This window comes from Vombatus ursinus, unplaced genomic scaffold (genome assembly GCF_900497805.2).
Source record: "Vombatus ursinus unplaced genomic scaffold, bare-nosed wombat genome assembly UNPS02014779.1, whole genome shotgun sequence".
Classification (NCBI taxonomy): Eukaryota; Metazoa; Chordata; class Mammalia; order Diprotodontia; family Vombatidae; genus Vombatus; species Vombatus ursinus.
Genome location: NW_020954557.1, coordinates 41,643,527 through 41,715,615, shown reverse-complemented (window position 1 = coordinate 41,715,615; position 72,089 = coordinate 41,643,527). Strand labels below are relative to the sequence as shown.

Sequence of the window (72,089 nt, the reverse complement as noted above, 5' to 3'; positions counted from 1 at the left end):
TTCCTGCCTGGGTCAGCTTGTTTCCTTTTCCTGGTGAGAGCACTGACAACTTTCTTTAAATCTGTGCAAGATATTATTAGAAAAGGGCAACAGAAAGAGTAAGGAACTGGAGAAACAAATGGTTGCAGAGAAATCTGGGAAGAGCACATCCTATATTTTTGAAAAGTGCTGGGTAGAGCTGGCAGTGATTTTAAGGTCAGTGACCACATGCACACACACACATGCATGCATGGATACCAACAGATTCAAAGAGGAAATGTTTGGAGGAGATATTCAAGCAGGCAAGAGTCCAATTTAAGGAAAGGACTGAGGAAGGTGAAGTGTTAGTGGACTACACAATAAAAAATAATTGTTTCATTAAAAAAAAAAACGGCGACGGGGATGCTCTACAAGTCTCTTGTAGCTTATCTCCTTGTTTTGGCGCAGGTAGTGTGCAAATTAGTTCGGGACTTGTTATGCCTCTGCCCAGAGCAGCTCGAGTACTGGATTTTTGCAATCTCGCCAGATTGTCTCTGCAGTCAGGCGGAGCCCCGGAGGGTTTGTCAGCTCGCTTTGTCCCGGGGCGCAAGGGCAGCACCACAGTCACCTTTTCCCTAAGATCTCCAGCCACCTCTTGTCCTGCGCTCCCCGGGAGGCTCCATCCCGGCCAGACGAGAGGAATCAAGAAGGCGAGGCCACCCGAGAAAGCGCCTTGCCGGCAGCCAAAGGAAAAAGTTAGCCACTTTGTGAATGCTGGATGAAGGAGCTGCGAACACATCTGGGAGAGCAGGGCCTGGGAGGGGACTGATGTTATTCAACGAAACCCACTCTTGGAGTAAATAAGGGCTATTTCGACATCTCTCTCTCTCTCTCTCTCTCTCTCTCTCTCTCTCTCTCTCTCTCTCTCTCTCTCTCTCTCTCCTTTTCTCCTTAACTCCCACGTCATCATCTCCTTCTCCCCGCTACTGATCCCCAAAGCAGCGTTTCCGAATCCCCCCTCCCAGCCCGAGGAAAGGAACAAGGCATTCACTTCTGCAAATGTGCCTTGAAGACAGACTACGAGAGGGTCTCCTAGCCAGATGTTGCACTCAAGTAACCTCCAGGCTGCTAGGGCTCAGTCCTACCCCGAAAATCCCACTCGATGACAGGCGCACACAAATATTCACCCAACTCCCCTCAAACCCCCACCTCGCCCCACCTCCTGAGCCGGAGTCTGGTTCTAAAAGTGGGGGCGGGGGGGTGGGAGAGGGAAGATAAGCCAGGGCAAGGAAGAAAACGCGTCTCTTACCCGGGTGTGCTCCGCTCCTAGAATCCTCCTCGTCGGTTCCCTCCCGGGATGAGGGCGGCGGTCGCAGCTGCAGGCGGCGGCTCCCGCTTGTTCCCCAGCAGCTTCAGCGCACCGGGCATTTTTCTCTGGAAAACTTCTCCCAGGCGGGCAGGAAAAGCTCTCCGAGCTCGGAGGCTACGACCATCCGGGAACTTCGCTGTGATGTAAACCCTCCCATTCCAAACATTACCTCCCCCCTCCCTCTCCGCCCCCCGCCCCTCTACCGGCCCTGCCACATGTGGACTTAGCAGGCCGCTGCTGCTCCTGCTGCTCCTGCAACTGTGGACGCGGGAGATGGCTTCTCTCCTTTTTTAATTCAACAGACTTTTGAGTGCCTACCGTGTGCGAGGCACTGAGGTTAGAATGGCGAAAAAGACGCTGTCCCTCTCCTCAAAGAACGTTATCGTTCAGTAGGGGGATAAAAAGACATCTATGCATATAGCTATTACTTATAGCACAGTAGATTGGGCAGTGGACTTGGAGTCTGGAAGACTGGGTTCAAATTTCATCTCAGATACTTACTATGTGTGACCCTGGGAAGTCATTTAACCTCTCTTTGACTCTGTTTTCTCATCAGTAAAACGAAGAGATTGGGCTAGATGATCTCCAGGGTCCCTTCACTGGATCCCACGTTAAAATGTGTTAAAGGTATTAACAGAGAGAAGACAAACAGAAAGGCGTGAAGAGCCTGGGAACCTTGGAAGCTCTTAGTTGAGTGGAGGGAGGAGGGATCAGGGAAAGGTTCCCAAAGAGTGACAGATGAGCTGGATGTTGAAGGAAGAGAAGGATTTCCAGAGAGAAGTAGTATAGTTTGAAATATCACAAGATGTGGAGACAGGACACCTGAGTTGGAATCTGTATTCCATCGCTTTCTACTTGCATCACCTTGGGCAAGTCATTTAACAATGAGGGGTGGCTGGGGGGGCGGGACGGCGACTGTCTCAGTTTCTTTATTTCTAAAATGAAGGGAATGGACTATTATGATCTTTTAAGTTTCCTTCTACCTCTGAAAAGGAATGTGGGGAAGTGGGAGATGCCAGGAAGAGATTTAAAATAGCTATTAATTCATTTTAGCTGGAATATAGATATACGTGAAGGGAAGTGTGATGGAATAAATCTGGAAAGATGAGTTGGAGCCAGCTTTGAATGCAGGGATAAGGAACTTGAACTTTATCTTGTTATATTAATATCCCACTGGGGACTTCTTCAGCCTCATTTGAGTGCCGACTGGGTAGGTGGGTGGTGGTCAGGACAGCAATGCAAAATTGCTCTGTATGCCTCTGTGTCTAGGTGAAGAGTTGTGCCCACCGAATCATGGCCTGAGTTATCCTAAAATTTAATTTCTGAAAAACCAAGTTGTATCTTTTAAGAACTCGCCCAAAAGAAATATAGATGTCTTTAATATTGGAAAAACATGGGGAAAATAATCTGTTTTGATGTAGCATTTGATAATACTGCTAATGAATTATTATCCTTTTACAAATAAGGAAACGCTTTCAGAGGGATTACAGGCTTGACTGGGGGTCCCATAGCCAGGATATCCGTGGCTGGGATCTGAACCAAATTATCTCCTGACTCCAAGCCCTGAGCAGTGGAAAATGATAAGGTGTTTTGGAGCAAAGGGAGTGACATAATCAGACCTATGCCTTAGGAAGATTATTTTGCTACCTCAGTGTAGGATTTATTGGAGAAGGGTGAGACTAGAATCAGATAGTTCCGGTATATAAAATAGTACAGTCAAAAGATGATGAAAGTCTGAACTAAGATGGTGATGCGGGAAGTAGAAAGAAGGGTACAGCAAAGAGACATTTTGAGAAGGCAGAATGAACAGAATTTGACAACTAATTGGCTGTAGGAGGTGAGGGAGAGGGAAGAATACAATATGATTGATTCCCAGACTTTGAAATGAACTTTAGTGACTTCAGAAGATAATGGCATTATTAATAGAAACACAAAAATAAGGGGGAGGGACAAGTTGTGGATTTTTTTTTCCTCTGAGAAGCTTATGAGTTCCATTTTGGATATGTTGAGTCTGAGGTGTAAGAAGATCATGCAAGTAATGCGGCAATACAGTTGAAGGTCGATGTTGGAGCTGGAGATTTAGATTTGGTTGTTATCTTCATAGGGGGAATGTTTGAAACCTGAAAGTAGATGAGATCATGAAGGCCGCTCTTTCTAGAAGTTTAACATAGAAAGGGAGGAGAGAGAAGAGGAGGGAGTCATAGAATCTTAGGGGATACCCACACTGAGGTGGTTGTTATAGGATGAAGAAAAGAACTAATGAAGAAGCCAGAGAAGGAGTAGGCAGAAAGGTAGGAGGAGAGTCAGGAGAGTACACTGTCATGGAAGGCATCACAATGGAGATGCTTCAGAATTTTTTTTTTTCAAAACTAAGGACTGATAAAAGGCATTGGCTTAGGTCAATTGGAAGGTGACTGTTGGATTCACAGAGAGTAGTTTCACTGGTGAGGTAGGGATGAAAGCCATATTACAAGGGATTATTGAGAGATGCATAGGTGGTAAGGAAGTAGAAAAAGTGATTGGAAAAAAAAAGTTTGGCATCAAGAGAGAAAAAAGAAATGAAAGATGAAAGAGAATTTCAAGGTAATAGAAGCGATGAGGAGGGAGCTTAGGTGGAGTACTGGACAGTGAAGAAGTTTACCTCTTTCATTCTGGAGGGAAAGAGAAAAGGATGAGTGAAGAAAGATTTTTCTGTGTGGAGGAGAGATAGAGAGTTCATGGCTGATAGCTTCAATCTTCTGGAACAGGCAGGGTCCTTTGTTGAAAGAGAGGGTGGGTAAGGGTTAGGAGTTTGGGGAATTTATTGAGGAGTCCATCAGAAATAAATTTAAAGATTACTATGCAGTAGTGAGGGCCCAGTTAGATTCAATAGCATGAATGTTACGTATATCAATAGGTTTCCTTTAGTAGTCCTCAAGTAATAATCGGAAATAAAAGGAGAAACTGCAGATAAGAAGAGGAGGTGATCCAAGGTTGGGGATTAGCAGGTCAAGGAACAACAAAAGTATGATTAGATGATTTAAACATGGGTCATGGTACCTTTTTGAAATGGTTCAGTATTCATCAAGACTGATAAGGGACCATAGGATCCTAGACCTCAAGTAGGAATAGACCTTAGGGACAAGAATGGGGGTGGTGAGCTGGGAGGATACGCTTGACCTCAGGATAAAGGCAAAGAAGAGATTTGAGGCATGCAGGTGGTAGACAGATGGTCACCTCAGAAGAGAATTTCAGAGTTTTGGATCTTGAAGGCAGATGATGTCAGGTCTGAGGTATGATCCTTTAGGAGAACTGAGATAGAGCAAAATGGAGATTGTGGGAATTAAATTGAGACATCAATTGAACTAAATTGAATTTAACAAATTCATGTTGAGCATTTACTGTGTTTGGAGCACTATACTAGACACGGAGAAATGGGAAGATGCAGAAGTTACTTTTCTTTCATAGAGGCCTACAATCTTTGTAGAGGTCGTAGCATTGACATGAATATATGTGTTTGTACTTTAGTGGACATTCTTTATAAGAGTAGAGACCAAAACCCATTCATGGCTTCTCATTCTTTACAATTGTTGTCCATGCTTTCCTATATATTCTCCCCAGGAAGTTCTACCAAATCCTGAAGGACTTCTTTTAGACCTTTTGAAATTCTGTGGATATTAATGGAGCAGAAGGCCTCTTGCCTCATTCTTATCACATGACCGCTCCACCTCCTTTTCTAGTTATACTTGTTTTTGAAATTTTCAAAGAAATGTGATAGGATTACTAAATGTTCCCATCTCCTCTGGAACTTGTCCCTTAAATATTCCCAAGCCCTTTCCCTGCTTTTCAATAGTTTGTGACCCTTGTCCCAAAGCTCATTAGTTTGGGACTTTTTCCTTATTGGTGGAGATGAATGTCCTGCCCTATGTGAAGGATGAGGCAGAATTGGAGAGAATTAAGAGATCTCCAGCCTTCTTCAGACCCACTTTGGGAATTCTCCAAGTGAGAGTCTTCTTAGAGCTTCAATTTGACTTCCAGCTTTGAGAGAGAAGATGGAAGAAGCCAATCTCATTCCAGGTTGTTAAAGGAAAAGACTCTGGGAAGTTATGAGAGGTGCTTGTGGTCTCCATGTCCCTATCCTCAGTTTGCTACTCTAGAGACTTTGGGGCATTTCCCTTTGGGTGAGATCTAGGACATTCCCTTGATTGAGCTGTAATCTGGCTCTTAACAAGAGAATTCCTTCATTCTGTATTGTCTTGTATATATTCTCCTATGTACACCTTCTTTGATTTGTTTTGCTACTTATTTGGATATATGAGTTTCTTTGCTATTTGCTATATGTATTCATTGTGGAATGGTATTAGTTGGGGAAAGGGTCAAACCTTGGCTATGGAGCTTGGGGCTCTCCTTCCTGCCCAAATGACAAGGAGATCAGAAGTTAAATGGAACCTGAACTATACAAACTATATTTAAGGCAATTGGATAGATATACTTCTGGTCCCATATGATTTTTCTCTGAGAAAAGTAGAATGGTTCAAATTCTTGCTTTCTCTCCTGGCAGGAATGAAAGTCTCGCTTGAAGAAGGGTGGGGAAGGTGGGGAATAAGCTAGAGATGTCTATTCTGCCTCCCTTCAAGCCACATGTGGGGCCCCTCCCTATGCATGTGAGGCCCACCTCTACTGCTCCTCTTAAATCACTGGCTTCTCAGTTGTCTCATACATATACCAATACTTCTTCTCATTAATAAATTATCATTTAACCTTTATTTAACTAAACACATATTTTAGAGAAAGAATGTTAGATTATTTGGGCCAAAGAAGAAGAATAAAGACGTAAACACGCCCTACCCTCCTCTCACATTATCATATATCTTTACTCTCTTTCATAGTCAGCTTACTAGAAAAAGCTGTCTACACGTCTTGCCTCTGCTTTCTCACATCCCACTCACTTCTCAGTCCCTGGTAATCTAGTTTCTGCTCTTACCATTTGATCAAAACTATTGCCTCTCAGGTCACCAGTGGCCTCATTATTAGTAAATTCAGTGACTTTTTTTTTTTTTCAGTTCTCATTTTTCTTGACCTTTCTGGGGTATCTGACAGGATTGGTTGCCTACCTTCTCCTTCTGGATACTCTGTTTTCCTTGGGTGCTCATGATACTCTTTTCTCTTGGTTATCCTCCTATCTATCTAGTTATTTATTCTCAATCTCCTTTACATCCATGGATATGATATAAACATTAAATAATATGCTAAATAAAAAAACAAAAATATATTAAATAGTCATTATAATCAAGTTGGATTTAGAGTAGGAATACAATAATGACTCAATATTAGGAAAACCACATGGTAACTCATATTAACCATTAAAATAATTTTAAAATATGATTGTACATGCATGTTTTTGATAAAATCGAACATGCATTTATCTTAAAAATACAACCACATCTTTATAGTTACATAATTAATTCCCAGAATATATGATCCCACTGTGCTTCTTCTTCTTTTCCTAATATTGAACCATCGTTGCATTCCTGGTATGAATCTTACTTGATCATAATGAATATTTTAATATATATTTGTTTCTTATTTATCAGCATTTTATTTAATTGATTATAAAAAGTTGAATCTGTAGAGGAAAATATCCCCTTAAAACTTCTCTTCCAATAAAATGTCTCCAATGTATATGTTAAAATAGCATAAGATGTTTTGAAAGATGAGGTAACTTTGTTCAGTGATTCTGTGATTATGAATATTAAGTGTAACATATAACAGGGAGACTTGCTTAAAGGTATTGACCACTGTCTTGGATGAGATCACACTCATAGTCAAAATGAAAAGAGAGATTTTTCTGCAAATGGTCAAAGTCCTACAAAGGTTGTTTACATCAAGCCTTACAGCACTTGCAGAGCCTCCTAAATGGGATACATAATTAAGGAAAAGAGTTGAAACTGGGGCAGCTATGTGTGATGCAATGGATAGAACACTGGCCCTGGTGTCAGGAGGACCTGAGTTCAAATCCATCCTTAGACACTTACTAGCTTTGTGACCCTGGGCAAATCATTTAACCTTGACTGCCTTAAAAAAAAAAAAAGAAGTTGAAACTAACCATATGTATGGGAAAAAACAAATGGATGAATAGTATTTGTTTAGGCTTTGGTGCACGGTTGGATGGACAGCCAATAGAACTGGTTCTTTAGCATATATTTCTGAAGAATCTAAGTTGTAGTTCACTCAAAGGGTGTTGATGGGACGCTTAATGGGTTTGAGAAGTCTATAGCATATTATTAATGAAAAAGTATTCAGGAGAAGTAGTTGTAAACGTTATCATTAGAAAAGTGTGGGGCAGTTAGGTGGCACTGTAGATAGAGCTCCAGCCTTGGAGTCAGGAGGGCCTGAATTCAAATCCAGTCTCAGACACTTGACACTTACTAGCTGTGTGACCCTGGGCAAGTCACTTAACCCCGATTGCCTCTCCTGCCTTAAAAAACATTTTTTTAAAAAGTCAAAAAAAAAAAAGAAAAGTGTTCAACTAGAAAGGAAGATGGGATTGTCATGTAGTCAGTATGAGGGATAACTAAGAATAATCTGATTTTTCACTGGTACTCAGACAATAGCAAAAGATCTAGAGAAGGGCTCCAATACATTGGATGGACCTCCAATGGATAATTTATAGGAAGAAACAGACTGGAGTTAGAAGGATGAGAAATCATGGATGACTTGTGATCTGAACTACTGGTGGGAGTATTTACAGTCAAAGCCTAGATTTATTGAAATCCCAAAACACAGTCCTTATCATTAGATTGGGAGCCTCTTGAGAGTAGGAGAAGAGTCTTTTGCCTCTTTTTATTCCCCAAGCACTTAGCAGAGTGCCTGGAATATAGTAGGCGCATAATAAATGTTTATTGATATTTATATTGAATACCTTTCTATTGATTTAGTGATTCTGAGTTTGACCTGATGTTTACCATTAATAAGCATGCCATATGTATGTGACTCTTCAGAGTTACCTGGACATTTGTGCCTGGACTAATATTGGTCTATAGTAATAATAATAACTAGCATTTATATAATACTTTACAGCTGTCAAAGCGCTATGCATGCTGTCAAATATCAAAGATTCTAGCTAGATTTTCTTTTTGTTGTTATTGAAATACTTAGATATGTTGTAGAGAGTCAACAAAAACTTTTTTTGAAATTTTTTGTGCATCATTCCTAGTTTTTCTCTGCAAAAGACTTTGAGGAGAAACTAATTTGTTGCCTTTTTGTTTTTGCTAACTTATTTGTACAATCTTTTAGTCCATGGCAGCTAGGTGGCACAGTGGATAGAGTGCCAGGCCTGGATTCAGGAAGACTCATCTTCTTGAGTTCAAATCTGGCCTCAGATACTTACTAGCTGTGTGACCCTGGGCAAGTCACTTACCCCTGTCTGTCTCAGTTTCCTCATCTGCAAAATGAGCTGGAGAAGAATATGGCTATTATATATATATATATATATATAAAATATATATTTCCTGTAAATTATGTTCTCAGCTTTTAAAATTTTCTTATAATGGATAAGTAATCCTGAATAATTTAAATTGGAACACTCCAATAAGTGTTGTTTTTCTCTTTTAATATAATTTCTTTATCTGTGAAATTTTGAATCATATATTTCAACCTGGCATTAATCTTAGAGATTATTTAGTTCAAAGTCCTAATTTTGCAGATAACTAAATAGACAGAAAGAGAAGAAGTGATTTGCCCAAGTTTATGCAGGGAGTTTGAGAGTAAAGGGGCTACCTGAGCTGAAATTTATGTTCCTTTCCATGGTTATTGGGTAAAATCCATTGAGCTATTGCAGTTTGTCCTTTCATCTCAGTTCTGAGAAATTTTCTTGAGCAATTTCTTGAAAAATAGTGGTTAGGTGCTTTCTTTGTTCATCTCTTTCAGGTAAAATGATGACTCTTAGATCTCCGTAAGCTCTATCTTCCAGTTCTGTCATCTTTGTAAAGTTTTTAAGTCTTTTTCAGGTTAAGTCGTTCTTTGATCTTGTTTTGCTTGATTTTTTGCTGATTCTATTGACTGGCCTTCAGGTCTAAGAAGGTTATTTCCCATTGATTCCATTTCTTTATTCATATTTTTACGTCACTTTCTGCATGTTTTATCCATTTGTTTTGTTCTGCTTTTTTTTTTGTAACCGAAGATAGATTTCTTTTTATAGATCTTTGCTTACCAATATCAGATCTTTATTTACAGACACTAATTCTTCCATTCTTTTAAAATATTTATTTTCTAATTTACTGTGTCTTGTGTTAATTTAGCTCTATTTATTGTATTCTCATTTAAGCTAATTGGTTATATTTTTGTTTTTGGTAACTTATTTGTAGAATCTTTAAGTCCATGGCAGCTAGGAGGCATAGTGAATAGAGAGCTGGGCCTAAACTCAGGAAGACTCATCTTTTTTAGTTCAAATCTAGCCTCGGACACTTAGTAGCTGTGTGACCCTGGGCAAGTCCCTTAACCTTGTGTGGCTCAGTTCCCTCATCTGTAAAATGAGCAGGAGAAGCAAATGGCAAACCATTCCATGATCTTTGTCAAGAAAACTCCAAATCGGGTCACAAAAAGTCAGAGAGGACTAAAACTATTCAACAACAACAAAATTTTATTTTTTGTCATATGAAGGATTGCCTGTCACCCCTGATGCTTGTTAATTTCCTTGTCTTTTTCTCTTCCTCATCTGAGAAAATATCCTCTTGTCCGGTCTTTCGTTGCCCTCCTTTTTTGGTCTCCTTCCCCCTTTTTATTTACTTTTTGGGTGTGTTTATCTATTCATATAGGTAGGATTGAAGAATTGGCTATTTTTTTTTTAGTTTAATCAATAAGCATTTTTTTATTTTATCAATTTGTTTTTTAGTTTTCAACAATTACTTTCATAAGCTTTTGTGTTTTAAATTTTTCTCCCCTTCCCTCCCCACCTCCCTCCCCAAGATGGCGTGCAGTGTGATCTAAGCTATACATATACATTCTTATTAAACATATATTTACATTAGTGATGTTGTAAAGAAGAATTAGAACCAATAGGAGGAACCACAAGAAAGAAGAAACAAAACAAAACAGAAGGAAAAAAAAGAGCAAATAGTATGCTTCAATCTGCATTCAAACTCCATAGTTCTTTCTCTGGATGTGGATAACATTTTCCGCCATGAGACTTTTGGAGATGTCTTAGATCCTTGCATTGTTGAGAAGAGCTAAGTCTATCAAAGTTATTCATCACACAACATAGCTGTTACTGTGTACAATGTTCTCCTGGTTCTTCTCACTTCACTCCGCATCAGTCCATACAAGTCTTTCCAGGTTTTTTTGAAGTTGGCTTGCTCATCATTTCTTAGAGCACAATAGTATTCCATTACATTCGTATACCACAACTTGTTCAGCCATTCCCCAATTGATGGACATCCCCTCAATTTCCAATTCTTTGCCACCACAGAAAGAGCTGCTATAAATACTTTCGTACATGTGGGAGAATTGGGCTATTTACAACCTCTTCCTAGAATTCCTCTCTCTGGTGCCTCTCTTCACTACTAAGGGACTGTCCAGCAGAAGACAGATAGACTTACCACCTGCAGGTTCAATCCAATTTTATCTATTTCATTAACTACTTATTAAACTCCTACTATATAAAGAGCACTATGGTAGGTGCTAGAGACATAAAACCAAAATTGAGATAGTCCTTGCCCTCAACGTCCATTATAGGGATCTGAGCATAGAGTTAGAGTGGAAAGAACATTATGTTTATAGTTAAAGGACCTTGGCTTCAATTCTGACTCTGCTTTAATCTATGTGAAGTTGGGCATTCCCTAAACCCCTTGGGACCCTTGTTTCCTCATCTGTTAAAGAGAGGATAGGGCTAAATAGCCTCTAAGGTCCCTTTCATTTCTGTAGCTATGGTTCTATGATATAAGTTTCTTTCTAGCTCTAAATATAAGGAACACTGAAAAGTCTATCAAAGCTTAAATTTGTCCCAAGACTTCTGGAATACATTGTTTATGGTTCTTTAATCATTTATACATAAATAAGTTCAAAGTTTGACAGACGGTAGGTAACTTAACCTTTGGTTTTCTGTTGTATGTTTTCTAACCTTGACAAACTCCCAATCAGTTTCATATTCATCTCTTGATTTGTGTCATGATTCCCTATGCTTTTTAGATATTTCTATTTTTACTTTCAAGCCATTTGATGTGAGGAGTATAATTTGAGTTATTTTCATCATTTTGTAACTTTGAAAATGAATACACAGTTTGGTGAGAAAGGTCTAAGCTAGAGTAGAGGCTGTCTGAGGGGTGAAAAAGGGAACAGATGCAAGACATATTGTGGAGGAATAATTGGCCAGGGAGCCTTTCCTAATTCCCCTTATTTCTAGTGCCTTCCCTCTATTGATTATTTCCAAATTATCTTTATATCAATTCTTTATACTTAGATGTCTATCCTATTAGATTGTGAGCTCCTCATGGGCAGGTGCCATCTTTGTCTTTCCTTGAATCCTCATCTCTTAACTGAGTGTCTGGCGCATAATGTTTATTGACTGAGTTGGCAACTGACGTTATAAGGGATGAAGGAGATGGAAGAGTCAAGACTGAATTCAAGAATACGATTAGACTTGGATGACTAGAAGGATGGTGGTGCCCTCAACAGAAATAGCAAAATTTGGAGGAGTAGCATTTGGGGAAAATAAAACTAGCTCTGTTTTGGACATGTGAGTTTGAGATACCCGGGGGATAGCTATGTGGTAGTTGATGCTGAAGGACTGGAGTTCAGGAAAGAGGTTATACATATTTGATACTAATCTGTACAGAAAGGACCATTGAACCCACAGGAGCTGATGAGATCAATGTGAGAGAATAAAGAGAGAGAAGAAAAGAGGGCTCAGAAGTCATCAACAAGCATTTATTAACCTCCTACTGTGCTAAATTTGGGGTATATAAAGAAAAGCAAAAAACAGTCCCTTCTGTCAGGGAGATAACAATCTAATGGGGGAGACAACATGTAAACAACTATGTGAAAACAAGATATGTGCTGAATATTGAAGATAAATCTCAAGGGGAAGGCATTCATGTTAAGGGGGAGCAGCAAAGGCTTCTTGCAAAAGGTGGGATTTTAGTTAAGACTTGAAGGAATCTGGGAAAGCAAGGATGCAGGGATGAGGATGTAGAGAATTCCAGGCATGGGGGACAAATAGTAAAAATGCATGAAGTCAGGAGAAGGAGTGTCTTATGTGAGGGATCATAGAGTATATAGAAGGGAGTAGAAGGATGAAAAGGTAGGAAGGACCCAGATTATAAAGGACTTTAAAAGCCAGCGAGAAGATTTTACATTTTATTCAGGAGGGTAGTAGGAAGTCTTTGGAATGTACTGAATAGAGGAGTGATAAGATCATATTTGCACTTTAGGGAAATATCTTTGATAGATGGGAGGAGGATGGACTGGAGTGAGGAGAGACCCGAGGCAGGGAGAACAACCAGTAGGCCACTGCAGTGGATCAAGAGTGAGGTGAGACAGGCCTGCAGCAAAGGGGTGGGTGTCAGAGAAAAGAAGGGGTTGTATGCAAGAGGTGTTGTGAAGGTAAAATTGATGGAATTTGGCAACAGATTAGACATGAAAAAAGCCTTGGTGGATGTCTACACTTAGTAGGCATCTGATATAGTAAGGGAAATTGAGATGACATGGTCAGGTACATAGGAGGAGAACTAAAGGAAATACAAGCATAAACCCTATACTACTGTAGGATGACAGCTGAGAAAATGTGGTGGTTGTTGTTCAGTTGTGTCCAACTCTTCTCGACCCTGAAGACCATAGCATGCAAGTACTGTCTGTGAGGTTGTCCTTGGCAAAGATACTGGAGTAGTTTGCCACTTCCTGCCCCAGTGGATTAAGGCAAAAGGAGGTTAAGTGACTTGCCCAGGGTCACATAGCTAGTAAGTGTCTGAGTTCATATTTGAACTCAGGTCTTCCTGACTCCAGGCCCAGTACTTTATGCACTGAGTCATCTGGCTGCATCAAGAAAGAATGATAGGATCATGTAAAGTTTTTTTTGTTTTTTGTTTTTAAAGAATGGGGAGACAAGAATGTTTATATTACATTAATGTGTGTAAAGTGCTTTGCAAACCTGAAAACTGCCCAAATGCAGCACTTCTTTGGGGATATGTGAAAGAGGGTCTCTTTCCTTAACCTCCCACCTCAGAGCAGACTTAGCTATCCTCTGACTGCTTCCTGTCTGCCTTGAGGACACTTTCAGTTGTGCCATTTACTTCTGTAAATTTCATTTCTTTTCTAATTTTGTCCTCTAACACTTCAGTTTACCAAAAAAAAAAATTAAACTCTTGTTTTTAACTCTTTAATCTCTTCCAGGAATTCTAGTTGAATTTGTGCCCAAACTATGTTTTCCTTTGAGGTTTTGCTTGTAGATGCTTTGGAGTCACTTTTCTTCTGCGTTTTTGTCTTGAGCATCCTGTCAGTATAATAACTTTTTTTAGGCGGAATTATATTATTATTGTTTTTTGTTCATTCTTGCAGCCTATTTCCTGACTTGACACTTGACATTAGGACCAGGCTCTGCTAAGCAAGTAAACAGGGTAGGGACCACAAAGGCTCCTTACCATGGCACAGTATCCCTGGATGCAGATTTCCTCAGGTCACCCTATGACTGGGTAATAGGAGACAAAGCTGACAGTGGTCACACATTCTCTTCAAAGTGTCCTCATCTAGGACTTTCTCTTATCCTGGTGTACAACTACAGGTGATGCTTCTGGCCAGCCCTCTTCCCCAGTGTCTACGTATCTGTCTGTCTTCCTATGCTGACCTGGGCTGAAAAATAACTCAGTGTGACTTTTCCTTGGATTTTCCCATCTGGAGCAAGTTTGGTGCATTTTCTAGATCTATTTGGAGGAATTTGATCTGTGGAAGGGGAGTTTGCTGCACTTTCTTTCCATCTTGCTTCATTTTTTCTCTGCCTCTGTGATAGCTAATTCTTGCCACTTTAGCAAGAATTTCTCCAGAGGTTGTTGCATTATCCATTATTGGTCTAACCCAGGTCATGTTATTCACTTGGAGCTCTTTTACTTGGAGGCCAAGTTCCAGAGCCTGAGGGTCTTTCCAGCAGTACAAAATGTTGTTTCTCAATTTAAAATTGGATCAGAAAAGCTGGGGACCTGTTTTGGAATTTCACAGGGTGGGGGAGGGAAGGGACGCCATTGTTGAGAATTTTGTCTTTGGTTTAAGGCCCCAAATCCTCCAAAGAAATTCACTAATCCTTGGGCCTTGTAGGAGTGCCAGATCTTGCATTTGGGTCATTCTTAAGCTAAATAGTACTTAAACACACAGTGGGCAAGAAATCTTAAATTAAGCATCTGAGGTGACTTAGCAGAAATTTTTGTTTGTCTTTTATTTTTAAAAAAATGAGGTGAAGGGGAAAAATCATAATTTACTTTGGAGATATTTATTCTTGACCTGTCCTGCTTAGTTATTAAGGTTGATAATTTTTTCAGAACAAAATGATTTTCCATCCCCACTGGGGACTCAAGTCTTTGTGAGCAAGATTGTTCATTGCATTGAGACAGGAGTCTTCCTGTGTTTGGAAAGGATTGGGTTAAACTGGGATTCTGCAACATGAGGATTACACCAATATGATTCTGAAGAACCAATATTAGGAATAGAAAGAAATATGGAAAACTGATCAGAGATTTTCCCATGTGATTAGAGATGATATAAAGTGAACAAAGAATCAGAAGATCATTGTAAACCTTACTAGTAACTATGGAATAATAATCACTATAGTATAATATAATATGGTATGGTATGATATATGATGTGCTATAATTATAATAATAATAACTGCCTAGGACAGCTAGTTGGCACAGTGGATAAAGTGTCAGGCCTGGAGTTGGGAAGACTTCTCTTATTGAGTTCAAATCCAGCCTCAGACACTTACTAGTTGTGTGATCCTGGGCAAGTCACTTAACCCTGTTTGTCTCAGTTTCCTAATCTGTAAAATGAGCTAGAGAAGGAAATGGCAAACCAGTCCAGTATCTTTGCCAAGAAAATTCCAAATGAGGTCACAAAGAGTCAGAAACAACTGAAAATGACTGAACAACAAAAATATAATGCCTACTCTGTGCCAGACATTGTGACACTTAAAAGGTTCCAGAGATGTAATTTCTGGGTAATTATTTTATTAATAATACTAGCATTTTATTAATAAAAAGAATGGTTATTTGACTGTCTCTCTCTTGGACCAAGGACCTTGGACCAAGGGCTCATGGCTTATATGCTCGGTAAAACATGGGTATCCCTGAGGGTGACAAATTGACTCTGATTAGTTAACAATTAAGGAGAAGTAGACTTTACAAAGAGAAACTGATTTACTCCTATGTGGGGCTGGGAGTGACATCACATCATTCTCGAGACTATCTCTACCCAACTACCCTCAGCTTTGGGCAATCCAGACAAAGGATCTACCTCCACCCAAATTTACTTGAGTGGAACACAATGGGCAGGAATTCACCTTCGATTAGACTCCTTGTAAGGTTGGGTGGGGTTTGACCACAGTTGAGGAAAAAGTTAGTCCTGTCTTCCATCAGCCAGGTGCTTGAGAGATTAGGCTTTGGACAAGGAAAAATGACAGGGAAAAAAGCTTGGGTCTCCCCAATTTTAATCATTGGCCATTAATATGAGAGAGAAATAATCATTTCTCTCAGCATTGTGCTAATTGTTTTACAAATATTAACTCATCTGTTTCTCACAACAACCCAGGAGATAGGTACTATTATTATCCCCATTTGACAGTTGAAGAAATCAAGACAAACAGGTTATATTGATGAGGATGGGATCTGGATCCCAAAAAGGAAAAACCCTGGACTTTCCCACATGGCCATATCTCTGGTGTTCACTGAAGCTATAATCCTGTCAATTGACCTTTGATTATCACCTAAACCCAATCTACCTCCAGATGGCCCCCTGGTCACTTCCTACCCTTAATCCTATCTAGACTCCATTCTCCCTTGACCATGGTCTAGGTCCCAGGTGTTCTGTTCACCTTAGCTTACTGGCCACTCCCATCCAAATCTTCCTTAGACCCCTCCTCCAGTCACCCCAAACTACTTGGCCACTTCTAGATCCCTCCCATAGTCTTTCTGTATATAAGGTCCATCTTGTCTCCATTATGGTGCTTAGATTCTTAAAATCTAACCACTGCTCAGGTTCCTTAAGAATCTAGCCAATAGCTCACAATGTTCAGATTTTTTGAGTCTGGCCAATATGGCAGATGTTCTAGTAAACCTTGTCTTTGGCTAAGGTAGAATTTATATGGGTAGGACCCATGTGTTGTGATTTTTGGGGTCCCAGCACCCCTAAACTTCAACAACATGACTTGCCTAAAGTCATACAATTACTAAATGTCTGAGGGTGAATTTGAACTTAGGTCCTCTTGACTCCAGGCCTTGCGTTCTATGTAGCTGTCTATCCTGCACACCACCTAGCAGTCTGTATATGTAGAGGTAGTATGTATACAAATGGGGTTGAGTGGACAAAGACAATGGACCCAGAGGGAGGGAGTGATTGAAAAGATACCATAAATATGTATAGGATACATTTAGGACTGTCACGGACCTCAGGGGCCATCTTGCCCAACCGTGTCATGTTGCTGAGCGTAAACTGAGACCCAAAAAGTTTAACTCAAGTGACTCCAGATAGTGTGATAGGGGTGATTTAAACTCAGGTCCTCTGATTTCCTTTCTGTTGACTATGTGATCTCTGTATGCTAAAGGGGTTTTATATTTTCTTCTAAATAGTATTTTATTTTTTCCAATTACATGTAAAGACAATTTTTAACATTCATTTTTAAAATAAAATTTTGAGTTCCAAATTTTTTCCCTCTCTCCAATCCCTCCCTCTTCCCTGAGATGGTAAACAATTTGATATAGATTATGATGGGTTGATGGGACCTGGATCCCTAAAAAGAAAAGATCATATCTTTGAAAGTAACTCAGTCCATGAATTTTCCCACACATTTCAGTAGGCCAGATCACTGATGTCCTTACCCAAAGTAAGGCCCATCTTAGTCCACCTATATACTCAATAGTCCTTTCACTATGGCTTTTCCGACCCACCCCAGACCACTTAACTCCTTTCATTGTGAGCCACCCCAGGCTATTTACCACTGTTTAATCCCATCTAAATTTTCTCACTGCCTTTTTTTGTATATAAGTATCAGTCTCACCATCATCAATGAGCAGATTTGCTAGGAACTCTGCCTGATTCTATTGGCATTAGAATAAACGGCCCCTTGACTGAAAAAAGGCTTGAGTGCTCAAATTCTTTCCAGGGAGACTCACCCTATACCCTTACATGTTATGTATGTGCAATCATGTAAAACATATTTCCATATAGTCATGTTGTATAAGAAGAAACAGAACAAAAGTGGAAAAAATCTATGAAAAAATAAAGTGAAAATAGTATGCTTTGATCTGCATTCAGACTCGATCAGTTCTTTCTCTGGAGGTGGATAGCATTTTTCATCATGAGCCCTTCGCAATTGTACTGCTGAGAAAAGCTAAGTCGATCATAGCAGATCATTATATGATGTCACTGTTTCTGTGTACAATGTTCTCCTGGTTCTGCTTCTTTCATTTTGCATCAGTTCATGTAAGCCTTTCCAGGTTTTTCTGAAATCTGCCTGCTCATCATTTCTTATAGCACAATAATATTCCATAACATTCACATACCACAACTTGTTTAGCCATTGCCCAATTGATAAGTATCCCCTCAGTTTCCAATTCTTTGCCAACACAGGGAGAGTTGCTATTTTGTACATGTGAGTCCTTTTCCCATGTGTGTAATCTCTTTGGGATACAGACCTAGTAGTAATATTGTTGAATCAAAGGGTATACACAGTTTGATTGTGTGCTAATGGAGTTTAAAAAAAGTTTAATTTTAAATTGGTTCCCCTAGCTAGCTCAGTTGGTATAACAGGAAACTCAATTTCAGAGTGATGGCTACTTTTGAGACATGTAGGTGGCAGTGGATAGAGAACTGGATATAAGAGTCAATTCGGATCTCTGACACTTATTATCAGTGTGCCCTTAGGCCAAATCACTCTGTCTGTGTCTGCCTCAGTTTCTACACCTATAAAATGGGGATGTTATTAGCATCTATTTCACAGGGTTATTGCGAGGATCAAATAAGATAACGAATACCAAGCATTTTGCAGACCTTAAAGCTTATGTAAATGTTAGCTGTTATTTGTAGTAGACACAAGCTTACTTTTGCTTTAGATTAATTGTGAATTATTAATGAATAATCATTAATTGTAATTATATAATCAATAATTATAATTACTAAATAATAATCATTAGATATTATGTTATTAGTAAATTAAATAATTCATTACTGAGATAATAACTGACATTGAAAAACACTAAGGAAGCAAGCAAAAAAGATAACACTGCTATTGGAGAATACTTGAAAATTGGAATAATAATAAAAGCACCGCGCCCTAGGCCTCAGAGTGAGCCTAATGGATTTCATGGGAGAGGGGGGAAGGTCAATGCTAATCATTACGGGTTGGGCTAATGCAAATATTGTGGCCTAAATAGACTTCAGCAGGGCCAGAGGATTTTAACTTTCTGTAAGGACTATGTTAAAATAGGATCCATCTGGAAAGTATTCTCTGTAGGACCATGAGAGGATTATTAATAATTTACAGCATCAAAAAACTATTTTGAAAGGCTTTGAGAGAACAGAGTGGAAAAAAGAATCAGAAAATAAGGGAAATCAGAGAAATCCTATCAATTACCATCCTTGTAACCTAACTCTAATCCTCAGGTAAAACTTTGGTGTAAATATGAACAGATCCGTCTTTGCTTAGGTATGCAAAGGATAAAATGCCAACTAGCAGAGGGAAAAATTGGCTATGGCTCATGCCAGACTAGAGATTGGAATTGGACCCCTAATTTCTTTGGTAGAAGGAACTATTGGAGAGAAAACTCCATTATAAGCAGTTTTAAATGGTTTTCCCAGGGTTACACTGCTGGTTGGTTGTATGGGATCAGAGGGACACGACCCTGGATCCTCCTGGCTTCAAAACTAGTTCTCTATTCACCTTAAAAAAAAAAAAAAGACATGCATTCACTGTATTGATAACACCCCAGTGTCAGATGAATAAGGATAAATTAATAGTTTAATTTTATTACAATATACTTTTCAGACACCAAATTTCTAATTTGTGGCTTATTCAGGCCCCTAATTCAATTTTTACCTCTTGATTGCCTTTCTTGAAGGAGACTAGTTACCTAGGTGCTTTTCAGTGGATAGAGCTCAAGGGCAGGGGTCAGGAAAATCTGAGTTCAAAATTGACCTCAGACACTTACTAGCTTGGGCAAGCCATTTTTCCTTTATCTGCCTCAGTTTCCTCAACAGTAAAATGGGGCTAATAATAGCACCTACCTCCCAGAGTTGTTGTGAGGATCAAATGAACTTAGCACCGTAAATTGGTAAAAGAGCTTAGCACAGTCACATAGTAGGTGCTTTAAAAAATGCTTATTTCCTTCTGTCCTACTTTACAGTTGGGGCTTATTAGTGTCTCCACTGGCCTAAAGAAGAAAAGTAATTTCCCAGAGAGAGACAAAGAGATACATAAATCTTTTGTCAGAGTTGTAACTATCACTTGATACTATGGTTATTATCCTTCAAAGAGGACCAATGACATCACCTTATTGTATTTTTTGGTTAGGCAATGGGGTTATGTGACAGCTAGTGAGTGTTATGTGTCTGAGGCTGGATTTGAACTCAGGTCCTCCTGACTCCAGGGTTGGTGCTCTATCCACTGCGCCACCTAACTGCCCCTCACCTTATTTATTTATTTATTTATTCATTCATTCATTCATTCATTCATTTATTTATTTTTAGACCAACGACATCACGAAGGTGAATTGGATTTAAGTGAGGCAGAGTCAAAAGTCATCAGCCTCATTTCTTGGAATCATCAGAGTCCTGCAACTACAACAATAATAACAATTCATCCCCTCAAGCTATAATCTTATATCTTTCCTCCCCTTTCCAGCCAAATTTCTAGAAAAAGCTGTCCATATTCCTTGTTTCTACTTTTTCACCTTTGATTCACTTGTCCACCTTTTGCAATCTGGCTTCTGTCACCACTGCTAAAACTGCTCTTGGCAAGGTAATCCGTGATCTCTTTATTTTTGAATCTCTTTATTTTTGAATCCAGGGGGCTTTTCACAGTCTTCACCCTTCTTGACTCCTCAGCAGTGTTAGATGCTGTTGAACAATTCCTCCTTCTAGATCTTCTCTCTCCCGGGGTTCCTGGGACACTCTATATTGTCTCTCTGACCTCTCTGACCACTCCCTCCTTAGTCTCCATAGCAGACTTATCATGTATGTCCCATCTACCCCAACACTGTCGTAGGCTTTCTCTCTATACACTCCCCTTTGACTATTTCCACAGATCTCATGGCTTCAATTATCACTCCAAAGCAGGTAACTTCCAAATCCAAATTGTTGGACCTCTCTAACCCAGGCATCTCACACTCAGCATGTTCACAGCTGAAATAATTCTATTTCCCCCATATTCATTTTAGTGCATTTATAGGACTTGACAGGCTGGCTCCAGCCAGATTGTTCAAGCCTTCCCCTCAAGCATTTGATTATCTAACCAAACTGGCCTTATTGTTCCCCATACAGGGTATTAATCTCTTGTCTCTGTCCCCTCTGTCTGAAATGCTTCCCTTTCAAGGCTCTGCTTGTGGCACCTTCTTCAAGAGACCTTTCCTGATTGTCCCTGTTAGTCACCACATAAACCCAAATCACTCTGCGTTTATTTTGCACATTTAAAAAAATTATTTATTAAAAAAACAACAAAAAATAAAAAAATAAAAAATAATAATTTATTTATTTTTAGTTTTCAACATTCACTTCCATAAGATTTTGAATTTTAAATTTTCTCCCCCTCCCTTTCCTCTCCCCCTCCCCAAGACAGTATGCAATCTGATATAGGCTCTACTTATACATTCATATTAAGCATTTTTCCCATTAGTCATGATGTAAAGAACAATTAGAACTAATGTGAGGAACCATGAGAATGAAGCCATAAAACAAAACAAAAGAAAAGGAAAGCAAATAGTATGCTTCCATCTGCATTCAGATTCCATAGTTCTTTCTCTGGATATGGATAACTTTTTCCATCATGAGTCTTTTGGAGTTGTGTTACATTCTTGCATTGCTGAGAAGAGCCAAGTCTATCAAAGTCAGTCATCGTACAGTGTGTTTGTTGCTGTGCACAATGTTCTCCTGGATCTGCTCTTTTCACTCAGTATCAGTTCATATAAGTCTTTCCAGGTTTTTCTGAAGTCTGCCTGCTCATCATTTCTTATAGCACAATAGTATTCCATTACATTCATATACCACAACTTTTTCAGCCATCTCCTAGTTGATGGGCATTCCCTCAATTTACAATTCTTTGCCACCACAAAAAAAGCTGCTATAAATATTTTTGTACATGTAGGTCCTGTTCCCATTTTTATGATTTCCTTGGGATACAGCCCTAGAAGTGGTATTGCTGGGTCAAAAGGTATGCACAATTTTATAGCCCTTTGAGCATAGTTCCAAATTATTCTCAGTTCATAACTCCACCAACAATGCATTAGTGTTCCAATTTTCCCACATCTTCTCCAACATTTATCATTGTCCTGTTTTGTCATGTTGACCAATCTGATAGGTGTGATGTGGTACTTCAGAGTCATTTTGATTTGTATTTTGCACATTTTCTATTTGTTGATATATATGCCCCAACTAGAACATAAGCTCCTTGAGGGCAAAGACTATCTTTTGTTTTTGTATCCCCAGCAACTAGTGTCTGACACATAATAGGAACTTAATCAGTGCTTATTGATTGATTGATATAAATCGGGGCAAAATAAAATTTTACCCCTAAGTTAGACAATACAGATAGAAAAAAATTCAAGTTCAGATAATTCACAGGGTCAGAATTTGGAGTGTGGTAATAATAACCAGGCTGCCTGGAAGCTATCATTACAAGCTGAGTGATTTCAGCACATAGTGTCAGCATAAAAACAAGGGGATATTAACTGGAGAGAGTCAAGAGAACAATAATGATTAAGGAATGGATGGATTTATGTCAAAAGCTGAAATGCACTAAAATATTCATAAGTTGGTCAAGCAGCATCTAAGCAAGAGAGGTAGGTATGATTTGTGTGTTGATATCTTTTGTTTTCATATCACCTTCATTTCTGAGTATATCCCTTCATTCTCCTCCACCTAGAAAGTTATTTCTTGTAACAAAGAATAAAAAAAAAAAGAGGAAAAAAATCAATTTAGCTAAATTAACCAGCACTTGAACTGAGTTAGACCATATATTCAATGTTCTATAGCTATGTGGCTTAGTGGATAGAGCATTAGACCTGGAGTCAGGAAGACCTGAGTTCAAATTTGGCCTCAGATACCTACTAGCTGTGTGACACCAGGCAAGTCATTTAACTTCTGTTTGCCTCAGTTTCCTCAACTGTAAAATGGGGATAATAAGAGCACCTATCTCCCAGGGTTGAGAATATGTTTAAGTATTTAGCACAGTGCCTGGAACCAAATAAGTGCTTAATAAATGTTTGTTTCCTCCTTCCCATTACCATCTCATCTTTTCCACCTTTGTCAGGTAGGGAAGGAGGTACAATTTCTTATCTCTTCTCTTGGGAAAAGCTTGGTCATTATAATTACATGGTGTTTAGTTTAGTTCCCCCCCCCCTTTGTTTATATTTTTGTAGTCTTTATTTATATGGTTTTCCTTGGTCTGTTTACTTTTCTTTGCATAGAAAACTTCCCATTGGGTCTGTTACATTAGCTGAATCAAAAAACCAAAGGGAAGAAACATCTTCTAGACTTTTGGTGGTTGGTAGTGGCAAAAGGAGGAGAGCTTAGAAACTAATGACTTTACTTAGCTATTAATATCTAGGGTAAATAATAGCATGGATAGGTTAGGGTGGTGGGGTAAAAACCTGGGGTTAGGTATATTATCTTACCAAGGGTAAGCCCCAAGAAAAACTGAGTCATCAAACCCAAGAGTTGGGTAGGAATTCAGATATCATCTAAGTCTTGTGACAAAGAGTAAATTTCTAATTGTGATATTTTAAGATTTAATAAATACCTGATAGTGGGTGAGCAGTTATGGGGGAGGAGGGGTGGGTCCCCTGAAATGACACTGGCTAGGCCACAGACCATCCCATATATGAGCCACTATGTTAAAAAATATTTCTTGATGAAGGTTAAGGGAACAACCTATTCCCATAGGCCAGAAAACTACTTTTTCACTTGTCAGAATAAGATAACCCTATGATTTATGATCTCTGGAGCTATCTTAAAGGCATAATCTGTAAGCTGTTTGGGCCACACCTCACCATCTTCCGTCTCCTCCCTCCCATCCATTGCTCACATAAATTTCTTCCTACAGCCTCTGCCAAGTCCAAATCAATTGAAGTGTGTTTGACATAACTGGTGCCAACCTTACTGATTAAATTTGATAATACCATCTTTCATTGTGAAGACTAACTAAGTCTCTTACAGTAGTGAATACTATCATCAGTAGAGGATTCTGATTGCATCTCCTAGACAATTGCAGACCCAGAATCTCCCCTGGGGACTACACTAAGCATAATGGACTTTGAAAAGGGAGCCAGGTGAAGAAAGTTAGTTGTTCAAATCCCCGGGGTAGAATGATGGATTGGTAAAGGACATCATCAGAACTGCCTAGCAATATGTGTTGTGGAATAATCTCTTACATGCATTGTCTACTCAGGGCTAAGGAGGTGGTATTGGAAAGAATGTTCAATGTGCAGTTAGGAGGTCCAGATTCTTGTCCTGTTTCTGTCACTGGCTTGTTTTATAGTTTCTGGAAAGCCATTTATCTTCTCTGTGTCTCAGTTTCCCTTATGTACAAAACAAGGGCAACAATACCTTCACAAATAAATGTGATGCATTTGGTAACATCAAAGAACTGAAAGCTAAGATATCAGCCATCTGGGGAATGACTGAATAGACTGTAGTATGTGAATGTAATGGAATAGGACTGGGCAGTGAGAAATGAAGAATATTAGGAATTCCAAGAAACTTGAGGAAATTTGTATGAATGGATGCAGTGAAATAAGAAGAAATAGAAGAGTGACATTTAGGATAAGTTAAAAAATACAAATGAAGAGATCCCTAAAAGGAAGCTGAGTTTTGGACAATAATAAGTGATATTCACATAATGCTTTAACATTTGCAAAATGCTTTACATCCAAGCTCTTGTTTGAGCCTTATAGCAACCCTGTGAAGTAGATGTTACAGGTGTTATTGTTTCCATTTTACAGATAAGGAAATTGAGGTTCAGAGAAGTTAAATTGTTGAAATACTTGAAAATAAGCTGAATCGACCAGAGTCACATAGCTAGTATGTATGAGATGCAGGATTCGTGGGGTTATAGATCTATAATTAGAAGGAACCTTAGAGGTTATCAAGTCCAATTGACTCATCTTACAGATGAGGAAAATGAGGTTCAGAGAGATTAAGAGACTTGTCCATGGTCGTGCATCTAGTGTCTGAAGAGGGATTAAGATCCAGGTCTTCCTGATCCTCAGATCAATGCTCTATTCATAACACCACACTCTCTCACAGTGTCAATTAAAATGAGCAATTACTAAGAGGATGAGTAACTAGATATTACATTGATTAGGAAGGGGGCAAGAAGGAATGGGACATGCTACCTGAAGAAGGAATTTTGCTATTATTGACTCTTTAGCAGAAAAACCAGTGTTTCTGTGCTAAAGACAATGGTGGAAGAGGTCCTGTAGGTCCTGAGATTAGCTTGCTACTGGTTAATAAAGTCACTGACAGTTAATTGAAAGTTAACTGTATAATAATACTTTGAAAAAGAACTAATAGCAGATTTCTGACCAACAAGATGGAGGACTAGATATTCTCTCTTATATTTATGATCTCTCAAACCTTTCCAAAACAGAAATTATACATCAGAGATAGAATAATTTCACCTATCTCCATGATCTAGGACACCAAGAACCAAAGGTTAAAACACCCTAACTTGGTATCATTCAGCATTGTAGAGGCTGCTGGTGGCTCAGTAGATAGAGCTCTGGGCCTGGAGTCAGGAAGACCTAAGTTCAAATCTGGCCTCAGACACTTAATAGCTGTGTGACCCTAGACAAATTACTTACTCTCTCCTTGCCTCAATGTAAAATGGGGATAATAATAGCACCTACTTTCTAGGATTGTTTCGAGAATTAAATGAGGTAATATTTGTAAAAAGTATTTGGCACAGTGCCCGGCATGTACTAGGCATCATATAAATGCTTATTCTCTCCTCTCCTTCCCTCCCCTCAGTACCTTCTCCTATATTGCCCACCACACTCCCAGACGCAAGGCTGTGCTAGTTAACCTGACCTATGGGCTTGCAACAAAATGCAATCCCATAATCTAACTCCTCCCCAGTTGCCTTTTACAGTGCCTGGATATCCAAATGCCTAACTGAAGAAACTTGCTGAGGCTATGGTAGCCAGTCTTGGAGCAGAGTTCTGGCCTGCAACAGAGTTCTTCAAGAGAGTGGAAGAACAGAGGGAATGGAGGACATGCATCTGGACTTGTAATAAAGGCCACCCTCCCCCTCTCCCCCTCCCCTAGTACCATGGAGATCCAAACTCCAAATGGCAGAAATTTGCCCAGGCTACAATAACAGCAGTGTGGCAGCACTCTGCCTAGACCAGAAAATTGAGCGAATGAGGCAAGACCCTGTCATAGGGGTCTGCGTGGTAACTCCACTAAACTTGAAGGAAAGCTCAGCATTCAGCTGGAGTCAGTTCTGTTCCCAAAATGTTACTTGGTACAGAGACCTAGGCTAATGAATCATTAATTATCCAGCAAGGGAGGAAGGTGAGATGCTTTGAGATCCAGCCCCTAAGAAAACCACCATCAGAGAGGAGGGAGTCAGAAAGTGAGCAATAGGGGGAAATAAAGAAAGAAAGACTGAAATTTCCAAAGATCTCCAAAGAAAGAAAATTTAAAGGCCTTGAGCAAAGCAGATAAATCAACAGGGAAGACATTAATGGCAGAAGAAAATATGACTTCCATATCTTGTAAGTGAGTTCAGATACCTATAAATAAATATTGCAAAATGAAGGAAAATGATGCAGCACTTGATGAGATAGAGGACCTTGTGGCTTTAGGGAAGAGCTTAGAACCACAATACACTATTCTTGAGTAGTTTAAAGGAGAAATGAGAATTGTGACAGTAGAATTTATGGCCTGTGCAACTGAAATAATTGGCAGAATAGAAACACTTGAATCAGTGGTGGCAAATCTTTCCAAATAAACAAAAGAGAGAACAAATGATTGGGCATGAAAATATACAGAAGTTAAGGACAATATTGAAGAAGAGAAGCAAAAAGCAATAATGCTAAAAGGAAACATTCTGTCCATGAAAGCAAAATATGTTGATCTTGAAGAAAAGATGCATAGAGACACCATAAGGATTTTTAGTCTCCCGAAAGCATAAGTCCCAAAACCTAAAACCATACCACAGGAAATAATACAAGAATCCATTGATGGCATCTAGAAAAATTCTAAGGCTGCAAAGTCTAAGATACATCATGGTTAAATTTAATAATTCCATTACAAAACAACAAATTCTGCAAGCAACCACGAGAAAGAAACTCAAATACAAAGGAAAGGAAATTTGAATAACATAAGGTTGTTTTTCATGCACTAGAAAACACAGGAGGGAATGGAATAATGTGTTCTCTAGAGAGATTGAGCTCAGGATGCAGTCCACGGTGACCAACTCTTCAAATCTGAGTTTAACCATAAGTGAAAAAAGATGGACATTCAATAATAAAGAGTCATTTGAAACATTCTTAGAAATAAAACCAGACCTGAAGATATGATTTGTTTCTCAAACACCTCACATAACAGAAATACAGGAGAAATGCGTAAATACAGCAACCAAGGACAGCAACAGTAACACGAACAAAGAGACACCAGAAAGACCATTAAGAGACTTCTTTGTAAATGTACAGAAAGAGATGGGATGAAGGTGGAAGTAGGTGAATGTGATAGTGGAGAGGCAGGCTTGCAACATTATGGAATGATGCCTACAGCTGAATCACTGTTTTGTTTTGTTTTGTTTTGTTTTGTTTTGTGGGACTAATTAGAAAGTGAGAGGGTACATGGAAGGGAGGAGAGAAGGAGGAGGATAGAGGGGAGTGTATGATCTAGGAGGGGCATAGCAATAAGAGGAATGTTTGTCCTTTGTCTTTCAGGAAGAAGAGTGACTGAAGAATAGGTGAGGAGGTGGAGGCTGAGGTTGGGAAGGGGTGGGGAAAGGGAGAGCCCTTGTTTTACTAGCGAGAAGGGATGCCACTGATGAATACTGATGAATGCTCCTCTAGCGGAAGAGAGATGTTCTATGAAGGGAGATGGAGACCTTGGGCCAGGTGTTGTTTAGAGAGATTGGGGCTTACAGAGACTGTTCATCCTACTTCAGAAGAGGGGAGTTGAAGCTCCTGGGAGCGATGGGTGCCGACGGGACTGAGATTTAGGGAGGAGATTTTGAGGCAAATGGGGGAGGGCCAGGTGGCCAAAGGAAGGGCAAAGGTCAGTTGCAGGTTGCATAATTGGTGATGTGTATGTGTGTGGGTCTTGCCAGGGGATGAGATCCTCTTGGTATCCTTCTGGGAGTGAGGCACAATGGAAAAGGAGGCTCAGGGGCAAGCTCTACAAGTCAGCCGCAGGAATTGTTTAGAGGGTAGAGCCTGGAATGAGTACCTCAGAAATGTTGATTCCATGAGGAATGCAGAGAATTGAGAGGAAATAAATAAATATAGGGGCCATGAAGCAGAGAATGTGAGTTTAGAGTAGACAATGTGGAAGGATGAAGAGTAAAGAGAGTGAGGGAGAGAAATTCTCTCCAGAAATGGGTACAAAAAATGAAATTTAAAAACTAATGAACAGGACAAATTGAAGAGGAGGAGAGGAAGGAGATTCTACTTGATTGAGGGGAAAAAATAGAGGAAGAATTAAATAATTAGATAAAATCAGAAAAGAAAGAGGAACTATAAGCAAAACTCCAAAGAGAAAAGGGTAACAAATGGGAGAGGGGGAACTTGGTGGTGAGGAGAAGAGAGCCTGTAGGAGTAGGGCCACCTTAAAAAAAATTAAGCTAATTTTAAGAGACAGAGTACTATGTTTAAATTGGAAGAGGGAAAAATCATAACTTAAGAAATTCAACATTAGAGACAAATGGAGGAAGATATAAACCTAACTCTTGTAACTTTAAATGTGAATGGATTAAACAACACAATAAAAAGAAAAAAAAAGAGTGACATTGGGTAAGAAAACAAAACCCCTCAATTTGTTGCTTACAAGAGACATATTTGAAAAGCAGATATATACAGAAAGTTGACTAAATAGAAGAAAAGGCAAATAGAAGATAAGAAGGGAGCTTAACTGCTAAATTACTTCATTTTTTCTGTTACTGAATACCCAGAATAGTAAAGTGCCTTGTACAAAAGAGCCATTCTACATGTATTACTTGATTTGATTTGGATGACTTTTCCACTAATTGGACATCTTTGAGCAAGTCATTTCACTTCTCCCCACTCAGTTGACTCATATCCTGATGGGGTTGGAGTAAATGATTCCTACAAGGTTTAAGATTCTAGATTTCTATTCTCTGATGATTAATGAAAGGCTGTTTCAGCCAATCCCTAGGACCTGAATTCCACAGAAGAAAGGCAAGGACCATGTCTGTTAGAGATTTTGAAAAAGCCTTCTTCTAAAGTCCTATTCCAATGCTATACTATGGCATGTAGATAATTCAGGTTTCTTGAAGATTCTGTCAGTGAAATGCAGGCTCTTACTAAGTCAATAATTATTTAATAAGCACCTACTATGTGCCAGGAACTGTGATAAGCACTGGAAATATAAAGAAAGGCAAAAGATAGTCTCTACTCTCCAGAAACTCGCAGTCTAATGTGGGAGACAACATAAAAACCACTAAGTACAAGCAAGCTATATTCAGAATAAATAGGGAATAATTAACAGAGGGAAAGCACTAACATTAAGGGAGATGGAGAGGCTTTTTGTAGAAAGCAGGCTTTTAGCTGAGACTTGAAGGAAATCAGGGAAGCTAGTAGGCAGAGATGAGGAAAAAAAGACAAAAAAACTCAGTCAGGAGATAGAGTGTCCTGTTTGAGAAACAGCAAGGAGGTATATGTTTAGGGAGGGTCTAAGGTGTAAGAAGACTGGACAGAAAGGAGGGAGCCGATGGATTGCATAATGGATTCTACTCCCAAGGCGTCCACTAATATCTCTTTTACCTTTCTAATCTCTAATCTCATCTCATGTTACTTCCTTTCATATAGTTTATATTCAGCCCAATTGGATTATTTGTTCCCTGAACTTGGCCCATTCTTTTCTGCTCATGAGTTTTGCTCATTTTACTCCTATACTTCCTATGCTTAGAATGCACTTTGTTCACCTCTCTATCTTTCCTAACCACTGAGACCTATGTTAGATACCACCTCCTCCTTGAAACTTTGCTTGACTTCTTCCTAGTAACTCTCATACCTAGATGCTTATACACCTCCTTTGAGATTAGATATGACATCTAATATTATTAGAGGTAGTATTGGTGTAATGGATAGAGTTTTGGCTTCAGAATCAGTCACATACTGGTTATATGATCCTGGGTAAGCTACCTAAACTCCTAGTCCCCCTATGTCACTTTAGAAGACTATAAATTGCAGAAAAATTGCTGATTTGTATCAGTAGACACAGTTGGCTCACCTAGAATTCCCTATGTGAGTGAAATCATAAGTCTGAATAAAAAAAAAATCAAAATCAAAAAAACCAAACCCACCTATAATATAGTCATTTGCTTACATGTTATCATCTCTACTCCATTAGACACTTTTTAAAGGTGAGAATATATCCCATTCATCCCTATGATGCACTCATACCAAGTTGGCAGTCAATAAATGTTGACTGTTGTTAATTCGATATCTCCAAACTTGCCTCTGTTGGACTTTGGGGAAATGGTGTCTTCCCGTCTTTCCTATACAGGTTACATTTATTGACCCCAAATGAATTCAATACTAACACTATCAGTATTGCTGAGCCTTGACCTAGGGAAAAATTGACCCTGTAAATGTAATTATTCCTTGCTGAAAGGAAGCAAAGAGAGATTACAATAAAAGGAAAATTGGGTCTCATGCATTGCGTCTGATGGAGCTTGAGGATGGGCCTGGAGGGCCACGGTGGTCCCCACAAGTTGCTAGGGGAATTCAGTGCACACTTGATGGAATGGCTCTTGTAGGGCCAACCACCTGCATCCTCTTTGGAATGAGATGCATGAACTACCACATGTATCAAAAACCCAAGGATGGAAGACTCACTGTAGAAACTAATAGAGAAGATGCAACGTATTCATCTTGCCACCTAACCAAGACCTGGGTTCTATCCTTGATTCTTCTACTAATTTGTTGTTCAACCTTGGACAAGTAACTGAATTATTGCATCATAGAAATAGAAGGGGTTTTGAAGATGATCTCCTGCAAATTCCTCATCTGACAGACAGGGAAAATAAGGCTCAGAGAAATGCCTTGTTTAAAGTCGTAGAGTTAAAGCTGTTTCCTTGTATGTAAAGTGAAGGACCAAAGGGAAAGGTTCAACTGAGTGATCTCTGAGAAGTCCCTTTCAGCTCTAACAAGCTCTGATTCTATGAATGATTTAGACCACCAGTCAGGCCAGGATGCAGAATGAGAGGGGACAAATTGTTCTGATAGAGCCATCAACAATAAAGTACCTGCCATGTCTCCAGGAAGGACCTCTGAAATCTAATCTCCTTTCATGACAGGATGGAAGGTGATAAATCAAAGGATCCTTTTCAGTCTCCAAGATTCTAGAGTTAACCTTGCCCTCCTTGGATGTCGAAAGTTCCTCATTACACCACAGGAAATTGACAACGAAGATTCAATGGGTGTTCTGACAGTAATGAAAAACTGACCACAGATTTTTATATGTGACCTCTGCCTGTGTGCTTCGAAGAGTAAAAGGCTTTATTAGAAGCAGTTTTTAATTAGCTCAAGTTGTGCAGTGGTTAGAGAAATGGGAGTGGAGTCAAGAAGAGCTGAATTCAAAACTAGTCTTGTAAACTTACTAGCATTTATATATGCAAATGTAACATAATCCTGTCATGTTGTAGTAAAATCTTCACCATATGGTATAATATTGCAAAGTAAAATTGTATTCAAATTTTCAACTTTTCTAATGCTAAGTATCTCAGAATCTTATAGTCTTATAAACTTGCTAGCTTGCCAACAGAGGCAAGTTTGGAGATATCGAATTAACAACAAAGTCAACATTTATTGACTGCCAACTTGGTATGAGTGCATTATAAGGATGAATAGGCTATAGTCTCACCTTTAAAAAGTGTCTAATGGAGTAGAGATGATAACATGTAAGCAAATGACTATATTATAGGTGGGTTTGGTTTTTTTGATTTTGATTTTTTTTATCCAGACTTATGATTTCATTCGCATAGGGAATTCTAGGTGAGCCAACTGTGTCTACTGATACAAATCAGCAATTTTTCTGCAATTTATAGTCTTCAGAAGTGACCTAGTGGGACTAGGAGTTTAGATAGCTTACCCAGGATCATATAACCAGTATGTGACTGATTCTGAAGCCAGAACTCTATCCATTACACCAATACTGCCTCTAATAATATTAGATGTCATATCTAATCTCAAAGGAGGTATATAAGCATCTAGGTATGACTTTGGATGAGTTGCTTACCCTCTATTTGCCTCAATTTCCTCAACTATAAAATGGGGATGATTTTAGCATCTAGCTCAAAGAGGTGTCATGATGATCAAATGAGATGTGTTAAGCTCTTAGCACATAATAGGTACTGTATAAATGCTATTATTATTGTTATCATTATTTAGTCATTAAAAATAATCATAAAATTATTGATCCAAATAAAGGACCAGTTTTATTGTCCCTTTCTGATCCAAATATGTATGAAAAAAATTCACTCAGTTCACAGAAGTTCTTTGGTGGAATGTGAGGTAGATGTTGCCAAGAAGTAAATTTCAGCCTGATAAAAGGAAAAATTTCTTAACAGAGCAGCCTCCAAAAACAGTGAGTATATATACCTCATTAATGAGGACTTCAAGACAAATCTGGACAACCACTTAGTACGGATATGGAAGAGAGGATTTCTTGTTCAGTGTTAACATGGATAATTTAAGAAGTGTCTTCCAATTTTGAGAACGTGTGGAAGAATTAGGCATTTAAATTGACAGCTGCAGTAATCCATGGTGAACACAAGAGGGAGCTCCAGTCTAGTTTATAAAATGGATGGCATATTAATCCTGTTTCTCTAGGTTCCTTGGTATGAATTACCTTCAACCCCACAAATGGTTAGCCTTACTCTAATAGAAGACCTCATGTGTTCCCAAACACACCCTACCTTCAGAGGTAGCTCATATTTTTAGACAATTCTCTCTAATTGTTAAAAATTTATTTCTCCTATCGAGCAAAGAAATCTGTCTCTGTGTTCATTTGCTCAGTCGGTACTGGTTTTGCCCTTTGGAGACAAGTCGAACAAGTCTAATGTCTTTACATTTCTTCAAATATATGAAGAAAGAAATAGCGTCCCCTCTAAATCTTTGCTTTGGTGGTCAGTGGAGGAGGAAGGAGGAAGAAGGAGAGAGGAAGTAAGTCATCTGGGAATTTCCTATTTTAACTGATTACTCTTTTTTTTTTTTTTTTTTTTTGGCTAGGCAATAGGTTTAAGTGACTTGCCCTAGGGTCACACAGCTAGTAAGTGTAATGTGTCTGAGGCTGGATTTGAACTCAGGTCCTCCTGAATCCAGGGCTGCTGCTCTATCCACTGTGCCACCTAGCTGCTCCAACTGATTACTCTTGCTAACTAGCGCTAAGCTCATTTTTCTTTACTTGCTGAAGGACTATACATCCTGTTACACCCTCTAAACTTTGGTTCTTTGTTCTTGGCCTTAGCTATGAAGTTTTTTTTTCTCTAGAATTTCAAGACAGGATCATTGTGGTCATTTAAATCAACGGTAAGAAAGAAACCATTTCTCGGTGCGCTGTTCTTAAAAATCTTGCTTATTTTGTTACAGTATGTGCCCTACTCAAAGTGAGCTTTCACAATATAAAAGAGCAATTTTTTAAGTATGGGAAGAAAAATTCAATTTATTTCAAGTCAAGACTTCTTTACTGAGAACCTACTATATGCTTTGGAAAGTTTTGGGCTTATAGCTAGCAAGAGTCTCTAGCAAAACTCAAACTTAAGTATCGCTGACTCCAAGGCCATCACTCTATCTACTAGGCCACCTTGCAGCCTCTAAGACTTGTTTCCCCAGTTAGCCTTTATACTTTTTGAGAACACAGACTGTCATGCACTTGTGTACGCCCTTCCCCTACTCACACTGTACACATAACATATTGCTGTTGTTGAGTTGTTTCAGTTGTGTCAGACTCCTCGTGATCCCGTTTGAGGTTTTCTTGGCAAAGATACTGAAGTGGTTTGTCATTTCCTTCTCTAGCTCACTTCTACAGATGAGAAAGTGAGGCAAAAAGAGTTAAGTGACTTGCCCAGGGTCACAGCTACTAAGTGTCTGAGGTCAGATTTGAACTCAGATCCTCCTAACTCCAGGGCCCGTGCTCTATCCACTGTGCCACCTAGATGTCCTACATATGCCATGTAGAGGAAGGACATACACAAATGTATGACAATCTGTGTTCTGAAAAAGTATAAAGGCTAATTGGGGAAACAAGTCTTAGAGGTTGCAAGGTGGCCTAGTAGATAGAGTGATAACCTTGGAGTCAATAACACTTGAGTTTGAGTTTTGCTAGAGACTCTTGCTTGCAGTGTGACCCTGGGCAAGTCACAACTTTCTCCCAGCTTCAGTTCCCTCATCTATAAAATGCACTCGCCTTGTTGTGAGGATTAAATGAGATAATATTTGTAAAGAGTTTTGCAAACCTTAAAATGCTAAATGCTAAATGTTGTTATCAACATGAAACAATGAGAGAGCTATGCAAGTGAGAATATAATTAAGTCAGAGGGTATGCTAAGAAATTACTGTTTCAAGTAAAGGTTTAGACCAGCACCTTTTAAGGTCTGGTCTGTCTTCCAGCTCTGTAGTTCTTTTATTCAATGAAGTTATGAAGGGGAGAGCCTAATGTGAGCCAGAATTGTTGGGGAAGGCTTCTCGGGGGCTGTGGGATTTCAGAGCAGGATCATAGGATCCTACATTTATGACTGGAAGGGCCTTAGGTGTCATTGGGTCCAGCTTCTTTTTTGATTTTAATTAAAAAAATTTTTGTAGCAAAATTGTATGGCAAAACAAAGTTCCTGCACTGGCTATATCCGTGTGTGTGTGCATACATACATATACACACATGTGTCCCCCCACGTCCATGTGTGTACACACACAGAGACAATATATAGGTATATACACATACATACATGCATATATGTCTCAATCCACATATGAGTCTATCACCTCTCTCTCTGGAGGAGGGTAACATTTCAGTATAAATCATCTGGAATTGTTGCTGGTCATTGTATTGCTTAGAGTTCTTAAGTAATAATAATGAAAACAATAGTAATAGCTAACATTTATATAGTAGTTACCATGTGCCTGCTGGGGTGTATGGTGTTCATGGAGGACTGGCACCTCTGGTGTGAGGGCTTGTTGAGCCCATTTAGGGCTACTCATCCATTTTTGGTGTCTACCTTCCACCCGTGACTCTAAGAAGCTATCTCATGCTACAGCATAAAGCAGGTTGAGGGTAACCCAGGGTGAGTTAGGAGGGGTGTCTACCCCAGGCATGTGAAGACTTCCCCCAATGGAAACGGGCAGATGAAAACAATAGGCTTAGAGCTTGGTCAGACATAGAAGACACCAAGGTCACCCACTGTATCCAAGGCCATTGCTAGGCATCCTGACTTTTGCCCTGCCGCTGGATTTCAATGACTCCGAAAGAGTGAGGCTGATGACTTTGTGTAACTCTGCCTCACTTAAATCCAATTCATACACAAGTCAAAAACATTACCTTGTGATGTCATTGGTCCTCTTAGAAAACGAAGGACAAACAACAACGATAAATGTGCCAACCACTGTACTAAGCACTTTACAATTATTATCTCATTGGTTCTCACAGCAATTCTTGCATATAGGTGCTATTATTATCCTCATTTTATAGATGAAGAAATAGTTTTTCAAGCTTGTTCATTTTTACTATATTGTTGTTATTGTATAAATGGTTCTCCTGGTTTTATCCACTTCACTCTGCATCAGTTCATATAAGTCTTCCTTGGTTTCCCTAAACCATCCCCATCCTCATTTCTTATAGAGTGATAGCATTGTGTTACATTCACCTACCATAACTTAGCATTCCTCAATTGATGGGCACATTCCTCTTCTTTTACAGGTAAGGAAACTGAGGCCCAGAGAAGTTAAGTAACTTGCCCAAGACTTTGAACAATCCCTGCCTAGTAAATATTTTTGTAGGTATTTAAGGATATAATAGTTAAAGAACCAGTGGATCATATATTTAGAGTTAGAAGGAATGTTGGAAACCATCTAGTCTAATATCATGAGGTTACTTATGAGGTAACTGAGGAGGACAGAAGGTCACAGAGGTACTAAGTGACAGAGGCAGCATTTAAACTTAGACCATTTGATTCTAAAGCCAGCGGTCTTTGCACTGATCCTACTATTTCTTGTTTTTGTTTGTTTGTTTGTTTGTTTTGGTGAGGCAGTTGAGGTTAAGTGACTTGCCCAGGGTCACACAACTAGTAAGTGTTATGTGTCTGAGGATGGATTTAAACTCAGATCCTCCTGAATCCAGGGCCGGTGCTCTATCCACTGCACCACCTAGCTGCTCCAGACCATACTATTTCTTGGAAAAATGATATTCAACTTATAGTTCTTGTATGGATGTACTGTTCAATGGGTTTGTCTTCAAGTTAAACAAACAAATAATTCTCACTATCAGGTTTCTTTGTCCTTTCATTTTATTTTCTAAGAGTTCCTTAGATTTTCTTGGTGGGGTTGGCTTTGTTACTTCAACTAAGGAAGTGAAGAGGAATAAGGATGGGGAAGGAAGAAACATAAGAAGATTGAGAATATCCATTCTGAGGTTCTCAGGGATATCTTTTGTATGTCTTCAATAGCTCTCTGACTGGGAAATATTTTTCACTATCTTGAAATCTAGGTGAGCAGTTTGCTACATTTCAAGTGATATCAGAGTCAGTTTCCATAAACTATTTTCTCAAAGCTCTGTCCCATAAACTGGTATCATGAAGAATATTGCTTCAAAGAAGTAGATGAACTTCTCTAAAGATGTCAAGTTGATAGCTTTGGATAGAGGAATTGGCAAATTTCTATAAAAAGAAAGTATTTGTAATGCCATTTTCTTTCTCAGTATCAAACTTTGGCCCAATTCCATTCAACGCAATTCAATCCAACCCAATCTAACCCAGCTCAACCTAATGCAACACAACCCATCCTAATCCAATCTCATCCAACCAGCATGTAGCAAGTGTCCATCATAAGTAGGGCACTAACTCGACAGGGATACACAGACAAGATGGAATGTCCCTACCCTCAAGAAGCTGGTTTTTTGGAGAAGGATATCACACATGATTATTTAAGTATATCTTTGATCATTTGAGGAGGGAGAGAACACTAACACCCAAAGTACACTTGCAAGGGTGAACACCTTCCAGGTCTTTGCTTAGCCTTTAGTGGGGAACTAGGTGGTGCAGGAGATAGAGTTAGGAAGACTCATCTTCCTGAGTTCAAATTCAGCTTCAGACACTTACTAGCTGTGTGACCCTGGGCAAGTCACTGAACCCTGTTTGCCTCAGTTTCCTCCTCTGTAAAATGAGCTGGAGAAGGAAATGACAAACCACTCCAGTATCTCTGCCAAGAAAACCCCAGATAAGGTCACAAAGAGTTGGCCACGACTGAAACAACTGAACACCACCACCTCCACCAATAAGAACAGTAGCACTAGGAGAAACATAGGACCTTGGGATCTTAGATGTAGAATTCGGAGGGACTTTAGAGGCTATGAGTCCCTCCCAGACTAATAGATTTGCTCTAGTGCCTTCGTTTTACAGATGAGGAATCTGAGGCTAAGAGAGGTTAAGACATTTATTCAAGGTCACACAGAAAGTGAAGGGCAAAGACAGGATTAAAAACTCATATATACACCTCATATTAGACAAAGGAAGGAGTGGTAAACATTTCGGAGATTTAAGTTCAGATTTAACTTTTTGGTCCATAACGTAATTGCTTAATGGAATAATATACAGCCCCCTCTAATTTATAGGCCACACAAAGTCTTTAACACTCCTTCTTCCCCCATGGAATTCCAAGGCTAGATGGGAGGTGTTCTTTCAATGTTCCCATTGAAATGCTTTCACTTAGAGACTGGGCTTTTCCTAGAGTGGTCATAAAATTTGATGTCTGTACTTAATTCAGTATTGGTGTTGAAAGGTGAGTGAAGTCCTTGAAATGCCAGAGAGCCAGGGCTTAACCGCAGTGATGCCGGTGCTCCCACTGAATGCAAATTGGAAGTTACCAGGATACTTCGACAGTATTTGAGCTGGTGTCCTGCCTCCCAGTCTTTCTGCCCTCCAATCTTCTCCACCAGATTAATCTTCTTTAAGCACCTCTCTCACCATATCACCCCCAGCCCCCAGATCTTCATTAGCTTCCTATTGTCTATTGAATCCTGTCCAAAGTCATCTGGCTAACATCCAAGGTCCTTCATCATTTGCCTTCACCCTCTCTCCCCAAGAGAAGGCACTATGAGGCAGGAGGCTCAGTGCTAGCCCTCCAGTTAGGCTTTGAATCTCACCCCCATCCTAACTCTGTGATCATAGATGTAAACTATTTCTTCATCTGTAAAATGGGGATAATACCTCTTCTACCTACCTTAAAGGGTCAGATGAGACAATATATGTAAAGCGCTTTGTAAACCTTAAAGTACTACTAAAAATAGCATTTCGATAGCACTTTAAGGTTGGCAACCTACTTTAAATATGTTACATCATTTGATCTTCAAACAATTCTGTGAGGTGCTATTATATATCAATTTAACAGATTAGGAAACTAGGACTGACAGAGGTTAAATGACTTGCTCAAGGTCATACAGCTATTAAGTATTTGAAATGGGATTTGAATTCAGGTCTTCCTGACTCCAACTTTAACACTTTATCCACTGCATTACCTAGCTGCTTGGTGAACATCAAGCTAATTAATGTCCTCCAAAATATACCCTTCGTCCTGTCAACTGCTCATAGCAATTTTATTTTCCCCTCCATTCTTTTGCTCATGCTTTTCCCTCCCCTTAAATCTATTTATCCTATAAGGTCTAATTAAGTTCCTCACTCTTCTTTGTAGCTTCCCAAACTACTATAGCTGACAATAGAGCAGTAGTTGCCAACCTTCTTCAGTATGAATGCCCTTAGTAAATGTTGAAAAAAAAAAAGTCACAGACCCTTTGTAGGAACCTAGTTTTAGTGTTAATATCTGTTGGTTGAGAAAATACACAATTACAAAGCAAAACTTCAGAAAGGCTTGCTGTTCCCCATATGCAACATACGGTCTCTTACCTCCATGACTTTGTGAATTGCTAATTAACTTATAGAATTATGAAATGGAGGCAGGCATGCCTGGTTCTTTGGGTACTTTCCAGGAAAGACCATGATGGCAACAGGGAGTAATACTTCAATCACACTTTAATAAAGCACAGAGGGTGCAGGGGTGAAAGGCACAGAGAGTACAGAGACAAGCGGCAAAAGGGGGGTTTACAAAGGCAGATGGCACAGAGATAGGGATTGGGTAATTGAGGAAGTTAGTAGCATGGGGAAAAGAAGGGGGAAAGTCATGGAGAGTAATTCATGTAGCCATGAGTTAGAGTCGGGAGCCCTCACCAGCCTGGATCCATGGCTGATGGAAGAGTGCTGGGAGGGGGCAGGAATTTGGGGTCTTCTTTTTCTAGGGTTTTGGTGGAGGACAGATAACTCTGAGCTGTGCCGCCTTTGGGGTTAGTTCATTAACGTATCTGCATCATCTCAAAGTTAGGTCTTACTGTAGATATTTGGAGCACTTCTGAGGTTTACATATCATAGGACCAAAAGGCTCTGACAGTAAGATCTAGCTGGCTTCCCCTGGTTTAGCACATAGTCTTAGGATGTGATTTTTAGTTAATATATGATACAGTTTGCTAATGATGCTCCTTTGATCTTTGGGATAGTTTGTACATGACTTCTAGGTTCTCCTTTGCAATCTTACTTCTTGCTATTGGCTACTTATAAATTTACTTACTATATCAACTAGAAGAGGGTGGGTGGGTGGGTGGTCAGGGGGACCAGAACAAGATATAGTTTTGACACATTTTGCAAGACTGTCCCTTAGGCCTAGAATATTTTCTCTCTTCATCCCCCTCCTCCCATCCTTTATATTATTCAAAGTGCAGCTCAACTGTCATTCTTACAGGAAGCCTTTCTTAAATCCCCCTATTGTTAGGAACACGTCTGAAATTACTTTTGTATTTACTTTGTATTTTGTATTTTCTTATTAATTATTGGTGGTTCACTCATTAGCATAGCTGTTTTCGAAGCAGTTGACCCAGGTTTCCTTCTTGACCAATGCAGATCAAATTTTCAGAAGCAGTGAAAAAGGTATTGGATTTGGAGACAAAGGTTGTTTCCAGCTGTATCTGATTCTTCCTGACACTATTTGGGGTTTTCTTGGGAAAGATAAAAGAGTGGTTTGCCATTTCCTTCTCCAACTCATTTTACAGAAGACGAAACTGAGGCAAACAAGGTTAAGCGACCTGGCCAGGGTCACACAGCTATTAAGTGTCAGAGACCAAATTCAAACTCAAGAAGAGTCTTCCTGACTCCAGGGCAGTTACTTTATGCACTATAGCGCCCCCTAGCTGCCTTCTGGAAACAAAGAACTTGAGTTTAATTCCTGACTTGGCTACAAGCGTAACCTTGGGTGGGTCATTTAACCACTCTAGGATTCAACTATAAAATGAAAGAGCTCTGTTAGATCTCCTTTGAAGATACTCCCAGCTCTAAATCTTACGATTTGGGTAGATTTTTTCCCCTAGTACAATGAATGGTCCTTGAAGGCAAAGACTGTTTTCACTTTTGTCTTTGTATTTCCAGCAAAGAGTATAGTACTGGGTACTAGACCTATGATCTCAATGGTGTAAGGGACACCTGGTAAGAAAACTCCTCTACCAAGGCAAAGAAGGATTAGTCCTTAACACTCTAGGGCAGTTAGTATTTAAGTGGCTTGCCCAAAGTCAGAAGGTATCAGAGATGGGATTTGAACCCAAATTGTGCTGGCTCTAAGGCTACATCTCTATCCATTTTACTATACTGCCTCAACTGGTTCTTAGTAGGCACTTTAATAAAGATTCGTTGAACCAAATTCACTAGTCTGAGGCAGTGTGGTGTATTATGGAACAGTGGGAAAGATTGGGGAATTTAGAACCAGAGGAACAGTAAGGTTTCTTTGGGTTTAGATTCAAGTCTATGAGGGTGGGAAAGGTGGAAAAAAGGAAGGTTTGAAAATTGTGGACTTCATTAGCTTTGGTTTTCCATAAGTATTCTTGAACCCTCCCAGGAAGGTTTTTCTTCATAGGCTTCTACCATCAATTCACTTGTGTAAATCAAATGTTTTGTACAAATGTTTATACAAATGTTGATTTACACAAGTGAGGACCCTGACAGCAAATTGGAGACTGGCTTTTTGGTTAATGTCACAAGCAAAGTCCTCTCCCATCCCCCAACTTTGGGGGGTGTGTGTGTGTGTGTGTGTGTGTGTGTGTGTGTGTGTGTGTGTGTATGACCATCTTTGGCAGACAACTTCAGTATGCCAACTGGAATTGTAAACTTCTTTTTGAGATCCATTTATACATTTATTGAAAAAAATTTTACTTTCCTGTTTGGGTACGATGGGAGTTAAGATAAATGAAATATTAGGTAAGTGAGAGTGTATGAAATTAGGTCATTTCTCCTCTTCTTCTATCTCCTCCTCCCTCTTTGCTAGAGGAGATCAGCTTTCATATTCATCCTTGCTGATTTAACTCAATGAGACGGCCAGCAAACACAGCCAGCGTTCCAATAATACACACCAGCATGAAGACACCAAGGAGAATATGATCCATCACCATTGCCACAAACTTCCATTCCTCGGCAGCCTACAATGGAGGAAGGAGGTGTTAGAATAGAACGTCTTTAAAAGAATCACTGGCTTTCCTATGATCAATGGTTTAACAGACTTGGTGTCATGTAATGTTTCTACAGAGTTCTTTCTTTCTTTCTTTCTTTCTTTTTTTTGGGGGGGAAACTTCAAAGCACTCAACAATTATTGGCTGACAACAATTATTATTCCTTGTTTACAAATGGATGATTTTTAAGACTTTCTGAGCTCACACAATGTGAAAATGTGATGAAAATTTTCCTTGTTCCATTCCTGAAAGCCAACCTGTCCCCCAAATCTAATCTATCCATCCACAAGTATAATTAAATCACTTTTTAAGCCCTCAAACTATAGTGCAGTGCTTACATTATTGGATTCTTGCTCTGATTTCATAGTTTCTGCAATATATTTGACTCCCTCTATGGCACTCTTCACATCAGGATGTTTGATGAGTGGAGAATGGAAGGCCATGGTTTGGGGTCCTGGTTTCCCAGAAATCTCAGAAATGTCAATGTTTTCTGTAAAAATCTTCTTTTCCTGTTTTTCTCTGGATGGTCGTTTCATTGTTGAAAAGAACATGACATTTGGGATTGTGTGAATGAAAACCTAAAAAGGGAAAAATATTCTACTTTAAAAGATTGTATCAGAAATAACCCCTCTAAAATGACTCTGGGGATGAACAGAATGTCACAGTTAACAAGGATGTTCTGTAATATAATATGTTTGCCACTGGAGGGAACCTGTTCTGCACACTGGACTGCTAACTCAGACTTCCACTGGGTTTCTCCCATTTCTTGTTATTGAGAAAAAGTGCTGTATGGATCTTCTGAGGGGTATTTTAAGACCTTGGCACTCCAGCTCCAACAAAATCCCTTCCTGTGCCATAAAAAGAGACATCATTCATTTGGATTCCTGTGTGGTTTTCTCAGAAAACCCTGGGATGCTTAGATTTTTAGCACTGTCTTTAATTCCTTCTTTAAAAGAGTCTGATTTATATTTCCCCCAACTTGTATAATACAGATGTTTCTAAGACAAGGAAAACAAGGTAAATCCCACCTCCAGTCTGTTGCTATGTAAGCTAATGGCCCCTCAAAAGAGGTCATGTAGGAAAAGCATCAGTGATGCAGATACACTGCCCACAAACTCCACACAAAATGAAGTATCACCTGAATGGTATGTGAATAGATATGTCTGCAAGGGAAGTTGCTCCTATTTCCTGAGTCCCCAGGGTCCTCTGGGACTGAATGGAATGTTAAGGGTGGATATAGAAACAGTGAAGTCTTGGAGGAATCACTAGTCTAGACTGCAGGTCTAGCCTGTGGCGTGCCCTAGGGTATCCTAAAAGCTCTCAATGCCCTCCCCAGGATGCTGGAGCAGCCTGCAGGGACTTGGATTTGCTTAGGCTGTTTCCTGGTCCCTTGAACCTTCTCCCCAGTGTATTCTTTGGTACCCTCTGCTCACTCCTCATTCTGTTCTTTCTCTTACTTCCGTTATAAAATGAGCAGCAAGGTTTAGCACCAGAAATACTTTAGTCTCTTCGAAGAAAAGGTGTCATAAAGCCCCAGCAGACAGCGTAGAACAATCCAATGAGGTAATGTGTATAAAACTCTTTGCACACCTTAGGGCACTGTATAAATGTCAGCTTTCATTATTGGCATTATTATTGAAATACAGTGCACACAGACTCAAAGAGGCCTTGTGCAGCAGTGACCAGAGAGTTAACCTTGGAGCCAGGAAGCCAGGGTTCGGCCACTCTCCCCTGCTGTGGCCTGGCTAGCTGGTGCTGAGTGGGTTGTGTGACCTCTTAACACCCTTGGCGAGCCTCTAAGACAAATTGCAGAGTGGGTTCCTACCAGCATTGGTAAAAGGTTTTTCCTCATTGGAAGTTTCCTGTACCAGTGAAATCACAGGTCTGGTCCAACGTGTACGGATAGGGATGGGGCCTGTGATGAACAATTTTGGGAACTCTTGGGTGAGAAACTCTCTTTACCAATGCAGGACAGTCCCCTTTTGGTCCCTCACATTCTGGGAGAGTTGCTCAGAGCCCTGACAGATCAAATGATTTGTCCATGGTCTTAGATCTAGCATGTGGTAGGGAAGGGTCTTATATCTAGATCCTCTTCACTCCAAGTCTGACTATCTAGACCAGAGGTATCAAACACGCTGCCCATAGCAGCGTTGCAGCCCACAACACTCCAGATTATAGCCCAGGAGTTGATTCAGGGTGGGATTTCACAGATGCTCTGGTGATTATTATTGGGAAATATTTATTTCCCAATAAATATTGGGAAATATTTAACAAATAAATAAAAATACAATGAAACATTGATAATGTTAGTGTGTGATTTTCTAAGTTGATATGCAGCCCACAGGGATGGTTTAATGGTCTCCGTTTCTGTTTTTGAGTTTGACACCATTAGTCTGTCTATCCACCACTCTATGATTTCTCCTTAGTGTTGTAAATATTGTATGTCAGTAATAATAATAGGTGATCCTCATACTAGTGCCTTAAGGTTGGCAAAGTGCTTTATATAGATGATCTCATTTGACTCTTCTACATTTGTTAAATCTACATGACATGGAAAGTGGAAGAGATACAGGGGGAAGTCTAGGCAATGCAGAAATAAAAGATATCAATAAAATCTATCAAAAATCTACAAGTTAAAATGGTCCACTCCTTCCAAACGCCCTGTACCCCTAATTCACATCTTTGAATGTCTTCCATTATGAAGTCTCCACTATAGGGTCATTCTCTGATGGCCCCTGTCTTCTTGTCACCATCCTGATCCCTGCAGATCTCTGCCTTGTCTTTTCATAGGGAGATTCCATCCACCTCCCACCTCAATCCCAGGCCTGATTTATATCTCTCAATAGGTAGTCCATCCAGCAGAAAAGCATTGGTTTTCACAAAGAAGATGAAAGTAAAAAGTTATTTAAAAAATCTCACAACCTATGAGTAGGAGGAGAAGAGATGTTTAATCATTCTCCCTGATCAGAATACTCTTTGAGGGTGTATTTGGGGTGGGATTTTCAATTCATGTTTTCTGTCCCTCTGAGATCTATATTACATGTTTTATTCATGTTGAAAAAGAAGTGAAAGAAGGCTCCCACAAAGATATGCTGAGAAAGACTTTTTGATTTCTTAATATCAGAATTCTATCCGCTTCGATGTGTTATGATGGATTTACATATGTCCATCAGGGCTGAACATGCTTCGCCCCACTCACCTTCCTCACCCATTCAGGCATGACGTGAGTACTTGGGGAGCGGTGGTGAGTGTTGATGACTATCACTGTGATGATGATTGACACGATGACAAAAACCATAGTGAACAACATATATTTGCCTATTAAAGGCACTGCACTGGAGGTGGAGGGAATCAGTTCCACGATAACCAAGAGGAACACAGTCAAAGAAAGTAAGACAGAAATACTGAGAGTCATCTTTTCTCCTGAAGGAAAAAGCAAAGAGAGACACTGAACCAGAAGGTTAAGTAGTAATGAGCCTAAGAAGGAGTTGATTCAGGGTGGGATTTCACAGATGCTCTGGTGATTTTGTCACATGCAATGAAAAACTTGGTGAGCCTGTTGAGTCTAGGTCAATTCACCAAATTATTAGCTTTAAGCCAGGGGTGGGGAACCTGTGGCCTCAAGGCCACATGTGGCCCTCTAGGTCCTGAAGTACTGCCCTTTGACTGAATCTAAACTTCACAGAACAAACCCCCTTAATAAAAGGATTTGTTCTGTAAAACTTGGACTCAGTCAAAAGGCCGCCCCAAGGACCTAGAAGGCCTCATATGGCCTTGAGGTCATGGGTTCCTTATCCTTGCTTTAGATCATTTGGTTTTAGGTGAATTAACCTGCTCATTTAAAAAAAAATTAATTATAGAATAAAACAAGCATTTCTATAACATAGTATAATAAAAAATGATGATTTAATCTGCTCATTTTGACTAATGGCTATAGTAAGTGATATACATTGAAGTTCTGGGCCTCCAAGGAAAATTTTGCAAAGATGATCCTTAGCCTACTGGCCCCCAAATATTCTCCTTTGTGGAACTTTCCCTCAACTACCAAGAAGATACTGTAAAGTTTGCTAGCATGCTAACTTCACCTACGAAAGCAGTTTTATCCTCTACACAGGTGGAGGGGGGCAAATCGAGGTGTTGAATGTAGCACAAACCTAGTATTAGGCCTTTTAAACCAAACAGTCACATTGAGACTATTTCTTCCATCCTGCAGATGGACAGGAAGAGCAGCTCCAAGGGAACAGGACTTGGAGTCGGGAACTGGACATTTGCTGTGACCCTGGGCAAATTAGTTAGCTTCTCTGAGCCTCAATTTCCTCATCTATAAAATAGGGATGACAATCTATGTCACATTTTACGGGAAGTCCTGCATGCTTGTGCGTAAGTGTCGTGACTCTTCTGATTAGGGAGTGTTCTGCTTGACAAAATGATGGTTTGGCCACGCCGGAAAGGCCTCCTCTTCTTCTGTCCCTGGATAGTGCGCTTCCTTGTTTTCTAGCAGAGCTTCTGACATCAAAGAATTACCCAGTTTGAGAGGTGGAAAGGATCTCATCGTCTATCGAGCCTCACCCTTCCATGACAGGTATGCCTACAATTACGTACTAGACAAGTGGAGGTCTTCTGACCTTTTAAATGATTTTCAAAAAGGGACTTTTTAAAAAATGTTCTCTTCTGCCTTGGAGGGTTTTGTCTTCCCATAACTTCATGTATCTTGAGTTTTTCATAGGTTAAAAAAAGGTTGTTTTTTTCTTTTTCATCCCATTTACTTCCTTTTCTTTTTTTTTTTAATCCCATATACTGCCATTCCCAAGCACACAGATTTCTCTCATTGTCTTGAGTTGGCAATATCAACAGGGAGGCCAGGGATGAAATGAAATTTCAGGGGAAGGGGAAGGATATAAGCATTAATATAGCACCTGCTATGTGCCAGACACTATGCTAAGCACTTTACAAATACTGTCTCACAAATTACAAATATTTGATCCTCAAAACCACCCTGCGAGACAGGTGCTATTATTATCCCCATCTTACGGTTGGAGAAACTGAGGCAAACAGAGGTTAAGTGACTTATCCAGGGACATGCAGCTAGGAGGTATCTGAGGCAAGATTTTAATTTAGATCTTGACTCCAGGTCTAGTGTGGATAGCACACTTTGCCACCTAGCGACATGAAGAGACTCCAGTATCCTAGGGACGATCAATTCTCTTCAAACATTTATAAAGTGTCTACCACAGCTCGGGTGTTATGTTGGTAGTTGGGGATTAAAAAAAAAAAAAAAACACAGAAATATAAGTTCCTGCCATCAAGAAATTTACATTTTACTGGGATGGTGGGGAGAATATACCATGTACACAGATAAGTAAATATATGTATTTACAGGAAGAAGGGAGTGCTAGTCATCAGGGGGATTAGGAAAGGCTTTTAAGCTGGGCCTCAAGGAAGCTAGAGATTCCTAAGTCAGGAGGGAGTACATTCTAGCCATAGGGGACGGATAGCCTGTGAGGACAGAGATGGGAAATGGAGTGTCAAGTCTAGGGAACAGCTAGTAACTCCAACAGTTTGGGTGAAATATAGAGCATGTGAAGGAGAAGCACAGGATATACATCTAGAAAGGAAGGTGGCAGCTAGGTTGTGGAGAGCTTTAAATATCAAGCTGAGGGGTTTGGGTTTTTGTTCTAGAAGGAATAGGGAGCTACTAGAGATTTTTAACGAGGTAATGGCATAATCAGAGTTGTGTCTTTTAGCAGCTATGTCTCCACATATTGGATTAAAAAAGAGAGAAACTAGAAGCAGAGAGGCCAAGGAGGAGGCTACAGCAGTTCAGGTGGGAGAGGATAAAGGCCTGAACTAGGTATCCATACAAGTAAGGATGAATTTGAGAGATGTTTTGGAGGCATTCGACTGAATGTAAGGGTGAGGAAGAAAAAAAAAATCAAGGATGACTCTGAGATTATGAACATGAATGACTGAAAAGATGACGGCCACTCTCAACAGAAATAGGAAAGTTTGGAAAAGAAGTGGGTTTAGGGGGAAGGAAAATAATGAGTTTAATTATGAATATGCTGAGTTTGAGATGCTGGGGACACGCAGATGGAGGTATCCAATTGTCAGTGGTTAATATGGGATTGGGAGGAGGATACATGTTGTAAGCTCTCCGCATCATAGGTTCATAAGATCATAGGGGGGCAGCTAAGTGGTGCAGTGGATAGAGCATCAGCCCTGGAGCCAGGAGGACCTGAGTTCAAATCCAACTTCAGACCAGACACTTGACACTTACTAGTTGGGTGACCCTGGGCGAGTCACTTAACCCCAATTGCCTTAAAAAAAAAAAGAATGAAGGACATAATTTCATAGGATCTAGGGCTAGCAGCTCCTTGAGAGGTCATCCAGTCCAACCCTGTCATTTTACAGGTGAGGAAACTTAGTTCTGAGGAGGTTAGTAGAATGTAAACAGGGCAGGCGCTGTTTCATTTTTGTCTTCCTATCCTCAGCACGCAATACAGTATCTTTCACCTATTAGATACTTGATAAATATTTATCTAATTGAGGAAATTTAGGGTTGGATGTATAGATAAGGGAGTCATTGGCACAGAAACGATCATTGGAACCATGGATGTTGATAAGTTGCCAAAAGACAGAGGAGAAGAGGGCCCAGGATAGTGCACTGGGGGATACTCGTGCTTAGTGGGCGATCAGAAAGATGATCGTCCACTAGTTGGTAGGAACCTTCCCCCAGGGCTCCTTGGGCTCCTCATGTTTTTTGCAAACTCTTTGCTTTCTTCTCTTCCCTGTCTGGTGCCCTTCACTGGCATGCAATTAATTAGACAACCACCCTGCCTGCCTTTTTCTTTGACCTGCTTGCTTCCTTAGAAACATTTTATTCCCCTGTTCCTAGGGGCTTTTGCAGCTAGCAGATGTATGCCTATAGTAATTACCTGAGCTCATAGACTGCTGTTCCTGGATAGTGCCGGGGAAAGCTTTTTAATGACAAGTTGCTGATAAGCACAGTACTCAGCTGCCCAGCTTTGAGCTTTGAGTGACACTCTTGTTTGGCTGATCCCATGAACTACAAATGCACCTGTGTATAGCGTTCAAAGACACAAGGCAACAAGGGAATTATGGAATGAGGTTGCTTTTTCATGCCTTTATGAAATGAGGTCTATGTGAGTGCCAGTTTTGGAAAGGAGCTTACCTAATTTACTTTGTCCGCAACATTTTTTCCTAGCTGGCCCTCCTCGCAGGAGGTGCACAGATGGCGAAATAAATCTAGGCTCTTCTTGGCTCCCAGTGACCTGCCCTGGTGGTGTTCTATAATTTACACCCTTGTACTTACGGTCATTATGTGGTTATGATTGCATTGTATTTAATGCATACCATACTATTAATTATGATAGAGACAATCTGGTGTACTAGATAGATAGGTGGGCTTGGAGTCAGAAAGAACTGGCTTTGAATCCTCCCCATGCTAATTATAAGCTGTGTTACCCTGGACAAATCACTTCACCTCCATATGCCTCAGGTGACACTCTTAAGACTTTTCTACCAAGTTGTAGACTGATTGCCAGCTGCGTCAGTGGAGGGAATTCCCATACTGGGAGTTCCCCAAGCCGGTGAAACCGTAGCTCCTTCTCTCATTCCTTATGGCACTTAAGACAGGCAGTGTTGCCTAGCCAACTCTGAGAAAACAGATTCCAATCTTGAGTATAGCAGAAACACCACCAATTTGACTTCCAATAGATATGCATTTGGATCAGACCTATAATTTCATTGGTGTAGAGAAATCCCAGTGAAGAAACTCCCCTCTACCAGCACAGATTGGTACCTGTTTTATAGCCTCGTGATGTCATTGGTCCTCTTTAAGAACTAAGGATAAACAACAACAACAGCAGTAGTCCAAGAGAGTTTTCTGGGGGCATTGAGATGTAAACTGAAGTGCCCAAGGTCACTGGGCCAGTATGGTGTGGAATCAGAATTTGAACCCAGGCCTTCTTGATGCCGAGGATATTTAGTCTTTAATCTCTTTAATGCCTAAGGATATTGCCTCTCTTTTAAGTCTATAGCATCCAGGATTCCCAGGTGGTATCCCCTTCAAGTACTAACTAGACCTGACTCTGCTTCGCTTGTGAGTGAAACAAATTTGGGCATTTTAACAGTGGTATGGCCAGAGACCGTACCGCATCTATCTACTGAAAATAACAGCAACAATAATAACATGTAGCATTTATGTAGCTCTTTAAGGTTTGCAAAGTGTTTTTCGTAATTACCGTATTTGATCCTAGCAATAACCTTGTGAGGCAAGTTCTAATATTAGAGGAATCTAGGTGGTATGTGGACAGATAATATAATACCTCCCAGGACAACATGAGATGACATTTGTAAAGCACTTTGAAAACCTGACAGCACCATATAAATGCTAGTCGTTGCAATTATCCCCATTTTACAGATGAGGAAAAAAAACTCAAGAGAGTTTAAGCGACTTTCTTAGGGTCACACAGCTAATAAAGGACTAAGGGGGGATTTGAACTCAGATCTCCCTGAATTCAGGTCCAGTGCACTATCTTCCGTGTTACCTAGCTGCCTCATATGTGTGCATATATATATATATACATATGTGGATGTATCTACATATATAATACACACATATCTATAGGTAAGTAATTTTACTTCAGTGAAGCATAAAGAATATTGCTTCCAATAAAGCCTTAATATAATGCCTCACGATAACTGGAGATGGTCCTGGGGTTCTCAAAGTTGTTGTCAATGGGCAGTAAGTTCTGGCAATTCCTATGATGCTAGAATGGCTTTGAATATAGGCTTTGGGAGTGCTTGTATCTGTTTATGGTTAATGGGAAGAACATCCTGACTAAGGCCTGATACAGTGAGATTGCCCAGTGGTTAGAGCATTGGATTTGGAGTCAGTGAGATCTGAGTTGAAACTGGCCCTGTGACAAGACACTTAACCTCCATCTGCCTCAATTTCCCCATCTGTAAAGCAGGAATAATTAATAACATATATGACGACCCCCCTCTCTGCCTTCTTCTTTGACCTGCTTACTTCCCTAGAAACAAACATTTTCTTCTCCTGCTCCTATGGGATTTTGCAACTAGCAGATGCGGCGTTGTTGTTGTTGAGTTGTTTTTCAGTCATGTCTGACTCTTCCTGACCCCATATGGGGTTTTCTTTGCAGAGATACTGGAGTGGTTTACCATTTCCTTCTCCAGTTCATTTTATAGATGAAGAAACTGAGGCAAACAGGGGTAAAGGACCTGGCCAGGGTCACTCAGCTAGTAAGTGTTGGAGGCCAGATTTGAACCCAGGATCTTCCTAACTCCAAGCCCAGCACTCTTTCCATTGTGCCACCTAGCTGCCTCTAGTAATTACTTGAGCTCTTATACCACCCTCCCAATGCCCCCCCTGCCCCCCCCCCCCACTGTTATTGTTATTAGCCCTCTCAAGTGACTGGCTTGCTTCTAATCCAATTGCCTTTGATTGCTAACTAGTGCTTTATATTGAAACCCTAGCCCACATTCTTGGAAATTTCCACCTCATGTTTTCAGTCAAGTTCTTGACATTTTTCTCTCCCTGTTTTCCTACTGGCTCTGGAGTGTTCAGAAAGTAGATGGGGTTGGCAGGACCACAAGGCATGCTTCTTAAAGAGAGAAGGTCCCTCATTCCACCAGACTTATCTGTCTTGAGATAACCTTCTTAAAAAAGAGGGACCAGAACCTTCCAGAACAGGCCAGGGAAGGGAAGGGGCTTACTTGTCGGAGATGCAACTAGAGTTGGAACAATATAGGAATCTCAGGGAGCTGAACTATCTGGTCTAGGGGAGACTCACACCTCCCCTTCCCTCTCCTCCTGGCTCCCCAGGCCTTGGCTTGAGGTAGTCAGTGCTGACCACGAGCTCACTGTTACTGTGACCTTCATGCAGCATTACCCATATGACATGATGGAACCACAGCGGGTGCTACATGATCATGAACCGCTTGTCATGCCAATTTTCTTCCAAACTTTGTTAATGTACACACATATGTTTTCACTTAGTTGTAAACAGGATGTACATACTATGTTGCCTTCTACTTTTTAAAAATATAACATGGAATGTCTGTCTTTGCCATAGGGACATTTGCAACAAGAGGAGGGTGGCAAAGCAGACAAGCACCAGGCACCCAGAAATGACTCTAAAATTCTCTTTGAAGATGCCTGTCAAAATCTTCTTAAAGAAGTCTGTTTAATTCCATGACTTCAATGGAAGTGTACTTTTATCTTCTGGCTTTTTGCAGTTCAAATTAGGCAGGAATCTCAAATAAATAGAATAAGAAATGTGTATTGAGTTCAAATCCTCCCTATAATATGTAATGGCTATGTGACTGAAGTAAGTGCCTTAACCTCTCTGAGTCTCAGTTTCCTCAATAGTAAAATGGAGACCATAATACCTGAAGAAATAACCTCATCAGGTTTGTCATGAGGCTTATGAGATAATATAATGTGAAGCACTTTCTAAATCTTTAAGCCCTATGTTATTATTATAGACAGTAGTACTTAAATTAAGTAGGATTTAATTTTAAGTTTTATATAAATGGGTTATTGTTATTATTACTCCTGTAGTACTTAAGTAATTTAAGTCCTATATAAATATAAGTTATTATTATTGTTGCAGACAATAGTACTTAAATAAAGTAGGGTTTAATTTTAAGTTCTATATAAATGTATTATTGTTATTATTACTCCAGTAGTACTTAAATATTTTAAGTCCTATATAAATGTAAGTTATTATTATTATTGCAGACAATAGTACTTAAATAAAGTAGGACTTAATTTTAAGTTCTATATAAATGTATTATTGTTATTATTACTCTAGTAGTATTTAAGTAATTTTAAGTCCTATGTAAACTTAAGTTACTGTTTTTATTGCAGACAATAGTATTTAAACTAAGCAGGACTTCATTTAAATCCTATACACAAATAAATTATTATTGTTAAAGACAGTAATATTGCAGTAGTTCTTAAATTAAGTAGAACTTAATTTTAAATCCCATATAAATGTAAGTAATTATTATTTTTACAGATAGTAGTACTAGTACTACTGGAGTATATAATCTCTCTGTTTCCTCATTTGTAGTAATATATGAACTCCTGACTTGACAGGCTTAATTGTGAGGAAAAAGCTTTGTAAACCTTAAAGTGATTGGTTGTTGTTGAACTGATGTTACACACACACACACACACACACACACACTCTCACTCACACACAAATTATCTCGATGCCATGAAGAATGCATACAGATTACTTATAATTGATTAAAATAGTTGATTAAATATGGCATACCTGATTATTTTTGGGGAAAACTGGGTATCAGGCCTTCAATTAGGAACATAAATCCACATTACAACATTACTTCTATAAGGAATTCTATATTTGACATACATATGTGCAAATATATGTATACACACATATATTTTACATATGTGTGTGAATGTGTGTATACATTTACATATATACATATACATATATATAATCTTCTAGTGCCCTTTCTTTGAAGTTCTCTTTTCATAAAAACTACCTTTTAAAAATGTTAATCTTTCCTTTGTTATAAATTGTTGATAAATCATGAGTGATCTGGTATACACACACACATATACACACACACATTTTCTGTTGTAAGGGGTGCTGCTACCCTGTGGAATATCTTTCTGGCTTGATTCCTGAAAGAACTGGCGCTAGGGAATATGTGGGTTTATTTGTCTCAGATATAAAGTGCAAGAATGTTAGCTCCCGCAAATAGAACTATCAGGGCTCTTTTCCAGGGAGTGTGGTGAGACAATGGAGCTGTAGATTAGTAGGGGCATTTTTAGAGAGACTTTTCAGAGGAGTTGAGCGATGGGAGAGTTGGCTAACAGATACAACCAAGTAGCCTGTGATGAGAAGAGTAGAATGAAAAAGTCACTTTAAAAAGACTAATTTTTTTTTCAAGTGTGGGATTTTCTTTCTCTGTCCTATACAGTCTCTACTGCCAGCTCTCTCCATTTCACCTCTTCCTGTCACTCACTGGACTGCCTTGAGCAGTTTGAAGAAAAGGGAAGGGGATAGATTGAGAGAAGAGAGTAGAAGGAAGGAAAATAGATGGGAGAGAAGGCAGGTGACCCAGAGCAGGGACAAAGCTGGGATGAGGATGTAAGAGTACTGACAGAGATGTCTTTTCTAGAATTTAGTGACTTGAGATACTAATACTCTTTTCATCTGACCAGGGCAGAATGTAGGACTGCCTTCCTCTTTCTGGATTCTTTGCTCATTTTTGTCAGGCTAAGATCACATAAATTTTTTTTAACTATCTGGTAACACCACTGACATATAAACTTGATGTTCATTAAAGCCCACGGGTCCTATTCACATGAACTGGTTCAGACATGTCTTTCCCCATCTTGTACTTAGACTGTTGACTTTGAACCAAATGTTATATTTTCTATTTATCCCTATTAAGTTTTGGCATATTAGATTCAGCACATTGTCCCAGCCTGTCAAGATCTATTTGGATACTAATTCTGTCATCTAACACATTAGCCATCCCTCTCAGCTTCCTGTCTTTTCCATATTTGATAAGCATGCCATTTGTCTGCATCTTCTTAATGTCTGTCCTTAACAATACTGTCTTCATTTGTAATAAGCTCTAATGCTTTTTGAGGGAATGAAAATTTTGTGTCTACCTACCTATCTTTCTTTCTTAGCAATGGAAGGTAGGGAACAGTATTCTTAGGCATATAGCACAGTAAATGACTCTTGGTCACTCTCTCCCGAAATACCAGCAGGAGACCAATTAGCATACTCAGAAATAAACTCAGCAGATGTACCTACCTGAATCTGTAGGCAGGTAGAATACTAGGCCAGTGAGGAAGGAGAAGAGGAGGCAGGGAATAATGACATTTACAATGAAGTACAGAGGCAGGCGCTGCATAACAAAATGATAAGTGATATCCAGGTAAGGAGTGTCAGCGCAACAGGCATAAATAACGCAGTGCTTCCAGCCCCTTGATTCCTTAATCACCCATTCTCCACTCTCCATGAAGTTGCTCAGGTCAGGTCGGTCATTTTCCTGGGAAGGCACAAAGGAAATAGGAAATCTCAACAGAGCAACTATGAATAAATATCCCAGCCAGTGGTGAGGCAGTGTGGCCCAGCGAAAGAAGCATTGGTTTGGCCAGCCACCCCTAGGTTTCTTTATCGGCTCTGTCACCCACTAGCTTTGTCACTCAATTTCTCTGGGTCCCAGGTTTCTCATAATAACAGCTCACATTTTATATAATAATTTAAGGTTTACAAAGTGCTTTCATGACAACAGCCCTGTGAAGTAGGCACTATGGGTATTATTTTGAATAAGTACTTTATGGATGAGGAACCTGAGGTTTGGAGAGATTAAATGGCTTTCCCAGGGTCACATAGCTAGAAAATGTTGGAGGCCAGAACTTGAAACTTGATGTTGTCCGGTGCAAAATCAGTGCAATTTCTTTTTAACAACAGTCATGGTTAAGTGAGATTATAAACTAATAGACAAAGCTTTTTTATGGGGTTTGTCAATTTTGTGTTATACTGTGTCAGTGTAGACATAACCAGTGGAGCCCAACCTTAATGCTCTATTTGGGCATTAAACAAACGATCCAAGGCACTTGCTGAACTTGGATGGTCTTTAGCACTTATGATCTTAGACATCCACTCTGAATGTTGTTTGTGGAAAGTACCATTGCTGGAGGAATAAGTGATGAGGCTGATCTAATCACCATCCAGCCACTGATTTCTGTACCTGGAGACAAGTACAGAGTTCTCTGATCCAGGGAGTTAAGCAGAAAGGCTGATGAGAATACCTCCAGGTTCCTGTATCAAGGCTTTATGGTAAATCAGAGCTGATGTGGGAGGGGCTGGGCTGGGATGGGATAGAGGACAGAGAAGAAATGGCTATTTTGTGAAAGAGCCTGGTATTTTCCCCTTGACCCTAGCTAAAGTAAACAAACATGGCATATTGTTCCCCCAGCCCCTGTTTTTGATCTTGCCAGTTCCACACACTGCTTACTGGGTAAATGGCAACCACCGAGCCATCATAGGTCCATGTGCCCAGTTTCATGCTGCAATTCTGCTCATCAAAGGGAAAATGGGTAACTATGATTTCACAGTAGCTTTTAAAGATGGCTGGAGGTGTCCATGTGATGTGTCCAGTGTAGTCCAAGAGAACTTTGGTGAACTTGACAATGGCAAAGTCACCATTGGCACTAGGAACGAGAAAGGGGAAAAAAAGGAATAAAGGTTGGAAATTAGCAAATGATTTTCTTAAAAATTAAGTTTCAGTGTGTGAATGGCAGGGATAGTCAACTAATTTATTCAGGCTGTGGCCCTTTCCTTCTCCTTATGCTTTGGACATTTTGGTCATTTCCCACTACCACCCCTGTTCTGTTAATTAACATTTACCTCTGAACTTCCCTTTGTCTATTTCACATAGATAATCAAGAATTGGCTAGAACAAGACAAGAAATTTTAGTTTGCAAAAGATGCCCAAGTTAAACATCCATTATGCTCCAAATGGTGGATTGCATGTTGTGAAATGATGTGATTTCATCAGGCCCAGGAGCTTTTAAGATAAAATGTATGCTAAAAAACACGGATTCTCAAAAAGTTTGCTGTCCTTAAATCTCTTAAATCTCTTTCTTGGACTCCTTTCAGAAGTTATATGAATTAGAATAAATGAGCTATGCATGAAGTGGCTCAAGAGATAGTGTTGGACTTGGTGTTAAGAAGATGTGAGTACAAATCCTGCTTTAGATACTTAGTGTTGTGTGACCCTGGGCAAGTCACTTAATTTCTGTTAGTCTCAATGTCCTCATCTGTATGATGAAGATAATCTTGGTACCTGTCTCATGGTGTGGTTGTGAGCATTAAATGAATTTGTATATAAGTATACATTCATATATCACTCAGAAAATCTTAAACACTATATAAATGTTGGTTATTTTTGCTGTTGCTGTTATCCTGAATAGGAATTATTTAATGATGTATTCTTGTCTGTCTCCCAAATTCCATGCTCACAAGTCAAAAGATTCTAATATTTCCTACATAGTCCTTTCACTCTTCTTTGTTCTTGGAAATGCTAGTCACCTCTGAGTGGAGCTCACTTCTGTACCTTCCTGAACTTCCCTTTCCTTGAATAAATATCAGTATTTCCTCCTCTGTATTTTCCCTGAGTTAGTTTATAGAGCTTGTCAAAAGCACCATGGGATTTTAATTGCTTCTTTCTGACTATTACTGAAAAAAAGAACTTTGCCTAAGATATTCCTGCTATATCAGCATATTTGTCCCCAAAGGTTACACAAATGATTAGGTAATTTGACTGAGCTTGGAATCTAGGGATAATAAGCAAATATATGGTAGGAAGTTAGAATTGGGGAATGGCTGCTTCAAAGTATATCTTTTCATTCAATAGTACTTAACACTTTCTCTGGCAGGCATGATGCAATACACAGCCTACTCATCCCCAGTCCTTTGTAGTATAATGACAGACTCCAAATCCTTGAGCCCGACATTGAATACTCCAGACTATAGGAGATGTTCTCTGAAATGAGCATCTTGTGACAAATGAAGGGCGTATGATAATGAATGTGTCATTATATCCGAATGTCTGGAATCACATTATCATTTCACAACATGAAGTCCATCGTTTGGAGCAGAATGGATGTTTAACTCAGGCATCCTTTGCAATCGACAGCACTAAGTGTCTTGGGATGACGTGTAGACTGTGATGAATAACAACCCTGGTTCAGGCCTATTTGGTAGAAAGGACATTTAATTCCAAGGAACTCAAATATATAGAGCTTGGGTTCCTTGGATATTTGCCATATACTCGTCAGTAGCTCTTAGGGATTAAATGTCCCCCACCCTCCAACCCTGATTTAATTTGGCTCCAATCAGGGTTACTATTCATAACACGATGTACCATATGGCAACCAGCATGGTAACTTCATCCTTTCTTTTTAAGATTTATTTAATGTTAACATTGCCGAGCAGTCTAGCAGGTGCAAAGCCAAATGCAGACTTTGCATTTTGTCTTTGTTTTGTGATTCCACAGAACAATCTCTGGTCTGTCCATTTTGCTTACTTGTTATAGAGAACGAGGTCTGGGCGCCAGATATTTTCAGATGGAATGTGAATTTTTTTCAAGCCACCATAATCTTCAGGATTCCATTTTAAATTGTAATCTATCCATTGCTAAAGAAGAAGAAATTTAGCCAGTTGAAACACTGCTCACAGTAGTACAAATGAATCTAATGTTGACAAGAGCTATGGATGGCCACTTTTCATTCAGACACTGTGCTTCTGTAAGAAAGAGTTTGAATAAGAATTCACTTTAAGAACCTAGAATGACTATCAACTGAATTTTCTCTTCAATCAAACAGCATTATGAAAAGAATATTGGGCGACTATTCATCATGTTGAAGACATGGCAGGTCCTGAAGATAAACCCAATATCAATGACCAGTGAACTTAAATAACATAAGATAACATAAAAGTATAGGTTTGAAGAAGGTAGACATTTCCTATGAATAAAGGCCCTTTGGCAAACCCAAACCGGTCACTTGAGAGAGGACAGGGAATATTTTTCCCAGGAGACTCTTTAATATGGTCTATTATTGACCCAGGATAATTTCAGTTAGTGTAGCCTAACTTAGAGATGGGGGAAGTTGTCACTCCCAAGAAAGCCAGAGAGGAGCTTGATATTTCTGGGCTAGAAATCAAAAGAATTCTTAGACTCCTAAAATATTATATCACAAGAGGATCCATAAGAGTTATCCAATTCAGCAATTAAATCTCATATTGAAAAAACAAACTCACCTTTGCAGGCTTAAAGAATAGCTACAATTTGAAGTATTGGTCCAGAGAAGATGTAGCAGTAGCTCCAAGGCTACTGTATCTATGTAGAGATCAGTGGGAAAACTCATCACCTAGTGATGGAAATAGGTAACATAAAAGTATGGGCCCAAATTCCTATTTTTCTTACAGCTGATCCTTTTCACCAAATTGACTTTCTTTGAGCCCAAGGGAATTTGCTGGACTGAATGATAACACAAATTCTTTTTGGATTACCTGCTTCAGACGAACATTGGTGGTTACAATTTGATTTACTTCATCCTAAAAAAAAGGAATAGTCATTATTTTAGGAGGGAAAATGGGCAGGGTAAAGTAGAAGAAGAGGTGATGAACCAGTTCTGAGGATATGTTCAAAGCATGTGTAAGTGCTTCTGTTATCGAGGCCTCCTACCACATTGATGAGCTGAATAAGCTGCAGACCCACAGTGACCTCCACTACTTGCCGGTGGTCTTCCACTGGCCTCACCACACTGTTGTAGTTTTCAAATAATTTTGCAACCAGACGGGTTTCATGTTCAGAGCCCAGGATGAGACCAGCTGCAGAAAGCAAAAGACACACTGTCAGATTCCTCCTGACCACTGTACTAACGTGGATAACTGATGTGTAACTGATTAATGGAATGGCACACTAGCAGTCTTGCTAAAGTGATCCGTAATGGGGCTATTTACTGCCATAAACTCTCTGAACACAGCTGCTGGGGTAGTCACTTCCCAGGAGGCAGAAAGTTGTGTGGGAATTTAACATTTGTCTTTTGGGCAGGTGACATTCCTTAATGAGAAAGTCAAACAGAACTGGCTTCCTAATATGCAGGATGTTGATGATAAACAATAATCATACTGATTCCTAGGAGCAAAAATGAAAATCAGTCTCATTATCCTCTAACTACACCAGTCAAATTAAGAAGCATTTATTAAATGCTCACTGTGTGCCAGACACTATTATAAGCTCTGGGGATAGAGAGAATAGCAAAACAAAACAACAAACAAAACCCATCCCTGCCTTCAAGGAGCTCACAATCTAATGGGGGAGTAAACATGCAAATAACTATTTACTAACTATAAATATAAATATATGCATTTAAAATATATTTACATGTTATTAAATATAAAGAAAATGTCATCTTACAATTTTTTAAAATGATTATTTTATTAAAAATATAATATTTAAATATAATTCTATATATGCTGAAGGAAGTTACTAGCATTAGGGAGTCTAGGATGATACTTAGGTTGTGAGCATAGGTGCCTAGGAGGATAGTGGTCCCCTCAAAAGTAATAGGGAAGTTTGGAAGAGGGGAGCATTTGGGAGAAAGATAAATTATATTTGGACATATTGAGTTTAAGATCTCTACAAGACATCCAATAGGAGATATTTAATAGGCAATTGGAGATATTTAATAGGCACTTGGAGATGTAACACTGCAGGTCATGAGAGAAGCAAAGAGATCTGAGAATCATCTGCATAGAGATGATAATTGAATCTATGGGGAATGAAGAGATCACCAAGTGAAACAGTATATAGGTATTCTTGCGGGATACTCATGATAGGCAGGTATAATCTGGATAAAGATCCAGCAAAGGAGATGGAGGAGGAGTGGTCAGACATGTAGGAGGAGAACCAGGAGAGAGCAATGTCTCAAAAACCTAGAAAGAAGAAAGTGTCAAGGAGAAGAGGGTGATTGATAGTGTCAAAAGTTGCAGAGAGGTCAAGAATGATGAGGATTGAGAAAAGGCCATTCAATTTGTCAATTAAGATATCACTGGTAACTTTGAAGTGAGTAATTTCAATAAAATGATGAAGTCAGAACACATACTGTAGAGAGTTAAGGGAAAGAGGAAAGAAAGTAGAGGCAGCAATATTGGATGGCTTTCTCAAGGAAGGTAGCCACAAAACAAAGGCGTATGATCATAACTAGCAGAGATGGAAAGATTAAGGGAGAATTTTTTAAGAATGGGAGAGACCTGAGCGTCCACTGAGGTAGCAATGGAGAAGGAGAGATGGAAGATCAGGAAGAGTGGGGATAATAGAGGGGGCAATCTTCTGGAGAAGACGGGATGTGATGGGGTCACATGTGCTTGCAGAAGCGTTTATCTACTTGTCTGTAGAAGGGCTACCTCTTCATGTGAGACCAGGATAAAGGAGGAAATGGTGGGTGAAGGCAGCTGGGAGATGTGAGACGAGTAGGAGGGGAGAGGAGGAAGCTCTTAAGAGATTGTGAAACCCTCAATATTGCCTCGATTTTGATTCTCCTGTCATTTCAAACTTTGAGGACTCTGTGATTTCATCATGGGTTATGGCCTCTACCAAGATAAACCTCCATGTTGTCAGAGATGTTGTGACTGAATAATTTCATCATGAAGTCACCAACTTTTCAGAAAAGAGAGTCTATTTTCCTCTAGGCTAGTCCACAAACGACACATTCTATGTTGCAAGATGCAGATCTAAAGCCTTTCCAGCAGAGCTCGTGCTCTCCCAGAGGAGTCTATAAGGTCCCAGAATCACCTCTGTGCCATGGAGAGGCACCAAAAGAGGAGCTTGCTAGAGGCTGCTCTCACAGAGAGCAGGATTCCCTTAACAGAAGGCACCTCAATATTGGTCATTATAATGAAAGCTAATACACATGTGTCTTGTTGACATGGGTTGCAGAACTCCTTTTAGAAGCATAAATGGTGACAAAGGACCTTATTGGAGTACAATTAGTCTTATAGCTTCATCTTGGTTAGTCCTGAAAAAGCTATACACTCTAATATTCAGGATCACATATACAAGTGTCAGTGTATCCTCATCTGTAAAATGGAGATAAAAATTCCTCAGATGATATAACGTAAGTAAAGTACTTTGCAAACTTTAGAGCAATATATAAATTCTAATTGTTATTTTTTAAATAGAAGCAAAATGGGCCTATCTTTTTTACCAAGGCCTTGGTTTATCTGCAAATACAAATGCCCTTCTAATTTAGAAGACTGAATCTGGGCACTCAACAGGTCCCCAAAAGGTTATTTGCATTAGGACAGAGAATATCTGCATCATCTGGGACAGATATCTGCTTTCTCAAACATGTTGAGATTATCTTTTAACTTGATTCTCTTGCTTTATGAGCCTCTGCTTTTCTCTTTAGCCTATTGTCCTTTGCATCTTGTCATGTCTCCCTTATCTTTGCACTGACTCACTAAAACCATTGCTTCTTCAGAACATGGAGAGCTGAGGTAGTTGCACACGCATATATTGTCTTGTCCCACAGGGCTAGCAATCCTGCTCTAAGGAAAGAAATTGGGCTCTTATGGATGGAAGCAGTATCTGCTCGCTCCTTGCTGGTTTGTTTTGCTATGTAACTAAGCACAGTGGTGCACTGCTTCATGGGTATAATAATAGCTAACATTTATATAGCACTTACTATGTACCAGGAACTATGTTAAGCACTATTCCAAATGTTATCTCATTTGATCCTCACAACAACCCTGCAAGGTAGGTGCTATTATTATTCCCATTTTCCAGATAAGGAAACTGAGGAAAATGAAGCTTAAGTGTCTTGCCCAGGGTCACATAGGGAATATCTGAGACTGGATTTGAACTCAGGTCTTCCTGGCTCCAGGTCCAATTCCACTCTCCTTCTTTCCCTTGAGCCATTTCTGAGTGCTTCTCCATTTTTGTACAAAGTAAAAATTGGCACTTGCTTTATTTTCAGAAAAAGGCACAATTCCCTAGCGTTAAGCCCGTGTCTTCATCTTTGTTCATAAGCTTGCTAATCTCCAAGGCTCTAGGGATATGAAAAATGCCTCCCACAGTGAAATCTGAAGAGCTTTTGCATGTTCTACTCATCCAACTGCCTGATTTCAGTGGGACTTTGAAGGAGAGTTTATTGGGGAGTTCCACAGTCCTCACTTTTCACAAGTGTTTTCAGAACAGAAAGAATGAGGCAATGAACACTTCTCCTTAGTTTACTGGCTCTGTAGGCCCCGGAGCCATGGGAGAGGAATGGCAAGGCCTGGTAAGCATTTGTGCCGGCTCTTTGGGTTGCCAGGAGTGGTATTTGAAGAGGCCGTTGGAGCTCTGCTGTTGCTTCCGGGCTGCATGGGTTTTTTTAAGTAACTACTTATCTTTCATAAATGGGGGGAGGAAGTGAAATTCTGGAATCAGGGCAAAGAATAGTCCCGTAACAATCTTCACGTCCCCCTCTTCCCCTCCTAAAGTTTCTTCCCTAACAGTCTGCAGACACATCCTGTTCTTTTTTGGCCAGTATTCCAGATGTGAATTTCTGAAGAGCCCACACTTGCATAGATGCTCATTAGAAGTATTAAAATTCTCCTCATTCTTTTCAGCAGGGGAGGTTGGATTTCTAAAAATCTTTGTTTCTAGTGCTCATCATTGCAGTCAGTTGGTCAGTCTTTCCAGCTACAAATCTATAACATATGGCAACATCTCTTTATAAGTATAATTGTTCCTGGCTGAGGAAGTAGTATAGAGAAGTATTTATTAAGTTCGTACTATGTGCCAGGCCCTGTGCTAAGTGATGGGGATTCAAAGAAGGGCAAAAATATTATCCCTGCCCTCAAGATTCTCACATTCTTATAGGTGAGAGAACATACGAATGATTGTGTACATATGAAGTGTATACAGTGTAAGTGTAAGGTACATTCAGAAAGGAAAAGCACTAGAATTGGGGGGAGGAAAGGAAAGGCTTCAGCAGAAGGTGGAATTTTAGCTGAGTCTTTAAGGAAGCCAGGGAAACTGAGATAGAGGAGAGGAAGGAGAACTGTCTAGTCATGGAAGATAGTTGGTGAAAAACACAGATTTGGGAGAAGGGTGCCCTGTATGAGGGAGAGCAAATAGGCCAGGGTGGTTGGATCACAGAGTACATAGAAGGGAGTTAAGTGTAAGAAGACTAGAATATAGAGAAGGGCTTTAAATGTTCATCAGAGGATTGCATATTTTATCCTAAAAAGGAGCCATTGGGTAAGGATGGGGGAAAGGTGACATGATAAGTCTTGAGTTTTAGGAAATTCACTTTGGTAGCTGAGTGGTAGATGGATTGAAGGGGAAAGACTTGGGGCAGGGAGACCAATTTAAAGGCTACTGGAAAAAAACAGGCATGGGATGATGAGGGCCCTCACCAAGGTGGCCACTGAAAGTGTGAAAGTAAAGCATGAGAGAAGGGGCTGTATACAGGAGATTTTTGTAAAGATAGAAATGATAAGACAACAACAGATTGGATATGGGGTAGCAAACAGTTAAGTACTCTGGGCCTCAGTTTTCTAACATGTAAAATGAGTGGGAAGGACTAGGTGACCTTTATAGGACTTTCCGGTGACAAATCTGTGACTTACAAAGTCTATTTATAAGCAGTATTGTTCGTGGCTGGGTAAGTAGAGTAGATGACTCTGGGGGACCTCAATCTACATGGCAGGCTAGAAGACCAGGAAAGGGGCCAAGACTTAAGGATTCTGTTTCCAATCCCAGTTGCTTGGTCTGAGACATTAAGTCATAGGTTCATTTGCCTTTTTCTTGAAAAAATAACGGTCACCCCCTCCAAAATCGGACAAGGATAAAATATGGCATTCTGAAGTCATCGGAGTCAAAGGTGTCATATAAATAGAACAAGATCAATATCCTCATATGATATTTTATGATGTTGTATGTTAAAGTCATACAGGAATAAGCCTTCCTGAATATGGACTGGGATTTTGCCTATGAAAGGTTCTAGAATGGGGTATACAGCCATGAATCTGAGCAAATGCTCCTACTGAAACACCGTGGCATCTAATATGCAGCCTATATAATAAGATGGGGAGGAGGTTAGGGAAAAAGCATCATTTACTGTTGATAGGTCACTATGGACTTGAGTGAATGCCCATGACCTTTTTTCTGACACCCCTGTTTGACAATCTGCCCCCAGTCTATCTATCTCTCCAGGTTGGTTACACATTACTGCCCTCCACCCTCCTCCTGCCCCGCTCCCTGCCATGTTCCATTCCAGCCAAACTATCCCACTTCCTGTTTCCTAATACAACATTCAATTTCCTGCCTCTCCACCTTTGTCCACACTGTCCCCTCTGACAGGAATGCCCTTTCTCCTCTGTGCCCTTTTGGGGTCCTTATCTTTCTTCAAAGATCATTTCCTACAAAAGATCTTTCTTAATTCCTTCAATTGTTAGTGTGACACACCCCTGAAATATGTTTTTATTTGGGTTCTTTTTATCTGTGACTATCTTCCCCTTTCAGCAGAATGTAAATTCCTTGAGGACAATGCTTGGCACAATGTAGGCACACAGTAGGTGCTTAATAAATGCTTGTTGACTTGACAGGGGCTGTTTTGATTTTGTCCTTGCACCCCATAGCCTAGCATGATGCCTGGCACAGAGTAGGTACTTAATAAATGCTTGTGAAATCAAATTGAATTGAACTGGATAGACTGAATATATTCCTGACTCTGTGCATTTATCTGACTTGGAGTGTCCCTTTGTGCCTCTGACCACATTCCAAAGCTAAGTATAGACTATCTTTGCTTAAGCACTACCCATGTGAATTCTCTTCTAGGCAAATTTGATTCTGCCAGCATCTCCAAGTATTTTTCATGTACTTCAGCATTTTTTATACCTGGCCATAGAATTTAGGACATGCCCTCAGGATTCTAGAGATCTAGAGAGCTTTTTCCTTCCCAAAACTGGGAGGTGTATCGAATGAAGAGTAAAAACACACTCCCAGATTTAGCTGGATCAATTTTGGACCTCCCACGGTCTCACTCATCTTAGTTCAGGACACCTCCCCCACTTCTGTCTTTTGCTATTGAAAAAATGAGGTACTATGTGTTTTTTCACCAAAATGGCCTACATTTGCCAAAGAAGCATTGGAAAGGATGAGATAAGGTGACATCTACAATAAATTTTTTATTAAGGACTCAACAAACATCTCTTGTTTCCCTTGACCGGAAGTTCAGGATTTAGGATACTGTTTCAGCTGCTATGCTGTGGTACATTCCAGAGCTGAATATGGGTCAAGGGCTATACAAGGTTTTATAGTTTCAATTCAAACTTAAATCCTTGATGCATTTAATATCCTGGGAAAGTGAGCAGAATATATATATATATATATTTTTTTTTTTCAGGGAGGGAGGGTGTTATTTAGTAGGTAGAGCTTTAGTATTGCAAGGTATTTCATCTTTATTGGGAAAGTTTAATTAGAATTATTAATAGATCTCTCAAGCACATGCGTCTGTCAATCAGTCTCTCTACCTTATTCAAATTCCCTAAGAGTAAATAAAAGGACTCATTAAAAAATATATTGTTTAGGGAAATAAAAATATACAAGAGCCTAAAAGACTCAAGTATTTGAAGAGGTCATTCAGTTGGGTTGAGGCTTGGCTAATAAATATTGATAATCAGGGAAATAAAAAGTCAAAGAGATGAAGAGGGAGTCATGTCAGGAGATTGTTTGAGAAGAGACAGGATTCCACATCTTTTAATCTTGTAACATTCCACTTCTCCTTTAATTAAGTAACAGAGACAAGCATTGTTTAGCCAGAAAATGGTCAAGAGAATGCTGGGGAGGCATTACCAGGCTAGCTTCTGGCTTGAAGAATTGAACATTCGGTATTTTGTTAGAGGGAAAGAGACACTGGTCCAGAGCTACCAAAGACTCCCCCACATGCCACAACTCAATCCAAAGGGAAAAGCTGCCCTCCCACACTTACCTGAGCAGAGACAGAGAAGCAGGAGGACAGGAATGGACTCCATGGGCTGGGTGCTCCCTGCAGGGTCTGTCTGTCAGCCTTTAGGAGGCAGAGACTAAAGGACCCTCTGGGTTCCAGTTGGCTTTGCTGCTTCTTCCTAGAGGGCTTAGGAAGTGAGTCTGCAGAGGTATTGATTTATACCACCTGTTCCCAACAGTAACAGCTGAGACCTCTGGCAGCCCCATGTGTGCAGACTTGCTCAGTCTGTGCAGGTATCCCCCGCTGTACAGACACACACAAAAAGCTATTTTTCCTTTCCTGAAAAGTTCGGTCTACCCTCAATTTTGTAAAATGAATCCTGTTTTAGGAGCATTGGGGAACTGGCTATTTAGCAATGTCTTCAAAATAAATGAATCATTTTGTAAATCCCTGGCATAAATTTCTTTGGGACAGGCGCCCCTCTAATTCACATTTGAGAAGCATAAGAACTACACCATGGTGGAGTGGAAAGAGTATGAATGAATTGGGTTTCAAATCCCAGAGCTTCCCTTTCTTGATTGTGTGACCTCTGACAAATCTCCAGATTTGTGTGAAATGAAAGCACCAATTGACAAAGCAGCCATGGGGATCACTTCATTGGCCACCTCCTTCTCCAACCCCACTCCCAGCCGCAAGCAGAAGTAGGGGTTTGGTAAAATACTCTTCTGCGGCAATTACCGAGTAAGTTTTAAGGTTTTAGAAAGTTCCCAGTGTCTGGTGTCCCTGACGCCAGGGTGAGCAGGAGAAGGGATGGGGGTGGAGTGGGCAAGGACATTGTGAAACAACTGCTGGGATACTTTGCCCTTATAATTACACTTAACAGTTTCACTTGAATAACAGCACATGGTACAAGGAAGCAATTTGCTCCAGATAATGGCCTGCCCACAGGGTAAGTATTACAGAGTACAGAAAGACAGGTTTTGAACAGCCACTCCAGGGGCCCATAAAAACCAGCTTTGTAGAAGAGGCTGTCTTTGTTAAAGGTCACACCAAATCAAACCCCAAACTCCACAGAGGTGTCCCAGCATGGAAGGGCAAAAATGTGATTCAAATCATACTTGTTTCCTCAGCCAGCTTAGCTGAAAGGGTCCACAGGCACCCTGAGGTTAGCAGGTCCCAGAGAGGAAATTCTATGTGGTTAGTATATATGGGTCTTTGAGACTTAGAGTCTCAAGTGCCTTGGAAAGCCACTTCCTACCTCCTAGTAAGAATGATGCTAAGTTCATCACAACACAAGAGATCTGAGCCCCACAGCCCTGGAGCAGACGTGTACCGTACTTTAAGCAAACTCGATACATGAAATTTGGGACCAAAGGACCATAGATTTAGAGCCGGAGGGAACATTAGAGGTCACCTAGTTCAAACCTCTCACACTTTACAGAGGAGGAAGCTGAGGCCCAGAAAAGTTAAATGACTTGCCCAAGGTCACACAGCTAGGAAGCAGCAGAGGTGGGACTTGACCCTAGATCCTCTCATTCCAGGATCAGGATCCCTTTCATCATGAATGAATCTTGGGATTTTTAGAGTTGGAAGGATCTGAGAGGTCATCTTGTCCAGCTACCTCTTTTTATAGGTGAGGGAATGGGGTACAGAGGTGAAACATGATTTGAGTACTGTTTCTATAAGGGGCAGAGTTGGAACTTAGACTCTGGTCTTGTGACTCCAAGGTCAATGATTTTTCCCATTGTACCATGCTTTCCTGTTACCCAGGCAGTCCACTGTTCCATGATTCCAGAACACTGAGCATAGTTTTTGAAGGAGCTAGCTATATACTACTCTTCCTTCCCTGCCTTAGTAAAACAAACAAATAAATGAATGAAAGGGCACTTTATATCCCTCCTTCCCCAAGCCTTGGGACAAATGCTTGATTGACCTTGGGATGATCTGCTCAGGAGAAAGGTCATTAATTTCCCTCTCTCCTCTCCTCTCCTCTCCTCTCCTCTCCTCTCCTCTCCTCTCCTCTTCTCTTCTCTCTCTCTCTCTCAGAAAGAATAATGAATTTAGGTCAGAAGGCCTAAGTTCAAGTACAGGCCCACTCCTTAGTAAGCTGTGTATATTTGGTCAAGTAAGTCATTTATCCTCTCTAGGCCTCAGTTTCCCTACTTGCAAATTGAATTTGTTTATTCCCTATTTGTTTCTTGATTGTTGTGAGAATCAAGTGAAATAATTTCCATAAGAGTGTTTTGTTAACCCTAGTGTGCTATAAAATAAATGGAAAGTGTTATTGTTACTATTATTATTTTTTGTCAGTCTTCCCTTTCTTGCTCCAAAAACTCTGAAAGGAAAAATGGAATCAAGAAATAAACAAAAAAACTCTTGAGAATAAAAATGAGTTTTAATATTGCACATTAGTCTGTCTGGAAGCAAATTCTTGAGAGCTCTGTTCATTCTTTTTAAAAAGCTTTATTGATGAGTTTTGTTTTCATATTACAAACATTTATAGATTACTCCCACTTTGGGAGAGGTCTTTTACACCAAGTAAAATAGTTAAGCAAAACTAATAGTACAGTGACCTCATTCGAAAGTTCATGCAACATTTGTAGCAACCTATGCAAGCATTTGTAGCATACCCTATTTCTCTATTTAAAAAATACTAATGAAAGTCTATTTTCTCTCCCTTGTACCCCAACCTCACTGGAAAAAAAAAAAAGAAAAATTTCTTCTAACAAATATGGATAGTCAAACAGAACAAATTCCTTCAATGACTGTATACTATATATACATATATGTAATATATGTATATGTATATATGTGTGTGTGTACACATATACCTATATATGTCTAATTTTGCATCCTAAATCCATCACCTCTCTGTAATGAATAATTTACATTATCAGTTCTCTGGAATCATGAATGGTCTTTGCAATGATTATCATTCTTTTTTTTTTTTAGGCAATTGGAGTTAAGTGACTTGCCCAGGGTCACACAGCTAGTAAGTGTCAAGTGTTTGGTCTGAGACCAGATTTGAACTCAGGTCCTCCTGACTTCAGGGGCAGTGCTCTATCCACTGTGCCACCTCGCTGCCCCAATGATTATCATTCTTACAGCTTTCAAAATTGTTTGTTTTTACAGTATTGTTGTCATTGTAGAAAATTGTTCTGCTCGTTTCGTTCTTCATCAGTTTATAAAGGTCTTCAGAATTGCTCATTTTTAGTAAGATTGATGTTCTAGTACAAATTGTTCTTTTGGGTGTGCTTACTTCATTCTGTTCATTTAGCTAGACATTCTGCCTCTCAGAATTGCCAGGAGAGATTCTTTTCTTTAGCTGGTATTTCTCTCCAGTTGTAGGCTTAGATGTTAGACTGTAACATCTTGGGTTTTTGTCATGCTGCTTGTTGTCATATTTCCATTCATACCTGTTTGATTGTTTCTTCTCAGTCTCCTTCATAGGATGATCACAGATGTCCTCTCAACGAGCGGGCAGAGCTCAGAGCTCTGTCCTGGGTCTTCCTCTTTTCTGTCCACACTAGGTCATCCTTTTTATGTCATAGACCCCTGTAGCAGCTTATGGACCCTTTTTCAAAATAATATGTTAAAGTAATTGAAGAAAATGCTAAATTTTGCTTAGATGTTAGTGAAAATAAATATACATTCCCCTCACCCCTATCCAACTCATGAATCCACTGAAAATCTATCCATAGGTCCCTTGGGGGGCTCTGGATCCCAGTTTAAGAATCCTTACTCTATGTCCTCTTTCTTGGGAATCTCATCAGTTCCCATAGATTTAAATATCATTTCTATGCAGATGATACCTAAATCTACTTATCTAGTCCTCTTTTGCCTCCTGAGCCTCAGTATCTCCTTTCCAATTGCCTACTGGACAACTCTATCTAGACATCCTATTGGCATCTTAAATCCAGATCCAAAACATAGCTGGTCATCTTTTTCCACAAATCCACCTAAATTCCTGCTGATGACTCTGGAAGAGAGAGTGAGGCTGATGACTGCACAGCTCTGCCTCACTTAAATCCAATTCACTTGTGAGTCAAGACGTCACCCTCCTGATGTCATTGGTCCTGTTCCAGAACCAAGGACAAACAACAAACAACAATCTCACCTCCTAATTTCTTCGTTTCTGTCAAGGGTATACTGCCATTCTTCTAGTACCCAAGGTTCACAACCTAGAAATAATAATGGTTAGCACTTATATAGTACTTTAAAGAGAGTGGTTTGTCATCTCCTTCTCTAGCCCATTTTACAGATAAGGAACTGAGGCAAAAAAAAAACTTGCTTAAGGTTGTATATAGCTACTATCTGTCTGAGGCCAGATTTGAATTTAGGAAGATGAGTCTTCCTGACTTCAGGCTTGGCGTTCTATCCACTGCACCACCTACCTGCCCCACAAACAAGACACATAGAGGATAAATTAGGGATGATCTCAGAGGCAAGGCACTGTACAAGTGAGGATGGAGAAAGGCTACTTGCAGAAGGTGTGGTTTTAGCTAAGATTTGAAGGAAGGAAGGGAGGCCAGGAGGCTGAGATGAGGAGAATTCCAGAAGTAGGGACAGTCAATGAAAACACTCAGAATTGGGAGATGGAATGTCATGTTTTAGGAAAAGCAAAGAGGCCAGTGTCAGTGGATTGTAGGGTATGTGAGAGAATAAGGTGTAAAAAGACTGAAAAGGTAGGAAGGGACCAGATTATAAAGGGTTCTAAAAGCCAAACAGAAAATTTCCTATTTTATCTAGGAGGTAATAGGGAGCCACTGGAGTTTATTGAGTAGGGGAGTGACATAATTAGACCTGTGCTTTAGGAAGATCAATTTGACAGCTGAGTGGAAGATGGACTGAGAATTGGAAAGAGAATTGGTGTTGTTCTTCAGTTGTTTCAGACTCTTCATGACCTCAGTTAGGTTTTGCTTGGCAAAGATATTGGAGAGGTTTGTCATTTCCTTCTCCTGGTCATTTTGCAGAGGAGGAAACTGAGGCAAATAGGGTTAAGTGACTTGTCCAAGGTCACACAGCTAGTAAGTATATGAGGCTGAATTTGAATTCAGGTCTTCCTGACTATAGGCCTGGTGCTCTATCCACTGTGCTACTTAGCTGCCCAAAGAGATGTGAAGGAAGGGTTATTTGATGTTCCATGTCTGCGTGAGGGATAGGGTTGGTGAGCAGCCACAGAGGGCCTTGGGACCAATGCCGTTTTTTGGAGACACTTAGATTCCAGCCCAAACATCCTCACCCAGGTCTCTCATCATTTGTTTTATTATGTATCTTGTAACTGCTGCTAGAGCTGCATTCTTACAAAACTCCTACATTCTCTAGTGTGGCCTGTAAATTTGATCTGAAGGGAATGGCAAAGGAGAAGTCTTCCAAAATGTTTTGGCCAGTTAGAACAGTGTGTTTACATTGAGAGGTGGCAGACAATACTCATTTGGATGAATCCGTTTTGGCATGTTTGCTTTTAAAAAAAAGTCTCATTCAGTCAATCAATCAACATGAATTTATGAAATGACTACTGTGTGCCAGACACTGTGCTGGGGATGCATAGATAAAAGTGAAGCAATCCCTGCCCATAAGGAGCTTACGTTCTAATGAAGGGGACAACATGCACATGTAGAAGAATATACATGAGACATACGAGATGAAGGTAATTGGGAGAAGAGGAAGAATTGGGGGGTAGATGGTGGGGAGTGATCAGAAGATGTTTTGTGTAGAAAGCGGCCCTTGAGCTGGGTCTTGAAGGAAGTCCTTTGATGTCTCACTGCCTTGTAGGAGTCATTCTGGGTTCCTGAAGGCAGCACCACCAGGGTGCAAATGCTGGCGGTT

The 72,089-nt window shown here is 39.8% G+C and overlaps 2 protein-coding genes across 2 annotated transcripts in view; both read right to left on the bottom strand.

The window, feature by feature from the left end:
- Window positions 1-1,446, bottom strand: part of WIPF1 (WAS/WASL interacting protein family member 1) — a 170,572-nt gene extending 169,126 nt beyond the window's left edge. Inside the window, exon 1 of the mRNA XM_027865774.1 lies at window positions 1,268-1,446. The gene's annotated coding sequence lies outside the window, so the exon portion shown is untranslated. The remainder of the gene's footprint in view (window positions 1-1,267) is intronic.
- A 40,099-nt stretch (window positions 1,447-41,545) lies between these two features.
- CHRNA1 (cholinergic receptor nicotinic alpha 1 subunit) lies at window positions 41,546-66,345 on the bottom strand. Its single transcript, XM_027866151.1, has 9 exons — window positions 66,303-66,345; window positions 59,006-59,151; window positions 58,831-58,875; window positions 57,845-57,954; window positions 55,772-55,967; window positions 54,562-54,799; window positions 44,907-45,130; window positions 42,046-42,285; window positions 41,546-41,677 (listed from the first exon to the last, which is right to left on the bottom strand). The coding sequence occupies exons 1-9, from the start codon at window positions 66,343-66,345 to the stop codon at window positions 41,546-41,548; spliced, it is 1,374 nt and encodes a 457-aa protein (XP_027721952.1).
- Window positions 66,346-72,089: the final 5,744 nt, after the last annotated feature.

Coding starts and splice junctions, on each gene's coding strand:
- CHRNA1 (XM_027866151.1), bottom strand. CDS start 66,345: ATGGAGTCCATTCCTGTCCTCCTGCTTCTCTGTCTCTGCTCAG. Junction 54,800..55,771: donor CGGTGGTTGCCATTTACCCA/GTAAGCAGTGTG, acceptor GTGCCTTCCCAG/GAAAATGACCGACCTGACCT. Junction 45,131..54,561: donor CTACCTGCCTACAGATTCAG/GTAGGTACATCT, acceptor TTTTTCCTTCAG/GAGAAAAGATGACTCTCAGT.